The 71335-nt window shown below is 50.7% G+C and overlaps 2 protein-coding genes across 4 annotated transcripts; one reads left to right on the top strand and one right to left on the bottom strand.

The window, feature by feature from the left end:
- Positions 1-16094: 16094 nt before the first annotated feature.
- On the bottom strand, positions 16095-36665 carry MEA1 (male-enhanced antigen 1). The gene is made up of 4 exons (XM_040430915.1): positions 36579-36665; positions 30532-30721; positions 21048-21138; positions 16095-16343 (listed from the first exon to the last, which is right to left on the bottom strand). Exons 2-4 carry the CDS (start codon positions 30718-30720, stop codon positions 16186-16188), a joined length of 438 nt encoding a protein of 145 aa, XP_040286849.1. The 5' UTR covers position 30721; positions 36579-36665; the 3' UTR covers positions 16095-16185.
- Positions 36666-36882: 217 nt separating this feature from the next.
- Positions 36883-45982, top strand: KLHDC3 (kelch domain containing 3). 3 transcript variants are annotated; one of them, XM_040430913.1, is made up of 11 exons: positions 36883-36990; positions 37640-37847; positions 38242-38406; positions 38472-38587; positions 38722-38793; positions 39699-39912; positions 44786-44872; positions 44948-45056; positions 45130-45203; positions 45717-45795; positions 45870-45982. In XM_040430913.1, the coding sequence occupies exons 2-11, from the start codon at positions 37694-37696 to the stop codon at positions 45934-45936; spliced, it is 1137 nt and encodes a 378-aa protein (XP_040286847.1). In that variant the 5' UTR covers positions 36883-36990; positions 37640-37693; the 3' UTR covers positions 45937-45982. The 3 variants fall into 3 exon arrangements, with proteins under 3 accessions (XP_040286847.1, XP_040286845.1, XP_040286846.1); XM_040430911.1 differs by having other exon boundaries at positions 36904-37050; XM_040430912.1 differs by having other exon boundaries at positions 36945-37083.
- The last annotated feature ends 25353 nt before the right edge of the window (positions 45983-71335 follow it).

Genomic DNA, 71335 nt, shown 5'->3' with positions numbered 1-71335 from the left:
ATCTGTTCCAGTACATGAAGCAGTGGAATGACGTTGTTCATCCCGTACTCCTGGCGACTGATAAATAACGTGGCCTCCTAAAAGCACCTGAGCAAACGGCAGGTGTCACGCATGAGTTGCCACTGGCTGACATCGAAGTTACACAAGGGAGTACTCCTGTCTGCTTGGATCATCAAGAAATCATTTATGGCCTGTAACGGATCTCCTAGCACCCCGACCGGGTACCTCCGTTGATAGAAGCTCCTAGTGCTTTCCGAGGACTCCAAGCACTCCACTTGACACCGTACGCACTGCAGACCCCACGAACCGCCGAAGCTTGGTTGAGGTATCACCGTCTCCTACCCACCCTGGACCTACGACAAGGCTCCAGGCTCCAGTGGGTGAACCTCTCCTAAAACCAGAGAGCAGGAACAGCTCTTAAAAGAGCTAGTAGTTATAGCCAGGGGAGTATAGCAAATCTCCTAGCGTATAGCAATCCCCCAGTGTTGATCAGTTACCCAAACACCAGCCTCAACATGATGAAGGATAAAACAGGCACAACACATCTCCACGATGCATCATGGTTTCCTCCTCTCTGCCCTGGAGACACCCGAGGAGTAATTCAATTATCTCTCAGGACAAAGGGAAATTGCCAATACACATGTGGGGGACAACAGGACAGAAATCACCACCCAAACACCCAATGTCACAACCCCCACAGCAAATACAGACATTTAACATATTCCCAAATAGCTCAAGTCTGAGTGCATATCATTAGGTGAATGGTACTCAGAATACACGAATACAATAAAATTAGCTATCTGGGTACCCTCACATAACATAAAATACAATTGCAAAGACAGATTTAAGCTGTGCGGCCGGTCTGTCTGCTCCTTTAAAGTTAGTATGGGCCATAATCCTGAACCAAGAGGCTGGTAAACAGGCCTCTCCAAAACCCAGTGGCGAGGTTGGTTTCGCCACACATCTCCCCCTCCCCCTCCCCCCCCCCCCAGGGAGTAACCAGATACCTGACCTCATGCCGGTCGGTATCTGAGTTAGTCTGGCAGTCCACCCACAACCCAATACTGGACCTGTTGAATTTTGGGGCCTGGCTCTGTTCTGTATGTCCCCAGCTGTTGAGTGGTCATCTGCTACTCCTTGTTGCTCTCTAGCTTGGAGCTGTAGGTACTTGGTGGGCAGAGGCCGACTGCGCTCTGCCCCGATGCCAGCTCTTCCGCTGGGGTAGCCTGTGGGAAGTCCAGCTCTGGAGAAGAGGATAGGGGAGGGCAGAGGCCGACTGCGCTCTGCCCAGATGCCAGCGCTTCCGCTGGGGTAACCTGTGGAAAGTCAGCCTCTGGAGAAGAGGATAGAGGAGGGCAGAGGCCAACTGCGCTCTGCCCAAATGCCAGCTCTTCCGCTGGGGTAGCCTGTGGGATGTCCGACTCTGGAGAAGAGGATAGGGGAGGGCAGAGGCTGACTGCGCTCTGCCCAGCTGCCAGCTCTTCTGCTGGTGGAGTCAGGCTCTGGATAAGAGGATAGAGGAGGGCAGAGGCTGACTGCGCTCTGCCCAGATGCCAGCTCTTCTGCTGGGGTAGCCTGTGGGATGTCCGACTCTGGAGAAGAGGATAGAGGAGGGCAGAGGCTGACTGCGCTCTGCCCAGATGCCAGCTCTTCTGCTGGGGTAGCCTGTGGGGAGTCAGGCTCTGGATAAGAGGATAGAGGAGGGCAGAGGCCAACTGCGCTCTGCCCAGATGCCAGCTCTTCCGCTGGGGTAGCCTGTGGGATGTCCGGCTCTGGAGAAGAGGCTCTGGAGAAGAGGATAGGGGAGGGCAGAGGCCGACTGCGCTCTGCCCAGATGCCAGCTCTTCCGCTGGGGTAGCCTGTGGGATGTCCGGCTCTGGAGAAGAGGATAGGGGAGGGCAGAGGCCGACTTCTACTGGGATGTGGTCAGGGAATCCTATCCTCAGGACCTTGTTGCAGATCGGCTGTGGAGAGGAGGGATCGCTTACCTCCTCCTCCTGGCATTCCTGCAGGGTTGGTGGGGGATCTGAACCGGCCGTCCAGCATCTCTGTAGGGCCGGTGGAGAGACCTCGGTCCCATCTCCACCTGCCATCGGGAGGTCTTCCCAGAACCAGTCGATGAAGTTCCCTACTTTGGGAGTTGGTAGGGAAGCAGGGGGTAGCGCCGGCAAGTCTTCCCAGTTGCAGGAGGGCAGATCTGGCTCTGCTTGTCGAGTAGGTTGGGGATGAATGGAGCTGCAGGTGTTGGTAGGTCTGCTCCAGCTCCCACTCCCTTGTTACCAGGTGGGTCATGTCTTTGCTCACCTCCATTCCGTCAGCATAAACATGCATGCCCATCCGGTAGTCGTAGATATCCCAAAACCTAGACTCCTCCGTGCTGCCAAGATCAATGTCCTCCTCCAAGGCATCCCATAGTAACCCTGGTCCATCAAACTCCTCACCCTCGGGTCTGTCGTGCTTAGCCATCCAGGGGGAATGTTGAATGACATGCCACCTTAGGGCCTGGTAAGCGTCCTATAGCCAAAGCTCCTTACATACCAGGTTCTGGAGCTCTGTTACCCAGTCATCCAGGGGCTGCTCTACCAAGAGACCCATCCGCATCGCCACACGCTTCTGTAGCCGCTGCTCATAACTGGGGAGACTCTCACCTCGCCGCCGCTGGGCATTTTCCAGGGCATCATACCAGACTTCCTTTCTGTCTGCATCCCTGTAGTCTGCGGCTGCCTCCTCCTCATAGAACGCTGTCCGAAGACTAGCCGATTCCATCCTGTTGTAGCCAGGGGCGCTGTACGGATACTAGCGTTGCCCTCAATTTAGTAAATCCACGAACGGTGTCTCCGAGCTGCTTCTCCTCACACTAGGACGCCATCCCACTGCTTGCCACCAAATGTAACGGAATGCCTAGCACCCCGACCGGGTACCTCCGTTGATAGAAGCTCCTAGTGCTTTCCGAGGACTCCAAGCACTCCACTTGACACCGTACGCACTGCAGACCCCACGAACCGCCGAAGCTTGGTTGAGGTATCACCGTCTCCTACCCACCCTGGACCTACGACAAGGCTCCAAGCTCCAGTGGGTGAACCTCTCCTAAAACCAGAGAGCAGGAACAGCTCTTAAAAGAGCTAGTAGTTATAGCCAGGAGAGTATAGCAAATCTCCCAGCGTATATTAATCCCCCAGTGTTGATCAGTTACCCAAACACCAGCCTCAACATGATGAAGGATAAAACAGGCAGAACACATCCCCACGATGCATCATGGTTTCCTCCTCTCTGCCCTGGAGACACCCGAGGAGTAATTCAATTATCTCTCAGGACAAAGGGAAATCACCAATACACATGTGGGGGACAACAGGACAGAAATCACCACCCAAACACACAATGTCACACCCCCACAGCAAACACAGACATTTAACATAGCCCCAGATAGCTCAAGTCTGAGTGCATATCATTAGGTGAATGGTACTCAGAATACACGAATACAATAAAATTAGCTATCTGGGTACCCTAACATAACAAAATACAATTGCAAAGACAGATTTAAGCTGTGCGGCCGGTCTGTCTGCTCCTTTAAAGTTAGTATGGGCCATAATCCTGAGGCAAGAGGCTGGTAGCCAGGCCCCTCCGAAACCCAGTGGCGAGGTTGGTTTCACCACATGGCCTTTCTCTGTTCGTACAGTCGGTCCAACATATGGAGGGTGGAATTCAACCGGGTGTAAACATCGCATATCAGCCTATGTTGGGGAATGCGTTCTGCCGCTGAAGCTCAAGGAGGGTGTGCTTTGCAGTGTACAAGTGGCTGAAGTGCATGCAAAGTTTTCTGGCCATTTTTAGGATGTCTTGCAGATGGGTGGAAGACTTCAGGAACCGCTTGACAACCAGATTGAACACGTGTCCCATGCAGGGCGCATGGCTCAACCTTCCTTGACGCAGCTCCGACATCATGTTCTTCCCGTTGTCGGTCACCATGGTTCTGATTTTCGGTTGTCGAGGAGAAAGCCAGGATTTGATTTCTTGATGGACACACAGCAGTTCCTCCCCTGTGTGACTCCGTTCGCCCAGGCAAACGAGGTCCTGAACAGCATGACACCGCCGTGCCTTGCACATGTGGTATGCTGGAGGGGCACTGTGAATTGTCCCTGCAGTGGAGGCCGAGGACACGGTGGAGGATGAGGAGGCAGAGGCGGACATTGTCGCAGGACCAACAGCGTGAGAACGTGGAGGCGGAAGCAGCGTCAGCTGGCCAAGTGGTTGGTGTGGCTGTGCAAGAACCACATTCACCCACATGTGTGTGCAGGGCTGGTACTGCCTTTTTGGCAAGGAAATGACAGCTTGGGACTCTCCACCTCGGCTCGGCACAAACCATCAGTTCTCTGAAAGGTGCAGAGTCCACCACTTGGAAAGGGAGGGACTGCAGCACCATCAATTTGGCCAGGAACACATTTTCAGCTTCTGCGCCGTTGGATGAGTGCACGCATACTGTTGTCTGTTGGCAATTGCTTCGGTGAACGATTGCTGACGGAATGAGCGATGAGGAGTAGGAGGGCGAGGAGCAGGAGCATCAGGACCAGCAGATGATGGGAAGGACAGACAGCTCCCTTCTGCTGAGATGGTGGAGCCTTGACTGCCTAAAATCGGCTGCGTGCCACTGGGTGATGCAGCGGTTGCTGCGGCAGGCTAACCACCACATCGGAGCCACGGTTCTCCCAGGCCACTTTATGGTGATGCTGCATATGTTGACGCAGGTCCCTAGTGCCAACATTGGCATCCTGGCCACACTTCACCTTCTGCCCACATATTCTACATATGGCAACGTTCACCTCCGGCGGCTTAACCAAAAACTGCCACACTGCCAAATAGGTTATTTTACCCCTAACACTATGCACTGACTGATTGCTACCGCCGCTGCCTCTGCGAACCGGTGCAACGCTACTTCCAGGGCAGGTAGGCTCCTGCGAAGCGGGTGGTCTACCCCGGGCATGTTTAACTACCAACCTCCCACTGCTGCCACCCTGCTGACTCCGGGCCACGCTAGCGACTTGCTGGCTTCGCCACTGCCTTACCAGCAAGCTGCCACCCTCTTCTCCCGATGATGATGAAGCCCCTTCGTCACCCGGATCCCAAGTGCGATCGGCTTCATCATCATCGAGTACTGTCTGCAAGTCAGTGATATCTTCCTCAACGGTCTCTGGGTCAGGAGCCTGACCGCTCACAACACCAGCTCCCACGCCACTCTCCTCATCACTACTTGCCCGCCTAGTGGAGGATGCGGCGGATGTCTCCTCCACATCTTGGCTGGCCAGTAGCTGCTGACTGTCCTCTAGTAGCTCTTCCTCACTGTATAGTGGAGCTATGCCCACAGAATATAATACTTCTCTGGCTGAGGGGACAGAAAAGGACATGCAGCAAGCTGGACCGCAGGGGAAACACGTGAGGCTACAGTGGGACGATGGGTGTAGTAGTTGTTTGTGCTCACGGTTAGCAGAGCCTCTCTGGGACCGGCAGTGCAGTGGAGGGAAGGACAGCACTAAATCCTCCGGGGCATGCTCTAATGCAGGGAACACCAGCCAGATGGAAGCTGAGGTGCCCTTGATGGTATTAGGTGTTAAAGGTGCTTTGGTGGCTGGGCCCCTATGTTCGTGATGCCAGCACTGTAAGGTGCAAATGTTGAGTGTAGTAGTAGAAATGATGAGGAGTCAGTTGTAATCAAACAGTTGAACATTTACAGAATCAATTGTCTTCAGATAGTCAGTACAGATACAGTCCATTTGTATGGCTTGGGTGATGACTATGGGTTCAGTAGTATTTTATCAGGTTTAGGGTCCATTCACACATCCGTGTGTGTTTTGCGGATCCATGGATCCGCAAAACACGGACAGCGGATATTGCGGACAAGAATAGGACATGTTCTATTTTTTTCAGGATCGGAATTGCGGACCCGGAAGTGCGGGTCCGCAATTCCGGATTGGGGCCACACTTCGTGCGGCCCCATAGAAATGTATGGGTCCGCAATTCTGTTCTGCAAAATGCGGAATGGAATTGCGGATGTGTGAATGGAGCCTTAGGCAATTGTCAGTTGAGGAGTTCTCTTCAAAGGGGTTGTCCGGGTACAGAGCTGAACCTGGACATACCCTTATTTTTACCCAGGCAGCCCCCCTGATGCTAGCTCCCTTGACTTGCGCTAGATCGTGCAGGGCACGGGCTGTTTTGTTTTCAATAACACTGCTGGGCAGAAGCTTCCGCCCGGCCGTGTGTTCCGTGATGTCACCGCCTCTGATGGGCATGCTTTAGCACTGCCCTAGCTGTTTTACTGACTAGGCCGGCGCTAAAGCCTACCCATCAGTTCCAGTGACGTCACCAGGCTTCCTAGCAGCCCCATGGAGAGCCCGGTATGTCATCGGAACTCATGAAAATGCCTTTGCCCTGTGCGATTTAGCATGAACTGCTCCGATGCTCCTGTCAGGGGGGCTGCCTGGGTGAAAATGGAGGTATGTCCAGGTTCAGCTCTGAAACCGGACAACCCCTTTAAGGCTAACATTTTACAGGCAAGACTTCCCGACTATAGCACTCTGGTACTAAATATGCGGTTTTCTACTTATCTTGCGCTATCCAATAAGGGCGTTCTCCCTCAAGGCAGGCATCCGTCTTCTGCTGCATTATTTGCAGGATGCTCTTCTGAAGTAATCAGGTTTTTAGGATTCCACTATATCCCGGAAGGCTTCTAGTGAATAAGGAGAATTCTGTGCACTAATTGTCCATTTGTGTCCCGGCACTCCTAAAGCTGCTCTCAGGCACTTGTGCTTGTGAAGTCCATAGGCTGGATTCAGCTCTAACCCTCACTAGGCTTGCTTCATATTTAGACATAGACTCACTGTCTGGTGCTTGGCTGCTGTAACTACTCCTAGTTTATCCTCTCCAGGATTGATCAGGTACCGGAGGAAAGACCTGTTTCTCTCCTCCATACTAGTGATGTCCGGTTCATGAACGAATCGTTCTTTTGAATCGATTCCTTTCACTGAACCGGAATCGATTCCTCTGACTGAGCTGATCCGTGTGAAGCCGCTCAGTCAGATAGCAGAGCAGAGAGACGCTGGCAGCAGGGAGGGAGGAGCGTAATCTGTTCCTAGAGTGGAAGCCAGGCCCTCCCTGCAACCAATCAGAGCTCAGTCAGATAGCAGAGCAGAGAGACGCTGGCAGCAGGGAGGGAGGAGCGTAATCTGATCCTAGAGTGGAAGCCAGCCCCTCCCTGCCCACCCCGGCCTGCAACCAATCAGAGCTCAGTCAGATAGCAGAGCAGAGAGACGCTGGCAGCAGGAGCGTAATCTGATCCTAGAGTGGAAGCCAGCCCCCCCCCGCCCACCCTGGCCTGCAACCAATCAGAGCTCAGTCAGATAGCAGAGCAGAGAGACGCTGGCAGCAGGAGCGTAATCTGTTCCTAGAGTGGAAGCCAGCCCCTCCCCGCCCACCCCGGCCTGCAACCAATCAGAGCTCAGTCAGATAGCAGAGCAGAGAGACGCTGGCAGCAGGGAGGGAGGAGCGTAATCTGATCCTAGAGTGGAAGCCAGGCCCCGGCCTGCAACCAATCAGAGCTCAGTCAGATAGCAGAGCAGAGAGACGCTGGCAGCTGGGAGGGAGGAGCGTAATCTGATCCTAGAGTGGAAGCCAGCCCCTCCCCTCCCCGCCCACCCCGGCCTGCAACCAATCAGAGCTCAGTCAGATAGCAGAGAGACGCTGGCAGCAGAGAGGGAGGAGCGTAATCTGTTCCTAGAGTGGAAGCCAGCCCCTCCCCTCCCCGCCCACCCCGGCCTGCAACCAATCAGAGCTCAGTCAGATAGCAGAGCAGAGAGACGCTGGCAGCAGGGAGGGAGGAGCGTAATCTGTTCCTAGAGTGGAAGCCAGCCCCTCCCCGCCCACCCCGGCCTGCAACCAATCAGAGCTCAGTCAGATAGCAGAGCAGAGAGACGCTGGCAGCAGGGAGGGAGGAGCGTAATCTGATCCTAGAGTGGAAGCCAGCCCCTCCCCTCCCCGCCCACCCTGGCCTGCAACCAATCAGAGCTCAGTCAGATAGCAGAGCAGAGAGATGCTGGCAGCAGGGAGGGAGGAGCGTAATCTGTTCCTAGAGTGGAAGCCAGCCCCTCCCCGCCCACCCCGGCCTGCAACCAATCAGAGCTCAGTCAGATAGCAGAGCAGAGAGACGCTGGCAGCAGGGAGGGAGGAGCATAATCTGATCCTAGAGTGGAAGCCAGGCCCTCCCCGCCCACCCCGGCCTGCAACCAATCAGAGCTCAGTCAGATAGCAGAGCAGAGAGACGCTGGCAGCAGGGAGGGAGGAGCGTAATCTGATCCTAGAGTGGAAGCCAGCCCCTCCCCGCCCACCCCGGCCTGCAACCAATCAGAGCTCAGTCAGATAGCAGAGCAGAGAGACGCTGGCAGCAGGGAGGGAGGAGCGTAATCTGTTCCTAGAGTGGAAGCCAGCCCCTCCCCGCCCACCCCGGCCTGCAACCAATCAGAGCTCAGTCAGATAGCAGAGCAGAGAGACGCTGGCAGCAGGGAGGGAGGAGCGTAATCTGATCCTAGAGTGGAAGCCAGGCCCCGGCCTGCAACCAATCAGAGCTCAGTCAGATAGCAGAGCAGAGAGACGCTGGCAGCAGGGAGGGAGGAGCGTAATCTGATCCTAGAGTGGAAGCCAGCCCCTCCCCGCCCACCCTGGCCTGCAACCAATCAGAGCTCAGTCAGATAGCAGAGCAGAGAGACGCTGGCAGCAGGGAGGGAGGAGCGTAATCTGATCCTAGAGTGGAAGCCAGCACCTCCCCTCCCCGCCCACCCCGGCCTGCAACCAATCAGAGCTCAGTCAGATAGCAGAGAGACGCTGGCAGCAGAGAGGGAGGAGCGTAATCTGTTCCTAGAGTGGAAGCCAGCCCCTCCCCTCCCCGCCCACCCCGGCCTGCAACCAATCAGAGCTCAGTCAGATAGCAGAGCAGAGAGACGCTGGCAGCAGGGAGGGAGGAGCGTAATCTGTTCCTAGAGTGGAAGCCAGCCCCTCCCCGCCCACCCCGGCCTGCAACCAATCAGAGCTCAGTCAGATAGCAGAGAGACGCTGGCAGCAGGGAGGGAGGAGCGTAATCTGATCCTAGAGTGGAAGCCAGCCCCTCCCCTCCCCGCCCACCCCGGCCTGCAACCAATCAGAGCTCAGTCAGATAGCAGAGCAGAGAGACGCTGGCAGCAGGGAGGGAGGAGCGTAATCTGATCCTAGAGTGGAAGCCAGCCCCTCCCCTCCCCGCCCACCCTGGCCTGCAACCAATCAGAGCTCAGTCAAATAGCAGAGCAGAGAGATGCTGGCAGCAGGGAGGGAGGAGCGTAATCTGTTCCTAGAGTGGAAGCCAGCCCCTCCCCGCCCTGCAACCAATCAGAGCTCAGTCAGATAGCAGAGCAGAGAGACGCTGGCAGCAGGGAGGGAGGAGCATAATCTGATCCTAGAGTGGAAGCCAGCCCCTCCCCGCCCACCCCGGCCTGCAACCAACCAGAGCTCAGTCAGATAGCAGAGCAGAGAGACGCGGACCCTTTAGGAGATCTACATGCCGAGGGAGGAAGAAGAGGCGTAAGAGGTGGTATGAAGCGCTAACAGATAAATTGGCGCTAACAGAGACCAATGTAAAAAACGTTCTGGTAACGAACTGGACGGACGTAGAATTGTAAGATAATTATGTGTCTTTACTATCAGAAGCAAATCACTGCAAAAAATGCACCAAAATGATGCGCAACTGACAATACTAGCTAATTCCTCAAGCTGATGTTAAAAGCTGAGAACTTTGCCAATATCTTCCAGTCAGGAACATATCGGAGCCCCTCATGCACCACGTCACGGTGTCTCAGCAAGCATGGGGTCCTACCACTAAACTACCAATGGTGTGTGAACAGGGTCTGAACAGTGCTAGAAACCAACTCACAGCCAGGCTCTCACATGCCTCCATAGTGGTATCACCAATGCACTGTGAGGTAGGATAAAGCTGTGAGCCGCACCTACAACAGACCATGGGACACGGAAGCCACCAGGTGCAGAAGCTACCTTAGGAGTGGCTTGTTCAAGCATTCTTTGAAATGTACTTACAGAAATGTCCTCAGGTCTCGAGGCTCTCACCGGGGTGGCGTCAGCATTCAGTGGCTGGAGTGAAGCTAGTTTGGCTGCCTTGTCTGCTCGATCATTGCCTTCTGCTTCCACCGTGGTACATCTTGTATGAGCCTTTACCTTAATAATAGCGACCTCCTCTGGAAATAACAGAGTCCATAAGTTCAAGTACAGAGTCTTTATTTTTAATTGGCCGGTCTGCTGATGTTAGAAAGTCTCTAGCCCACCATATGGGTCCATAGTCATGTGCAATACCAACAGCATACCTTGAGTCTGTGTAGATGTTCACCTTCTTCCCCTTGGCCAATTTCCACGCCTCTTGCGCTGACATGTGAGGTGGCCGTGGTTCAGCTATCCCTACCTCATTGCTTGACAGTATGAAGTCCAGAAGCTCGAGGGTAAAAGCGTTATGCAGAGAAAATTGCTGCCCTCTGGTTTTCAGGAAGTGGCTGGTCCGGATAGGACCCTCAGACTGGCCTATGAGAAAACTAAAGTACGCACGCGTACGGAGTTACTCCACCATGTGAATCTCAGGGTACTGTCCGGGTAATAGGCACATTCGATGCTGCTGCTTCCCAAGTGAGGAAGATCCTGGCACGACACTGGGACACTTTGTTGATGGACCCAGACCTGGCCGAGGTTCTGGATCCCTCAGTTTCCCTCACCTTCAGGAGAGGTAACAATTTAAGGGATAGGCTGGTACACAGTCACTTTGCCCCCCCAGCGAAGCCACGGACGTGGCTGGATAGACCTGTGACGGGATGCCACAGATGTGGACATTGCAGCTTCTGTGGCTGCCTGTCACAGGGTAAGACGTTCATTGGAGAACCCAATAACACTGTCCACCATGTGAAAGGTTTTTTAAACTGCCGCACGGCCGGTGTGATTTATTTAATAACTTGTGTATGTGGGTTACGCTATATTAGCAAAACTTTCAGGGAACTGTGCAAACGTATGGGGGACACTATAGTGATATCCGTAACAACAGAGATACCCCCATAGCGCGCCGTGTGCAGTTGTCCCATGAGGGACGCCCTGCGTCCATCAGGTTTATGGCCATTGAACATGTGCCTAAACCCGCACGGGGTGGCGACTGGAACAGACTCATTCTACAAGGAGAATGATGGTGGACGTTCACTCTCAATACGGTTGCCCCTCAGGGTCTCAGTTGTTTTCTCTGATCAGGCCCCGCGGTCAGACTCCCTGCCATACAAACCCCTTTCATTTGGTCTTCTATGTGGGACAGTGGGCACATACTGCCATGTCCCCGACGAACGTGTGAGAGGGACAAGGGGGTTATGGCCCCGATGGACCAATGAGTAGTTCGCTCCCCCTTTGTGTTTTCTCTTTACCCATTCAAAGTTCCCCCTGTGAATATACTTTCTATAGGGGGCGATCCAGCTATGAGATCCCGCGGACCGGAGGAGCGCTTTCTGCAGGACACTAAATGTGCCCCAGTCCGGCGGTTTGCTAAACTGATGGCATCCAGATTGAACTGCTGGCTCTATCTGCTGTCTGGGGCACGTCTGCGCAAGTGCGGCTGCTACCTGACTTCGATCCTATGGCCGCTGCTATGACGCGACAGCGTCTCACGTCGGCGCGGTCACGTGATGCGGAAGTCCAGCTTTAGCCGTGCGTTCCACCTCTAGCCTCATGAAACGCATGGGGCAGGGGTTTGAAGCGCATGCGCGGTCATGTGACTTCGGCTCCTCCGATCACATGACCGCGTTATTAAGACGCCTCACATGACGTCATCAATAGGCGTCCCGCCGGCTGTAGCCCTTCAGCCTTTATAATGGGGCAGTTTGGCCTCACTGGCTGCCGGTCACTACTCCAGCGGACACCACCACCCTGGGACTCGCTTAGATGTGGGTTTACAGCCATATGCTGACCGCAGCCACCAAAAAGTACGTGATTTCCCTCCATGGCCCTGTACTGGATAACTGTTGGAGAACCGTTTTGGTTTGTTCTTTCCTACTACCCGTAGGCTCAGCCACATACTGACTGCAGCGAATACACAGGTTACTCCCCAACGACTTGGCTATCAGCCGGCAGGGATAACCATCGTCTATGCCCCGTATCCCCTCAAGAATCCTGGGGCCTCTATCGAAGAAACGCGTCGGGATTGTGTGGCTATCATGGCCCATAACAGGTAGGTACTAGTGTTAGGGACCACTCATAGAGGCGACCTTGACGTGGTGAGTGGCTTATTACACTTTGGCCAAAATGTACACCAATGCCTCATCCAGCATAGAGGCAGGGCAGAGTGCTGGGTGCAGAGTGCTATCACATTTGTATTTTTGCGTTTGTATGTGTATTTCGCCATAGCGATGTGCACCTGCATACAGGGTTGTGCTGACTGAACCCCCCACATTCTATCATGGCTATGTAGATAAGTCACTCCTACGCAAAACACAGATTTATCCCACATCTAAGGGTCTGATCTGCTGGGATGAGAGATAACGCAGATAATAGCCACTGCAGTGAGGTTGCAGTTCTGACCAATCCAGGCCATTAGACCCTGAAGACGCTGTACTATCAGGTCATATTGTATGAAGACACAACTAGGACGTAGTGGTAAATCCATAAAATCATGGAGTAGGGACACATCTGGTGACCTTGCACCTCAAAGGAGCTGAGCTGACTTTCGATGATTAGTGAAAAAAATGGATAAGAAAATGAATGGCAGCTCGGGCACTGTGAGTGAAGACCTCATATGGCCACCTCGAAATACTGTCAGAGGACCTGGGGTGAGAGCAAAGCCAAAATTGGGTCAAAACCATGCAATTGGGGGGAAATGAAATTACCAAAGTTTCACAATAATTATTTAGCGGCACAATTGATAGAGGTATGACCATTTATGTTTTAGTTAAAGTAGGAAAAATATATATTTTTGGTTGTGTAATTATGAAAGACCTAATTAAATCGGAAAAGAGGATAGTAATCTGTGTGACTAAAGAAAAGCTGCCGCTGCCTCTGGAGGAGAAAGGGTTCAGTCTCCAGAGCTGAGAAGGCGTCTTTACTGTAAGAGCTGAGAAGGCGTCTTTACTGTAAGAGCTGGGAAGGCGTCTTTACTGTAAGAGCTGGGAAGGCGTCTTTACTGTAAGAGCTGGGAAGGCTTCTTTACTGTAAGAGCCGGGAAGGCGTCTTTACTGTAAGAGCCGGGAAGGCGTCTTTACTGTAAGAGCCGGGAAGGCGTCTTTACTGTAAGAGCCGAGAAGGCTTCTTTACTGTAAGAGCCGGGAAGGCTTCTTTACTGTAAGAGCCGGGAAGGCTTCTTTACTGTAAGAGATGAGAAGGCTTCTTTACTGTAAGAGCCGGGAAGGCTTCTTTACTGTAAGAGCCGGGAAGGCTTCTTTACTGTAAGAGCCGGGAAGGCGTCTTTACTGTAAGAGCCGGGAAGGCGTCTTTACTGTAAGAGCCGGGAAGGCGTCTTTACTGTAAGAGCCGGGAAGGCGTCTTTACTGTAAGAGCCGGGAAGGCGTCTTTACTGTAAGAGCCGGGAAGGCGTCTTTACTGTAAGAGCCGGGAAGGCGTCTTTACTGTAAGAGCCGGGAAGGCGTCTTTACTGTAAGAGCCGGGAAGGCGTCTTTACTGTAAGAGCCGGGAAGGCGTCTTTACTGTAAGAGCCGGGAAGGCGTCTTTACTGTAAGAGCCGGGAAGGCGTCTTTACTGTAAGAGCCGGGAAGGCTTCTTTACTGTAAGAGCCGGGAAGGCTTCTTTACTGTAAGAGCCGGGAAGGCGTCTTTACTGTAAGAGCCGGGAAGGCGTCTTTACTGTAAGAGCCGGGAAGGCTTCTTTACTGTAAGAGCCGGGAAGGCGTCTTTACTGTAAGAGCCGGGAAGGCTTCTTTACTGTAAGAGCCGAGAAGGCGTCTTTACTGTAAGAGCCGAGAAGGCGTCTTTACTGTAAGAGCCGAGAAGGCGTCTTTACTGTAAGAGCCGAGAAGGCGTCTTTACTGTAAGAGCCGAGAAGGCGTCTTTACTGTAAGAGCCGAGAAGGCGTCTTTACTGTAAGAGCCGAGAAGGCGTCTTTACTGTAAGAGCCGGGAAGGCGTCTTTACTGTAAGAGCCGGGAAGGCGTCTTTACTGTAAGAGCCGGGAAGGCGTCTTTACTGTAAGAGCCGAGAAGGCGTCTTTACTGTAAGAGCCGAGAAGGCGTCTTTACTGTAAGAGCCGAGAAGGCGTCTTTACTGTAAGAGCCGAGAAGGCGTCTTTACTGTAAGAGCCGGGAAGGCGTCTTTACTGTAAGAGCCGGGAAGGCTTCTTTACTGTAAGAGCCGAGAAGGCGTCTTTACTGTAAGAGCCGGGAAGGCTTCTTTACTGTAAGAGCCGAGAAGGCGTCTTTACTGTAAGAGCCGAGAAGGCTTCTTTACTGTAAGAGCCGGGAAGGCTTCTTTACTGTAAGAGCTGAGGCTTCTTTACTGTAAGAGCTGAGGCTTCTTTACTGTAAGAGCTGAGGCTTCTTTACTGTAAGAGCCGAGAAGGCGTCTTTACTGTAAGAGCCGAGAAGGCGTCTTTACTGTAAGAGCCGAGAAGGCGTCTTTACTGTAAGAGCCGAGAAGGCGTCTTTACTGTAAGAGCCGAGAAGGCGTCTTTACTGTAAGAGCCGGGAAGGCTTCTTTACTGTAAGAGCCGAGAAGGCGTCTTTGCTGTAAGAGCCGAGAAGGCGTCTTTGCTGTAAGAGCCGAGAAGGCGTCTTTACTGTAAGAGCTGAGAAGGCGTCTTTACTGTAAGAGCTGTAAACCTGTGGAGTCGTCACCTCAGTTCATACGAATTCTGCTTCTGCGTAGAAGTCGGCCTCTCACTTCCCGTTTCTGAAATTCGCCCCGCCCTTGGTTCTACTTGACCGACTTGTGTCTTTTTTCAACCGTATTAAATATGTAACAAATAAATCGGCCTAGCGCTATGCAAAAGTGAAATCCAGACGCACTACTGACAAAGCGCCAGTTGTTTAATGCAAACAGTTTCACATGCATTTATCAAGTCCAGCAAGGGGGGGTGGCTGTATTTTGGCACATTTTGGAGTAAAACTAAGCCAATTTATAGGCGACAGAACTATAATCCAGCATCTGGAGCAGTTCACACTGGCATAGTGCGGCGTCAGTGAACCGGCCCCAGTGTGTTACACGATACAGCGGGCCCTCGAGTTACAATGTTAATTGCTTGCCGGACGACCATTGTATGTAGAAACCATTGTAAGTTGAGTATTTGGTTTCAAAGCCCCAAAATGTCATCCAAGATAAGAGAAAACGAAGATTAAAGTCCTTACATATAATAGTGAGGAATAGCTGGTAACTAGCATCTAATCCAGCTATTTCACCAGAAAAGTGACTATGATTGGTAGGATCTGAGTCTGAGACATGTATGTTGGGTCTGGTTTCAACTTACGATGGGTCAGAACAGACCATTCTACCCTGAGGCCATTGTATCCTGAGGGGGCGCTGTATTAATGCGGCTCCTAGCGGTCCCAGGCGGCACATTTCAGGAGAGATTTAATCCCTGTAAGATGCGGTAATTCCCACTGCCCGGGGTGAAGAATGGACTTATCATGGATGTCAGCCGGACGCCTCGGGAAAGGAGGTAGAGACACTAGAGGCTATAAGAAGGGCAGGAGGATTTGGAGTTGGGCGAGTCGATGGAATGAATGGTTATAACTCTAGATATATAATGAAGAGCTGTATTATCAGACACGTGGAGGGGCGCGACACCGAATCTGGAAGAGGGCTGCCATGTTTACACTAGATCCGCATGTTTAGAGATGGCCCTCAGGGGACAGTGTGGCCGGGGCTCCAGCAGTCTGCAGTACACCAGGTTCACACTGCGCGCTCCTGCGGGCCGCTCTAAACCAGCTCCATAGCGGTAAAAGCCCCACCTGCTTCTCAGTCATCCGCAGATCAACCCTTGTAATGTGGTTTACGACCGCCATCTCTGACCAGGAATCAGAGGAGTAAAGTGCTGAGCAGAGATCTGTCAGGGTGCAGCATCACAATGTATTTACATGGAGACAATACAGACAGTATACACACACACATACACTATGTATATAGTCCAGATCCACAGCTCATTTCTTGCTGGGTGGTGACATCGCAGATCGCGACTCAATGGTCTGATGAACCAGGTGCTCCCAGTCTGCATCGGAAAGCTGCTGGGCCCAAACAGGAACCGAAAGAGTCGGAAGCTTCACCCCTGCCATGGTCCTCTTCACCAGCTCCACGTGATCTGCAAATACATTGACAGAATGGACAGCAAGGTATAAGGAACAGGACAGGAAAAATGCAAACATGTATCCCCACCCATATAGCTTCCTGACCTCACAAGAGCATTGCACTGCTCGTACTGTAGAGAACCTCTCTGTGATCAGACATTGTACTGCTCGTACTGTAGAGAACCCCTCTGTGATCAGACATTGCACTGCTCGTACTGTAGAGAACCTCTCTGTGATCAGACATTGTACTGCTCGTACTGTAGAGAACCTCTCTGTGATCAGACATTGTACTGCTCGTACTGTAGAGAACCCCTCTGTGATCAGACATTGCACTGCTCGTACTGTAGAGAACCCCTCTGTGATCAGACATTGCACTGCTCGTACTGTAGAGAACCTCTCTGTGATCAGACATTGTACTGCTCGTACTGTAGAGAACCTCTCTGTGATCAGACATTGTACTGCTCGTACTGTAGAGAACCCCTCTGTGATCAGACATTGCACTGCTCGTACTGTAGAGAACCCCTCTGTGATCAGACATTGCACTGCTCGTACTGTAGAGAACCTCTCTGTGATCAGACATTGTACTGCTCGTACTGTAGAGAACCTCTCTGTGATCAGACATTGCACTGCTCGTACTGTAGAGAACCTCTCTGTGATCAGACATTGCACTGCTCGTACTGTAGAGAACCCCTCTGTGATCAGACATTGCACTGCTCGTACTGTAGAGAACCCCTCTGTGATCAGACATTGCACTGCTCGTACTGTAGAGAACCTCTCTGTGATCAGACATTGCACTGCTCGTACTGTAGAGAACCCCTCTGTGATCAGACATTGCACTGCTCGTACTGTAGAGAACCTCTCTGTGATCAGACATTGTACTGCTCGTACTGTAGAGAACCCCTCTGTGATCAGACATTGTACTGCTCGTACTGTAGAGAACCCCTCTGTGATCAGACATTGTACTGCTCGTACTGTAGAGAACCTCTCTGTGATCAGACATTGTACTGCTCGTACTGTAGAGAACCTCTCTGTGATCAGACATTGTACTGCTCGTACTGTAGAGAACCTCTCTGTGATCAGACATTGTACTGCTCGTACTGTAGAGAACCTCTCTGTGATCAGACATTGCACTGCTCGTACTGTAGAGAACCCCTCTGTGATCAGACATTGCACTGCTCGTACTGTAGAGAACCTCTCTGTGATCAGACATTGTACTGCTCGTACTGTAGAGAACCTCTCTGTGATCAGACATTGTACTGCTCGTACTGTAGAGAACCTCTCTGTGATCAGACATTGTACTGCTCGTACTGTAGAGAACCCCTCTGTGATCAGACATTGTACTGCTCGTACTGTAGAGAACCTCTCTGTGATCAGACATTGTACTGCTCGTACTGTAGAGAACCTCTCTGTGATCAGACATTGTACTGCTCGTACTGTAGAGAACCTCTCTGTGATCAGACATTGCACTGCTCGTACTGTAGAGAACCTCTCTGTGATCAGACATTGCACTGCTCGTACTGTAGAGAACCTCTCTGTGATCAGACATTGCACTGCTCGTACTGTAGAGAACCTCTCTGTGATCAGACATTGCACTGCTCGTACTGTAGAGAACCTCTCTGTGATCAGACATTGTACTGCTCGTACTGTAGAGAACCTCTCTGTGATCAGACATTGTACTGCTCGTACTGTAGAGAACCTCTCTGTGATCAGACATTGTACTGCTCGTACTGTAGAGAACCCCTCTGTGATCAGACATTGTACTGCTCGTACTGTAGAGAACCTCTCTGTGATCAGACATTGCACTGCTCGTACTGTAGAGAACCCCTCTGTGATCAGACATTGTACTGCTCGTACTGTAGAGAACCCCTCTGTGATCAGACATTGTACTGCTCGTACTGTAGAGAACCTCTCTGTGATCAGACATTGTACTGCTCGTACTGTAGAGAACCTCTCTGTGATCAGACATTGCACTGCTCGTACTGTAGAGAACCTCTCTGTGATCAGACATTGTACTGCTCGTACTGTAGAGAACCCCTCTGTGATCAGACATTGTACTGCTCGTACTGTAGAGAACCTCTCTGTGATCAGACATTGTACTGCTCGTACTGTAGAGAACCTCTCTGTGATCAGACATTGTACTGCTCGTACTATAGAGAACCTCTATTAGACATTGTACTGCTCGTACTGTAGAGAACCTCTCTGTGATCAGACATTGTACTGCTCGTACTGTAGAGAACCTCTCTGTGATCAGACATTGTACTGCTCTTACTGTAGAGAACCTCTCTGTGATCAGACATTGTACTGCTCCTACTGTAGAGAACCTCTCTGTGATCAGACATTGCACTGCTCGTACTGTAGAGAACCTGTCTGTGATCAGACATTGTACTGCTCCTACTGTAGAGAACCTCTCTGTGATCAGACATTGCACTGCTCGTACTGTAGAGAACCCCTCTGTGATCAGACATTGTACTGCTCGTACTGTAGAGAACCTCTCTGTGATCAGACATTGTACTGCTCTTACTGTAGAGAACCTCTCTGTGATCAGACATTGTACTGCTCGTACTGTAGAGAACCTCTCTGTGATCAGACATTGTACTGCTCGTACTATAGAGAACCTCTATTAGACATTGTACTGCTCGTACTATAGAGAACATCAAACATCTCTGCTGTCTCATGTCTCTCCTCCGTCTTCCTTATGTCATCAGGAGAACATCTCTGCTGTCTCATGTCTCTCCTCAGTCTTCCTGATGTCATCAGGAGAACATCTCTGTTGTCTCATGTCTCTCCTCAGTCTTCCTGATATCATCAGAACATCTCTGCTGTCTCATGTCTCTCCTCCGTCTTCCTGATGTCATCAGGTGGCCATCTCTGCTGTCTCATGTCTCTCGTCAGTCTTCCTGTTGTCATCAGGAAAACATCTCTGCTGTCTCATGTCTCTCCGCAGTCTTCCTGACGTCATCAGGAGAAAATCTCTGCTGTCTCATCTCAGTCTTCCTGATGTCATCAGGAGAACATCTCTGCTGTCTCATGTCTCTCCTCAGTCTGCCTGATATCATCAGGAGAACATCTCTGTTGTCTCATGTCTCTCCTCAGTCTTCCTGATATCATCAGAACATCTCTGCTGTCTCATGTCTCTCCGCAGTCTTCCTGACGTCATCATCAGAACATCTCTGCTGTCTCATGTCTCTCCTCAGTCTTCCTGATGTCATCAGGTGGCCATCTCTGCTGTCTCATGTCTCTCCTCAGTCTTCCCGATGTCATCAGGAGAACATCTCTGCTGTCTCATGTCTCTCCTCAGTCTTCCCAATATCATCAGGAGAACATCTCTGCTGTCTCATGTCTCTCCTCAGTCTTCCCAATATCATCAGGAGAACATCTCTGCTGTCTCATGTCTCCAGTCCTCAGTCTTCCCAATATCATCAGGAGAACATCTCTGCTGTCTCATGTCTCCAGTCCTCAGTCTTCCCAATATCATCAGGAGAACATCTCTGCTGTCTCATGTCTCTCCTCAGTCTTCCTGATGTCATCAGAACATCTCTGCTGTCTCATGTCTCTCCTCAGTCTTCCTGATGTCATCAGGTGGCCATCTCTGCTGTCTCATGTCTCTCCTCAGTCTTCCTGATGTCATCAGGAGAACATCTCTGCTGTCTCATGTCTCTCCTCAGTCTTCCCAATATCATCAGGAGAACATCTCTGCTGTCTCATGTCTCTCCTCAGTCTTCCCAATATCATCAGGAGAACATCTCTGCTGTCTCATGTCTCTCCTCAGTCTTCCCAATATCATCAGGAGAACATCTCTGCTGTCTCATGTCTCCAGTCCTCAGTCTTCCTGATATCATCAGGAGAACATCTCTGCTGTCTCATGTCTCTCCTCAGTCTTCCTGATGTCATCAGGTGGCCATCTCTGCTGTCTCATGTCTCTCCTCAGTCTTCCTGATGTCATCAGGTGGCCATCTCTGCTGTCTCATGTCTCTCCTCAGTCTTCCTGATGTCATCAGGAGAAGATCTCTGCTGTCTCATGTCTCTCCTCCGTCTTCCTGATGTCATCAGGTGGCCATTTCTGCTGTCTCATGTCTCTCGTCAGTCTTCCTGTTGTCATCAGGAAAACATCTCTGCTGTCTCATGTCTCTCCTCAGTCTTCCTGATATGATCCGGAGAACATCTCTGCTGTCTCATGTCTCTCCTCAGTCTTCCTGATGTCATCAGGAGAACATCTCTGCTGTCTCATGTCTCTCCTCAGTCTTCCCAATATCATCAGAACATCTCTGCTGTCTCATGTCTCCAGTCCTCAGTCTTCCTGATATCATCAGGAGAACATCGATGCTGTCTCATGTCTCCAGTCCTCAGTCTTCCTGATATCATCAGGAGAACATCTCTGCTGTCTCATGTCTCTCCTCAGTCTTCCCGATGTCATCAGGAGAACATCTCTTCTGTCTCATGTCTTTCTCGTTAAGAAAGGTTAGAGATGATAAACTACAAGTGACTAAACCACGAGCGAGAGGATGAGTAGCGTATGGATGAAGGGGCCTCAAGAAGGGGCGTTACCTGACATCTCACTGTAACTGAAAGACATAGGAGTCTGTTGAGCCCTGGCTTTGGAGTGAGGGAAGGGCATCCCACCTGCTCCACTGCCAAGGAATGTGCCGGGGATGCACAGTGAATTCACCCTCAGAGCATCGCTCACACTGCACCCACACAAGGCACAGGAGAATAAATACCTGCGTCCATTGGAATGGAGTTCTGTGCGGCTAGACCGTCATCCTCATCCTCGCTGTCCACCGGGGGGTCAGGAAGCTGCAGTCTCATGGCCTAAAAGAGAGAGGACGCTGCTTTCACTGGAGCACTGTGTATACTGGGAGTCGGAGGGAAGCCACCGTGAGGAGGGGCGTGCCCCCCCACCTCAATAAAATGTACCTTTATTACAGCTGATTAGTGAGGGCGACACTGATGACGACAACCTCATTAACTGCAAAAAGTGCATTTAGAGGGTTTTGTGTTTTATGTTTGCAGTGTCCCCACAGAGCACTGAAAGGGTTAAAACAGAGCAATTAGAACTAGCTCCAATCCTGACAGCTGAAGCAGTGCGCTACACCAACAGCCGATTGCGCCAATATCCAAGCCTTACACCAACAGAGGAAGGCGCTGCGCCAATATCCAAGCCTTACACCAACAGAGGAAGGCGCTGCGCCAATATAAGAGCCTACACCAACAGGGGAAGGCGCCACGCCAATATAAGAGCCTACACCAACAGATGATGGCACCAGGTCAATATACGAGCTCTACACCAAAAGGGGATGGCGCCACGCCAATATAAGAGCCTACACCAACAGCCGATGGCACCGCGTCAATATACGAGCTCTACACCAACAGAGGAAGGCGCTGCGCCAATATAAGAGCCTACACCAACAGGGGAATGGAGCTCTACACCAACAGGGGATGGCGCCGCGCCAATATAAAAGCCTACACCAACAGGGGAAGGCGCCGCGCCAATATAAGAGCCTACACCAACAGAGGATGGCGCTGCGTCAATATACGAGCTCTACACCAACAGAGGAAGGCGCTGCGCCAATATAAGAGCCTACACCAACAGATGATGGCGCCGCGTCAATATCTGAGGCCTACACCAACAGAGGCTGGCACAGCGCCAAAAACCGAGCCCTACACCAACAGAGGATGGCACCGCGCCAAAATCCGAGACCTACACCAACAGAGGATGGAGCCGCGCCAATATAAGAGCCTACACCAACAGAGGATGGCACCGCGCCAAAATCCGAGACCTACACCAACAGAGGATGGCACCGCGCCAAAATCCGAGACCTACACCAACAGAGGATGGCACCGCGCCAATATAAGAGCCTACACCAACAGGGGAAGGCGCTGCGCCAATATAAGAGCCTACACCAACAGCCGATGGCACCGCGTCAATATCTGAGGCCTACACCAACAGAGGATGGCACCGCGCCAAAAACCGAGCCCTACACCAACAGAGGATGGCGCGCGTCAATATCTGAGGCCTACACCAACAGAGGATGGAGCCGCGCCAATATAAGAGCCTACACCAACAGAGTATGGCGCTGCGTCAATATCTGAGCGCTACACCAACAGAGGAAGGCGCTGCGCCAATATAAGAGCCTACACCAACAGGGGAAGGTGCCGCGCCAATATAAGAGCCTACACCAACAGCCGATGGCACCGCGTCAATATCTGAGGCCTACACCAACAGAGGATGGCACCGCGCCAAAATCCGAGACCTACACCAACAGAGGTTGGCACCGCGCCAAAATCCGAGCCCTACACCAACAGAGGATGGTGCCGCGCCAATATCTGAGGCCTACACCAACAGAGGATGGAGCCGCGTCAATATCTGAGGCCTACACCAACAGAGGATGGAGCCGCGCCAATATAAGAGCCTACACCAACAGGGGATGGCGCCGCGCCAATATCTAAGCCCTACACCAACAGAGGATGGCGCTGCGTCAATATCTGAGACCTACACTAACAGGCAACAGCAGATGGCGCCGAGTCAATATCTGAGACCTACACCAACAGTGGATGGCGCACATCAATGTCTGAGCCGTACATCAACAACGGATGGCGCCACACCAACATCTGAGCCATACACCAATAGCGGATGGCGCAGCGTTAATATCTGAGCCCTACAACAGCGGATGCCACTGCGCCAATATCCATGCCCTACACCAACAGCAGATGGCGCTGTGTCTATATCTGAGACCTGCACCAACAGCGGATAGCGTGTTAATATCTGAGCCTGCGCCATCACAGCGATGCGCGCAGCAGAGAAGAAAATCTATATATATCCAATCCCATCACTGCCTTACTGGAAACACAAAGCCTCCCTCCGCACAGACCCTCCCCGTGTTCCTCCCTCCGCACAGACCCTCCCCGTGTTCCTCCCTCCGCACAGACCCTCCCCGTGTTCCTCCCTCCGCACAGACCCTCCCCGTGTTCCTCCCTCCGCACAGACCCTCCCCGTGTTCCTCCCTCCGCACAGACCCTCCCCGTGTTCCTCCCTCCGCACAGACCCTCCCCGTGTTCCTCCCTCCGCACAGACCCTCCCCGTGTTCCTCCCTCCGCACAGACCCTCCCCGTGTTCCTCCCTCCGCACAGACCCTCCCCGTGTTCCTCCCTCCGCACAGACCCTCCCCGTGTTCCTCCCTCCGCACAGACCCTCCCCGTGTTCCTCCCTCCGCACAGACCCTCCCCGTGTTCCTCCCTCCGCACAGACCCTCCCCGTGTTCCTCCCTCCGCACAGACCCTCCCCGTGTTCCTCCCTCCGCACAGACCCTCCCCGTGTTCCTCCCTCCGCACAGACCCTCCCCGTGTTCCTCCCTCCGCACAGACCCTCCCCGTGTTCCTCCCTCCGCACAGACCCTCCCCGTGTTCCTCCCTCCGCACAGACCCTCCCCGTGTTCCTCCCTCCGCACAGACCCTCCCCGTGTTCCTCCCTCCGCACAGACCCTCCCCGTGTTCCTCCCTCCGCACAGACCCTCCCCGTGTTCCTCCCTCCGCACAGACCCTCCCCGTGTTCCTCCCTCCGCACAGACCCTCCCCGTGTTCCTCCCTCCGCACAGACCCTCCCCGTGTTCCTCCCTCCGCACAGACCCTCCCCGTGTTCCTCCCTCCGCACAGACCCTCCCCGTGTTCCTCCCTCCGCACAGACCCTCCCCGTGTTCCTCCCTCCGCACAGACCCTCCCCGTGTTCCTCCCTCCGCACAGACCCTCCCCGTGTTCCTCCCTCCGCACAGACCCTCCCCGTGTTCCTCCCTCCGCACAGACCCTCCCCATGTTCCTCCCTCCGCACAGACCCTCCCCATGTTCCTCCCTCCGCACAGACCCTCCCCATGTTCCTCCCTCCGCACAGACCCTCCCCATGTTCCTCCCTCCGCACAGACCCTCCCCATGTTCCTCCCTCCGCACAGACCCTCCCCATGTTCCTCCCTCCGCACAGACCCTCCCCATGTTCCTCCCTCCGCACAGACCCTCCCCATGTTCCTCCCTTCGCACAGACCCTCCCCATGTTCCTCCCTCCACACAGACCCTCCCCATATACTTCCCTCCACACTGCAGCACAGTGGGAGTCTATATACCCTAAGGCCCCTTTCACATGGGCGAATATTCCGCGCGGATGCGATGCGTGAGTTGAACACATTGCACCCGCACTGAATACCGACCCATTCATTTCTATGGGGCTGTTCACATGAGCGGTGATTTTCACGCATCACTTGTGCGTTGCGTGAAAATCGCAGCATGCTCTATATTCTGCGTTTTTCACGCAACGCAGGCCCCATAGAAGTGAATGGGGTTGCGTGAAAATCGCAAGCAAGTGCGGATGCAGTGCGATTTTCACACACGTTTGCTAGGAGACGATCGGGATGGAGACCCGATCATTATTATTTTCCCTTATAACATGGTTATAGGGGAAAATAATAGCATTCTGAATACAGAATGCATAGTAAAATAGCGCTGGAGGGGTTAAAAAAAATATATAAAAATAATTTAACTCACCTTAGTCCACTTGATCGCACTGCCGGCATCTCTTCTGTCTTCTTTGCTGAACAGGACCTGTGGTGAGCATTCATTACAGGTAAAGGACCTGTGGTGACGTCACTCCGGTCATCACATGATCCATCACATGATCTTTTACCATGGTGATGGATCATGTGATGACCGGAGTGACGTCACCACAGGTCCTTTACCTGTAATGAATGCTCACCACAGGTCCTGTTCAGCAAAGGAGACAGAAGGAGATGCCGGGCAGCGCGATCAAGTGGATTAAGGTGAATTAAATTCTATTAATTTATTTATTTAACCCCTCCAGCGCTATTTTACTATGCAGTCTGTATTCAGAATGCTATTAGTTCCCCTTATAACTATGTTATAAGGGGAAATAATACAATCTACAGAACACCGATCCCAAGCCCGAAATTCTGTGAAGAAGTTCGGGTTTGGGTACCAAACATGCACGATTTTTCTCACGCGAGTGCAAAACGCATTACAATGTTTTGCACTCGCGCGGAAAAATCGCGGGTGTTCCTGTAACGCACCCGCACATTTTCCCGCAACGCGCGTGTGAAAGAGGCCTAACAGTCACCCACTCAATGTGATCACCGCGGCGGGTACATCTGCTGGGTGCTGGCTGAGTCAGGGGAACGTTGAACTTTTTCAGTACATACGCTCCAGCATGCAGTCTCCCGGCAGGTCACAGGACGGCAGCCACAGGTTGCACCGAGGACGGATGGGCACTCACACTCAGGACTCCTGTAACACCTCACACTGCCAGAGGTCAGATGGCAAGGAGGAGGGGAGGAATCAGGAGGAGGACAGGGGCCCGTGGGAGTAATCAGGAAGAGGACAGGGGCCCGTGGGAGTAATCAGGAGGAGGAAAGGGGCCCGTGGGAGTAATCAGGAGGAGAAAAGGGGCCCGTGGGAGTAATCAGGAAGAGGACAGGGGCACGTGGGAGTAATCAGGAGGAGGACAGGGGCCCGTGGGAGTAATCAGGAAGAGTACAGGGGCCCGTGGGAGTAATCAGGAGGAGGACAGGGGCCCGTGGGAGTAATCAGGAGGAGGAAAGGGGCCCGTGGGAGTAATCAGGAAGAGGACAGGGGCCCGTGGGAGTAATCAGGAAGAGGACAGGGGCCCGTGGGAGTAATCAGGAGGAGGACAGGGGCCCGTGGGAGTAATCAGGAGGAGGACAGGGGCCCGTGGGAGTAATCAGGAGGAGGAAAGGGGCCCGTGGGAGTAATCAGGAGGAGGAAAGGGGCCCGTGGGAGTAATCAGGAGGAGGACAGGGGCCCGTGGGAGTAATCAGGAGGAGGACAGGGGCCCGTGGGAGTAATCAGGAGGAGGACAGGGGCTCGTGGGAGTAATCAGGAGGAGGACAGGGGCCCGTGGGAGTAATCAGGAGGAGGACAGGGGCCCGTGGGAGTAATCAGGAGGAGGACAGGGGCCCGTGGGAGTAATCAGGGGGAGGACAGGGGCCCGTGGGAGTAATCAGGAGGAGGACAGGGGCCCGTGGGAGTAATCAGGAGGAGGACAGGGGCCCGTGGGAGTAATCAGGAGGAGGACAGGGGCCCGTGGGAGTAATCAGGAGGAGGACAGGGGCCCGTGGGAGTAAACAGGAGGAGGAAAGGGGCCCGTGGGAGTAATCAGGAGGAGGAAAGGGGCCCGTGGGAGTAATCAGGAGGAGGAAAGGGGCCCGTGGGAGTAATCAGGAGGAGGACAGGGGCCCGTGGGAGGAATGAGGAGGAGGACAGGGACCAGTGGGAGAAATCAGGAAGAGGACAGGGACCAGTGGGAGAAATCAGGAAGAGGACAGGGACCAGTGGGAGAAATCAGGAAGAGGACAGGGACCAGTGGGAGAAATCAGGAAGAGGACAGGGACCAGTGGGAGAAATCAGGAAGAGGACAGGGACCAGTGGGAGAAATCAGGAAGAGGACAGGGACCAGTGGGAGAAATCAGGAAGAGGACAGGGACCAGTGGGAGAAATCAGGAAGAGGACAGGGACCAGTGGGAGAAATCAGGAAGAGGACAGGGACCAGTGGGAGAAATCAGGAAGAGGACAGGGACCAGTGGGAGAAATCAGGAAGAGGACAGGGACCAGTGGGAGAAATCAGGAAGAGGACAGGGACCAGTGGGAGAAATCAGGAAGAGGACAGGGACCAGTGGGAGAAATCAGGAAGAGGACAGGGACCAGTGGGAGAAATCAGGAAGAGGACAGGGACCAGTGGGAGAAATCAGGAAGAGGACAGGGGCCAGTGGGAGAAATCAGGAAGAGGACAGGGACCAGTGGGAGAAATCAGGAAGAAGACAGGGACCAGTGGGAGAAATCAGGAAGAGGACAGGGACCAGTGGGAGAAATCAGGAAGAGGACAGGGACCAGTGGGAGAAATCAGGAAGAGGACAGGGACCAGTGGGAGAAATCAGGAAGAGGACAGGGACCAGTGGGAGAAATCAGGAAGAGGACAGGGACCAGTGGGAGAAATCAGGAAGAGGACAGGGGCCCCTGATTATCTGTCTAATGTTAATGGTTATGAGCAGCATGTATTTAGGTCGGAAAGGGGGCCGAGCCATGTAGCCTGGCAGGACCCCTCAACCACACGGGCCGCATAGCCACTGCGTGGTCTGCCTCTATTGACACTATGCCACTGACTGTGAGCACCTAAGTGTCTTGGGGGCTCATATCTGCAAACAACACCCCCTATATGAAACTACAGCTGTTTTTCTTTTTCAGAAACAGTGCCATTCCTGTCTGCAGCTCAGACCCATTAACAAGAACACTATTACGGGAAGAAAGCAGCCGCGTTCTCATCTCCTACCGCCCCTTTAAATGCTATAGGATTGATTTATTGAGATTAACCAGACAGCAGTGAACACTGTCAGAAGGAGCTACTGGACACCAGCTCTACCAGGGAGGGGTTACTTGTCTTGAAGGAGGAGCCTAGCAGCTGGGCTACATATCTGATGGGTGGTGCCTAGAGACTGGGTTGACTGTCTGGTAGGAGGAGTCTAGTGGCTTGGTTTCCTGCCTGGTGGTTAGAGTCTAGCAGTTGGGTTGCCCATCTGGTGGAAGGAAACTAGTGGTTGGGTTGCCCACCTGGTGGGAGGAGTGTAGTGTTTGGGTTGCCCGTCTGCTGGGAGAAGTCTAGTAGTTGGGTTGCCTGTCTGGTAGAAGGAGTCTAATGGGTGGTTGCCTGTCTGGTGGAAGGAGTCTAGTGGTTGAGTTGCCTGTCTGGTGGAAGGAGTCTAGTGGTTAAGTTGCCTGTCTGGTGGAAGGAGTCTAGTGGTTGAGTTGCCTGTCTGGTGGAAGGAGTCTAGTGGTTGAGTTGCCTGTCTGGTGGAAGGAGTCTAGTGGTTGAGTTGCCTGTCTGGTGGAAGGAGTCTAGTGGTTGAGTTGCCTGTCTGGTGGAAGGAGTCTAGTGGTTGAGTTGCCTGTCTGGTGGAAGGAGTCTAGTGGTTGAGTTGCCTGTCTGGTGGAAGGAGTCTAGTGGTTGAGTTGCCTGTCTGGTGGAAGGAGTCTAGTGGTTGAGTTGCCTGTCTGGTGGAAGGAGTCTAGTGGTTGAGTTGCCTGTCTGGTGGAAGGAGTCTAGTGGTTGAGTTGCCTGTCTGGTGGAAGGAGTCTAGTGGTTGAGTTGCCTGTCTGGTGGAAGGAGTCTAGTGGTTGAGTTGCCTGTCTGGTGGAAGGAGTCTAGTGGTTGAGTTGCCTGTCTGGTGGAAGGAGTCTAGTGGTTGAGTTGCCTGTCTGGTGGAAGGAGTCTAGTGGTTGAGTTGCCTGTCTGGTGGAAGGAGTCTAGTGGTTGAGTTGCCTGTCTGGTGGAAGGAGTCTAGTGGTTGAGTTGCCTGTCTGGTGGAAGGAGTCTAGTGGTTGAGTTGCCTGTCTGGTGGAAGGAGTCTAGTGGTTGAGTTGCCTGTCTGGTGGAAGGAGTCTAGTGGTTGAGTTGCCTGTCTGGTGGAAGGAGTCTAGTGGTTGAGTTGCCTGTCTGGTGGAAGGAGTCTAGTGGTTGAGTTGCCTGTCTGGTGGAAGGAGTCTAGTGGTTGAGTTGCCTGTCTGGTGGAAGGAGTCTAGTGGTTGAGTTGCCTGTCTGGTGGAAGGAGTCTAGTGGTTGAGTTGCCTGTCTGGTGGAAGGAGTCTAGTGGTTGAGTTGCCGGTCTGGTGGAAGGAGTCTAGTAGTTGAGTTGCCGGTCTGGTGGAAGGAGTCTAGTGGTTGAGTTGCCTGTCTGGTGGAAGGAGTCTAGTGGTTGAGTTGCCTGTCTGGTGGAAGGAGTCTAGTGGTTGAGTTGCCTGTCTGGTGGAAGGAGTCTAATGGTTGAGTTGCCTGTCTGGTGGAAGGAGTCTAGTGGTTGAGTTGCCTGTCTGGTGGAAGGAGTCTAGTGGTTGAGTTGCCTGTCTGGTGGAAGGAGTCTAGTGGTTGAGTTGCCTGTCTGGTGGAAGGAGTCTAGTGGTTGAGTTGCCTGTCTGGCGGAAGGAGTCTAGTGGTTGAGTTGCCTGTCTGGCGGAAGGAGTCTAGTGGTTGAGTTGCCTGTCTGGTGGAAGGAGTCTAATGGCTGGTTGCCTGTCTGGTGGAAGGAGTCTAGTGGTTGGGTTGCCTGTGTGGTGGAAGGAGTCTAATGGCTGGTTTCCTGTCTGGTGGAAGGAGTCTAGTGGTTGGGTTGCCTGTCTGGTGGAAGGAGCCTAGTGGCTGGTTGCCGGTATGGTGGGAGGGGTTTAGTGGTTGGGTTGCCTGTCTGGTGGAAGGAGCCTAGTGGCTGGTTGCCTGTATGGTGGGAGGAGTCTAGTGGTTGGGCTGCCTGTCTGGTGGAATGAGCCTAGTGGCTGGTTGCCTGCCTGGTGGAATGAGCCTAGTGGCTGGTTGCCTGCCTGGTGGAATGAGCCTAGTGGCTGGTTGCCTGCCTGGTGGAATGAGCCTAGTGGCTGGTTGCCTGCCTGGTGAGAGGAGTCTAGTGTTTGGGTTGCTCATCTGCTGGGAGGAGTCTAGTGGTTGGGTTGCCTGTCTGGTGAAAGGAGTCTAGTGGTTGGGTTGCCTGTCTGGTGAAAGGAGTCTAGTGGTTGGGTTGCCTGTCAGGTGGAAGGAGTCTAGTGGCTGGTTGCCTGTCTAGTGGTTGGGTTGCTGGTCTGGTGGAAGGAGTCTAGTGGTTGGGTTGCCCATCTGGTGGGATGAGTCTAGTGTTTGGATTGCTTGTCTGCTGGGAGGAGTCTAGTAGTTGGGTTGCTGGTCTGGTGGAAGAAGTCTAGTGGTTGGGTTGCCGGTCTAATGGATAGCCCTGCTGCTTGACTCCTCCCACCAGACAGGCAACCCAACCCAACCACTTGACTTCTCCCACCAGACAGGCAACCCAACCCAACCACTTGACTTCTCCCACCAGACAGACAACCCAACCACTAGACTCCTTCCACCATAGAGGCAACCAGCCACTAGACTCCTCCCACCAGACAGGCAGCCCAACCAGCCTGTCTGGTGGGAGGAGTCTAGTGCCTGGTTGCCTGTCTATTGGTTGGGTTGCTGCTCTGGTGGGAGGAGTCTAGTGGCTGGTTGCCTCTATGGTGGAAGGAGTCTAGTGGTTGGGTTGCTGGTCTGGTGGAAGGAGTCTAGTGGTTGGGTTGTCTGTCTGGTGGGAGAAGTCAAGTGGTTGGGTTGGGTTGCCTGTCTGGTGGGAGGAGTCAAGCAGCAGGGCTATCCATTACCTGTAGTCTCTCTTGCAGATCATTTTCAGTTTGAACTCCATCTTCTGGATCTTGGGTAAGTGGTTGGTACTGGTATCCACTTTGCTCTTCTTCATCTTCTTCTTCCTCCCCACCACTCCACTCTATTGGGGGCTCCTGTGGTTCTCTGAGATCCTCACTTTGGTTGGGCAAGATTCTCTCTGGGCCCATTCTGTGCAAAAACACAAATTACATTCCACAATGAACCCCAAAATTCTCTGACTCATCAGAAGAACCCCAAAACCTTCTGACTCATCATGTGATGGTGCGGGTAGGGGGGAAACTTAAGGGGCAGGACGGCTGTGACTGATCATGAGATGATACAGGGATGGGCAGGAGGTTGCATCTTATGATGTTCTGAGAGGTAAGCCCCAGGCCATATCTAGGGCCTTATATAAGGCTCCTTGGAAAGATCATATAGTCCATGGAGCTGTTGAGATACATGAAGCTCCCAGATACTGGATGTTGACTACAGGTGCCTTCACCCATATAGCAGGAACCTTTAGGAGTAGCTACCCGTCTGCTCCCAACCCTTAATCGCCTTGTATAAAAGTTCTGAGGTCCACAGATAGTAATCCACACCTCCAATATTCTCAAGGAAATCCGCCACCACATTCAAATAGTAACAAAAAAGCTGAGCGCAATGGAAAGTGCTGCATCCAGCCCTGGAAGGTCTTTATGGAATTCCGTATATATTTCCGGTAATTACACATTCGTGCTGAGGAGTAATGTGTAGTCCACATGAGGTGCTTCACATGTTACACCACTGGAGTGGAACTCCGCCTGAGCCACTTTCACTCCCTGGTATGTGGACCACAGGTGAAACGTATGCCATATCACTTCTGGTCTTCTAGGCAAGGCACCTCTGGTCAGAATCCACTGTAGATGGACTGTTGTGGATATAAGGTCCTGGTATAATGCTCACACTAAAGGACTGACTGTGGCCTGGCACAGAGGTCCCAGCTGAGGACCCCTCTACAATTACTAGGCAATTGTGGTGAGGGTATGTAAGGACTCTCTGAGAGGCGAGTGGATTCTATACAGTGCTCTCCGTTATGCTGGTTTTCTTGGACCTACACTTACATGACATCCCTTTGGGGGGCGCTCCTCCACCACTCTGTGTATATCAAGACTGTAGGACTGCTATTTATACTCTGCAGCCCCCCCCCCACTTCATGAGCAGCAGTGTGATGCCCAGAAATAGACACAGCGTGGAAAGTCAGCCGGACGTTCCTGAGGTCAGGAAAAGCCACCAGAGGTAAGACCACTGCTCCTGTCACCTACTCAGAGCCCCCTCCCCCCCAAACACGCACCTACAGGGGTCAAATCAGGTCAGCAGGGAGGATGTGACCCCAGAAGCTGACAATCTTCACAGCAAACTCACTGGGGACAAGAAACCCTGGACACGAGCACCAAACAAGAAATAACCAGCGTGCTTCCCTCTACTCCTAATTTACATGTTCCTCAGTCGGGGGCCAGGGGCCACATCATACACTGCCACAGACATTACAACACAATCCAGTGAAGGCAGTGCAGCCGTGACCACCGGGCACACAACACTATGGACTCCAGTCCGACCAATCAGAAAGAGAACGTCCCAGCAGCCCCTGGGGTAGAGGCATTAGAGCCAAGTATGAAGGACCATCATCTACATTCAGTGGCAGAAGCTGGCAGCAGGGATTCTAGCAGGAGGGCAGCTGGCACCAGATACCGCCACGGCATGCATGTAGTGACGGTCAGATGTGCCCTCCAAGATGGCACCCACAGCCCTAAGGCTGCACACTCAGGTGGTCTCTTGACCAGTCCATTACAGAATGGACACTAAAAAAATGGAAAATGTTCACGTGCTGCATCCATAGGTGGCCATATCTGCTTCTGATGTAAGTAATGCTAACCACTGGCCAATCATTGGATAGAGGCTGGATGCTATACACCTGTGGTAATGGCAGACTGAATGGCCAGAGGCTGGATGCTATACACCTGTGGTAATGGCAGACTGAATGGCTAGAGCCTGAATGTTATACACTGTGGTAATGGTAGACTGCACGGCCAGAGGGTGGATGTTATACACTGTGGTAATGGTAGACTGCACGGCCAGAGGGTGGATGTTATACACCTGTGGTAATAGTAGACTGCATGGCTAGAGCCTGAATGTTATACACTGTGGTAATGGTAGACTGCACGGCTAGAGGGTGGATGTTATACACTGTGGTAATGGTAGACTGCACGGCCAGAGGGTGGATGTTATACACTGTGGTAATGGTAGACTGCACGGCTAGAGGGTGGATGTTATACACTGTGGTAATGGTAGACTGCATGGCTAGAGGGTGGATGTTATACACTGTGGTAATGGTAGACTGCACGGCCAGAGGGTGGATGTTATACACTGTGGTAATGGTAGACTGCACGGCTAGAGGGTGGATGTTATACACTGTGGTAATGGTAGACTGTATGGCTAGAGGCTGGATGTTATACACTGTGGTAATGGTAGACTGCACGGCCAGAGGCTGGATGTTATACACTGTGGTAATGGTAGACTGCACGGATAGAGGCTGGATGTTATACACTGTGGTAATGGTAGACTGCACGGCTAGAGGCTGGATGTTATACACTGTGGTAATGGTAGACTGTATGGCTAGAGGCTGGATGTTATACACTGTGGTAATGGTAGACTGCACAGCTAGAGGCTGGATGTTATACACTGTGGTAATGGTAGACTGCACGGCTAGAGGCTGGATGTTATACACTGTGGTAGATTGCATAACTAGAGGCTGGATGTTATACACTGTGGTAATGGTAGACTGCATGTCTAGAGGCTGGATGTTATACACTGTGGTAATGGTAGACTGCACGGCCAGAGGCTGGATGTTATACACTGTGGTAATGGTAGACTGCACGGCTAGAGGCTGGATGTTATACACTGTGGTAGTGGTAGATTGCATAACTAGAGGCTGGATGTTATACACTGTGGTAATGGTAGACTGCATGTCTAGAGGCTGGATGCTATACACTGTGGTAATTGTAGACTGCATGTCTAGAGGCTGGATGTTATACACCTGTGGTAATAGTAGACTGCACGGCTAGAGGCTGGATGTTATACACTGTGGTAATTGTAGACTGCATGTCTAGAGGCTGGATGTTATACACCTGTGGTAATAGTAGACTGCACGGCTAGAGGCTGGATGTTATACACTGTGGTAATGGTAGACTGCACGGCTAGAGGCTGGATGTTATACACTGTGGTAATGGTAGGCTGCATGGCTAGAGGCTGGATGTTATACACTGTGGTAATGGTAGACTGCATGTCTAGAGGCTGGATGTTATACACTGTGGTAATGGTAGACTGCACGGCTAGAGGCTGGATGTTATACACTGTGGTAATGGTAGACCGCATGGCTAGAGGCTGGATGTTATACACCTGTGGTAATGGTAGACTGCACGGCTAGAGGCTGGATGTTATACACTGTGGTAATAGTAGACTGCACAGCTAGAGGCTGGATGTTATACACTGTGGTAATAGTAGACTGCACAGCTAGAGGCTGGATGTTATACACTGTGGTAATAGTAAACTGCACGACCAGAGGCTGGATGTTATACACCTGTGGTAATGGTAGACTGCATGGCTAGAGGCTGGATGTTATACACTGTGGTAATGGTAGACTGCACGGCTAGAGGCTGGATGTTATACACTGTGGTAATGGTAGATTACACGGCTAGAGGCTGGATGTTATACACTGTGGTAATGGTAGACTGCACAGCTAGAGGCTGGATGTTATACACTGTGGTAATGGTAGACTGCATGGCTAGAGGCTGGATGTTATACACTGTGGTAATGGTAGACTGCACGGCTAGAGGCTGGATGTTATACACTGTGGTAATGGTAGACTGCATGGCTAGAGGCTGGATGTTATGCACTGTGGTAATGGTAGACTGCATGGCTAGAGGCTGGAAGACCGCTATCTATGTATACACACTTACACCTCCCCGTGTATAACTATCAGTGACTGACAGCTATCTATGTATACACACTTACACAGAGAATACTATCACTGATAACACCTCCCCGTGTACAACTATCAGTGACTGACAGCTATCTATGTATACACACTTACACAGAGAATACTATCACTGAAAACACCTCCCCTGTACAACTTACAGTGACTGACAGCTATCTATGTATACACACTTACACAGAGAATACTATCACTGATAACACCTCCCTGTGTACAACTATCAGTGACTGACAGCTATCTCTGTATACAGACTTACACAGAGAATACTATCACTGATAACACCTCCCCGTGTACAACAATCAGTGACTGACAGCTATCTATGTATACACACTTACACAGAGAATACCATCACTGATAACACCTCCCCTGTGTACAGATATCAGTGACTGACAGCTATCTATGTATACACACTTACACAGAGAATACCATCACTGATAACACCTCCCCTGTGTACAGATATCAGTGACTGACAGCTATCTATGTATACACATTTACACAGAGAATACGATCACTAATAACACCTCCCTGTGTACAGATATCAGTGACTGACAGCTATCTCTGTATACACACTTGCACAGAGAATACTATCACTGATAACACCTCCCTGTGTACAGATATCAGTGACTGACAGCTATCTATGTATACACATTTACACATAGAATACTATCACTGATAACACCTCCCTGTGTACAGATATCAGTGACTGACAGCTATCTATGTATACACACTTACACAGAGAATACTATCACTGATAACACCTCCCCGTGTACAACCATCAGTGACTGACAGCTATCTCTGTATACACACTTACACAGAGAATACTATCACTGATAACACCTCCCTGTGTACAGATATCAGTGACTGACAGCTATCTATGTATACAGACTTACACAGAGAATACTATCACTGATAACACCTCCCCGTGTACAACAATCAGTGACTGACAGCTATCTATGTATACACACTTACACAGAGAATACCATCACTGATAACACCTCCCCTGTGTACAGATATCAGTGACTGACAGCTATCTATGTATACACACTTACACAGAGAATACCATCACTGATAACACCTCCCCTGTGTACAGATATCAGTGACTGACAGCTATCTATGTATACACACTTACACAGAGAATACCATCACTAATAACACCTCCCTGTGTACAGATATCAGTGACTGACAGCTATCTATGTATACACATTTACACAGAGAATACTATCACTGATAACACCTCCCCGTGTACAACAATCAGTGACTGACAGCTATCTATGTATACACACTTACACAGAGAATACTATCACTGATAACACCTCCCCTGTGTACAGATATCAGTGACTGACAGCTATCTATGTATACACACTTACACAGAGAATACCATCACTGATAACACCTCCCCTGTGTACAGATATCAGTGACTGACAGCTATCTATGTATACACATTTACACAGAGAATACGATCACTAATAACACCTCCCTGTGTACAGATATCAGTGACTGACAGCTATCTCTGTATACACACTTGCACAGAGAATACTATCACTGATAACACCTCCCCTGTGTACAGATATCAGTGACTGACAGCTATCTATGTATACACACTTACACAGAGAATACTATCACTGATAACACCTCCCTGTGTACAACCATCAGTGACTGACAGCTATCTATGTATACACACTTACACAGAGAATACTATCACTGATAACACCTCCCTGTGGACACAGAGCCCGCGGTCGGAGGCCTCGGCGGACACAGAGCCCGCGGTCGGAGGCCTCGGCGGACACAGAGCCCGCGGTCGGAGGCCTCGGCGGACACAGAGCCCGCGGTCGGAGGCCTCGGCGGACACAGAGCCCGCGGTCGGAGGCCTCGGCGGACACAGAGCCTGGAGGGTCTATACTGCGCTCTAGACCAGACTGGAGCCATGTTAGGAGGTTTCTGCTGTGAGAAGGCAGACACGTGATCCGTCACCACAGCCCTTCCCCCATCGCTGCACTGACGCAGCGCCGACTTTACCTGAGATCCGCAGGAGACACAACCACAGCAGCCGTCACCAGCAGTTCCGGCAAAGTGCGGGATTAGAGGACGGACACTTCCGGCGGAGTGTGTCGTTAGAGGGAGGACACTTCCGTCACAGTGTGTCATTAGAGGGCGGACACTTCCGGCGGAGTGTGTCATTAGAGGGCGGACACTTCCGGCGGAGTGTGTCATTAGAGGGCGGACACTTCCGGCGGAGTGTGTCATTAGAGGGCGGACACTTCCGGCGGAGTCTGTCATTAGAGGGCGGACACTTCCGGCGGAGTGTGTCATTAGAGGGCGGACACTTCCGGCGGAGTGTGTCATTAGAGGGCGGACACTTCCGGTGGAGTGTGGCGGAATTGGCGCTGTAACTCTGGACACAAGTTCTGGAGGTTCCTGTTGTGGTCAGGTGACGGCGGGAACCCGGCGGGTGACAGGAGGGCAGAGGCGGACGTCTACAGTGTGAATGGTGCTTAGCGTTTATCAGGCGGTTTGGGAGGAGGTGATGTGGCCGCCGCTCTGGGGGTCTTCTCCATCCTCTGGGGGAGGAGGGGATGTGGCCGCCGCTCTGACAGCAGGGCCACGGGCCACATACTCGGTGGTCAGGAGGGACCTCATTGACCTCCATAGGAGAGTCTTCTGGGCATGCTCTGTGACCTGTGCTGAGGTCATTGTGCAGGGATGGGGAGTAGCTGTTATATCACCTCTTGTGACCGGTGGATCCTGTCTTATCTGTACCCAGAGGTGCTATCATTACAGGCAGGATTAGACTGATGGATAAGGAGATAACTGCGGCGATCTGTACAGACCCTGATGTGGCGCCATCTATTAGGCCTAGTGGCCGGAGAGAGAAATGCAGGAGTTTGTTAAATATAGATATTGAGATGGAAAATGAAAAATAACACGAAAAATTCTATAAAAATCTGTTCAACACGAGTCCTTTTCTGGTGGCAGGTTCTGCTCCTTTCCGTGGTTTCCGTGGTCGTGCGGCTGCTCTGCCTCCTGTAGACGTCCCCGGAGGCTCCTCCAGTTTCATCCATCTTCCCCTCTCCCCGCAGGCTCTGGTGCGGTGACACCTCTGCCTCCCTGGAGCGTCGGCATGCGTTGGGGGGATGCTTCGCTGGACGGTGCACCTAGAGGGGGGTCCACGACGGGTGAATCATGCAGCAGTGGCGGTGGGACATCGAGTCTTTTCCTTTGGTGGCTACTGCTCTGGGGAGGACTACGAGACGCTCCGGCAGATCGATGTCCACGTCTTCAATGCTGGTAGGCAAAAATCCCCCCTCCTAAGGTACAGCCCGAACCATGGTCGTGTGTGGAGTCCTCATAGAAGAGTGGTGGGGGGGGGGGATCCCCCGGCCGGGGGTGCGCGGTGGGGGGGGGGGGATCCCCCGGCCGGGGGTGCGCGGTGGGGGGGGGGGGGATCCCCCGGCCGGGGGTGCGCGGTGGGGGGGGGGGGGGATCCCCCGGCCGGGGGTGTGAGAGGGAGAGATCCCCCGGCCGGGGGTGCGCGGTGGGGGGGGGGGGGGGGGGGAAATCCCCCGGCCGGGGGTGTGAGAGGGAGAGATCCCCCGGCCGGGGGTGCGCGGTGGGGGGGGGGGGATCCCCCGGCCGGGGGTGTGAGGGGCCACAGGCAGTCACCTTCCCCCTCTGCTTGCAGTGTCTCTCCGCTGGAGGAAGCTTCCCCCGTCCTGCTGTCCTCCTTCCAAGGTGCCATACATGAGATACGGACACACCGCGGTTCTCATCGATGATGTCGTCTACATCTGGGGGGGGCGTAATGACACGGAGGGGGCCTGCAACGTCCTCTACACCTTCCACACAGGTGACTAGCCGCCCTCCTGCAGCCCCTGCCCCCCTTCCTGATGCTAACCTTGTCCCCTGTCACAGGCACAGAGAAGTGGATGACCCCCGGTGTGAGCGGCCAGCTCCCCGGGGCCCGGGACGGGCACTCCGCCTGCGTTCTGGACAGGACCATGTATGTCTTCGGTGGATTTGAGCAGCTGGTGAGTCCTGGTCTGGAGGGGTTCTCATTGGTCGGTGTGGGCAGCCACATGGCGGGGGCGTGGCGTGATCAGCGGCAGCCCGTGCCCGATGCAGCAGCGCGTCGCAGGCCTGAACTGAGCTCTTCTCTTCACAGGCCGACTGCTTCTCCAATGACATCCACAAACTGGACACCAAATCCATGAGCTGGACGCTGGTGAAGGCCAAAGTGTGTGGGACCCCCCCCCCCCCCCCCCCATTGTGTGTGCCCCCCCCCATTGTGTGTGCCCCTGCTGCAGCCCCCCCAATGTGTGTGCCCCTGCTGCAGCCCCCCCAATGTGTGTGCCCCTGCTGCAGCCCCTCAATGTGTGCCCCCCCATTGTGTGTGCCCCTGCTGCAGCCCCCCCCAATGTTTGCCCCCCCCCCATTGTGTGTGCGCGCGCCCCCCCCCCCCCGTGTGTTTGTGTGCATCCCTTGCTGCAGCTGCCGACCTGTCGTCGTCCCCCCCCCCCCAAATGTGTGATTGTGGGGCCCCTGCTGCAGCCCCCCCCAAATTTGTGTGCGCCTGCCCCCCCTCCCCCCCTAATGTGTGTGCGCCCCCCCCCATTGTGTGTGCGCGCCAGCGCCCCCCCAATGTGTGTGCCCCCCCATTGTGTGTGCCCCTGCTGCAGCCCCCCCAATTTGTGTGCCCCTGCTGCAGCCCCCCCAATTTGTGTGCCCCTGCTGCAGCCCCCCCATTGTGTGTGCCCCTGCTGCAGCCCCCCCATTGTGTGTGCCCCTGCTGCAGCCCCCCCATTGTGTGTGCCCCTGCTGCAGCCCCCCCATTGTGTGTGCCCCTGCTGCAGCCCCCCCCAATGTTTGCCCCCTCCCATTGTGTGTGCGCGCCCCCCCCCGTGTGTTTGTGTGCATCCCTTGCTGCAGCTGCCGACCTGTCGTCGTCCCCCCCCCCCCCAAATGTGTGATTGTGGGGCCCCTGCTGCAGCCCCCCCCCCCAAATTTGTGTGCGCCTGCCCCCCCTCCCCCCCTAATGTGTGTGCGCCCCCCCCCCATTGTGTGTGCCCCTCTTGCAGCATCCTGGGCAGGCTGCTCCTGGTCCCCCTTGCACACTCACGTCTTGCTGTAATTGGTCTGCAGGGGGCGCCGGCTCGCTGGAGAGACTTCCACTCCGCCACCGTCATTGGGGCTAAGATGTTTGTCTTTGGCGGCCGCGCGGATCGCTCCGGTCCGTTCCACTCTAACAACGAAATCTACTGCAACCGAATTCGGGTTTTTGATTTATTGACAGAAACCTGGCTGGACGCCCCCCAGTGCACGGCCCCGCCCGAGGGGAGGAGGAGCCACTCTGCGTGTGAGTGTATGACACACAAAGGGGAGGAGCAACTGTGAATGTGTGTGTGACAGAGGGGAGGAGCCAGAGTGAGTGTATGACGTATAGAGGGGAGGAGCCAGAGTGAGTGTATGACGTATAGAGGGGAGGAGCCAGAGTGAGTGTATGACTTATAGAGGGGAGGAGCCGGAGTGAGTGTATGACGTATAGAGGGGAGGAGCCAGAGTGAGTGTATGACGTATAGAGGGGAGGAGCCAGTGCGAGTGTATGACGTATAGAGGGGAGGAGCCAGTGCGAGTGTATGACGTATAGAGGGGAGGAGCCAGTGCGAGTGTATGACGTATAGAGGGGAGGAGCCAGAGTGAGTGTATGACGTATAGAGGGGAGGAGCCAGTGTGTGTGATGTATAGAGGGGAGGAGCCAGAGTGAGTATGATGTATAGAGGGGAGGAGCCAGTGTGTGTGACGTATAGAGGGGGAGGAGCCAGTGTGTGTGACGTATAGAGGGGGAGGAGCCAGTGTGTGTGACGTATAGAGGGGGAGGAGCCAGTGTGTGTGTGTGACGTATAGAGGGGAGGAGCCAGTGTGTGTGTGTGACGTATAGAGGGGAGGAGCCAGTGTGTGTGTGTGACGTATAGAGGGGAGAAGCCAGTGTGTGTGTGACGCATAGAGGGGAGGAGCCAGTGTGTGTGTGACGCATAGAGGGGAGGAGCCAGTGTGTGCGTGTGTGACGTATAGAGGGGAGGAGCCAGTGTGTGACGCATAGAGGGGAGGAGCCAGTGTGTGCGTGTGTGACGCATAGAGGGGAGGAGCCAGTGTGTGTGTGACGTATAGAGGGGAGGAGCCAGAGTGAGTATGATGTATAGAGGGGAGGAGCCAGAGTGAGTGTATGACGTATAGAGGGGAGGAGCCAGAGTGAGTGTATGATGTAGAGGGGAGGAGCCAGTGTGTGTGACGTGTAGAGGGGAGGAGCCAGTGTGTGTGACGTGTAGAGGGGAGGAGCCAGTGTGTGTGACGTGTAGAGGGGAGGAGCCAGTGTGTGTGACGTGTAGAGGGGAGGAGCCAGTGTGTGTGACGTGTAGAGGGGAGGAGCCAGTGTGTGTGACGTGTAGAGGGGAGGAGCCAGTGTGTGTGACGTATAGAGGGGAGGAGCCAGTGTGTGTGACGTATAGAGGGGAGGAGCCAGTGTGTGTGACGTATAGAGGGGAGGAGCCAGTGTGTGTGACGTATAGAGGGGAGGAGCCAGTGTGTGTGACGTATAGAGGGGAGGAGCCAGTGTGTGTGACGTATAGAGGGGAGGAGCCAGTGTGTGTGACGTATAGAGGGGAGGAGCCAGTGTGTGTGACGTATAGAGGGGAGGAGCCAGTGTGTGACGTATAGAGGGGAGGAGCCAGTGTGTGTGACGTATAGAGGGGAGGAGCCAGTGTGTGTGACGTATAGAGGGGAGGAGCCAGTGTGTGTGACGTATAGAGGGGAGGAGCCAGTGTGTGTGACGTATAGAGGGGAGGAGCCAGTGTGTGTGACGTATAGAGGGGAGGAGCCAGTGTGTGTGACGTATAGAGGGGAGGAGCCAGTGTGTGTGACGTATAGAGGGGAGGAGCCAGTGTGTGTGACGTATAGAGGGGAGGAGCCAGTGTGTGTGACGTATAGAGGGGAGGAGCCAGTGTGTGTGACGTATAGAGGAGCCAGTGTGTGACGTATAGAGGGGAGGAGCCAGTGTGTGTGACGTATAGAGGAGCCAGTGTGTGACGCGTAGAGGGGAGGAGCCAGTGTGTGTGACGCGTAGAGGGGAGGAGCCAGTGTGTGTGACGCGTAGAGGGGAGGAGCCAGTGTGTGTGTGACTCGTAGAGGGGAGGAGCCAGTGTGTGTGTGACTCGTAGAGGGGAGGAGCCAGTGTGTGTGTGACTCGTAGAGGGGAGGAGCCAGTGTGTGTGTGACTCGTAGAGGGGAGGAGCCAGTGTGTGTGTGACTCGTAGAGGGGAGGAGCCAGTGTGTGTGTGACTCGTAGAGGGGAGGAGCCAGTGTGTGTGACTCGTAGAGGGGAGGAGCCAGTGTGTGTGACTCGTAGAGGGGAGGAGCCAGTGTGTGTGAGATGCGTAGAGAGGAGGAGCCAGTGTGTGTGTGACGCGTAGAGGGGAGGAGCTGCTGTGCTGAGTAGCAGGGTTCAACTCCCCCATTGGTTGGGCCCCTGTGTCCACACCTCAGGGGAGGGGTGCACTCTGTAACGTGGTGTGTATCGGGGGAGGGGTGCACACAGTAACGTGGTGTATGGGGGGAGGGGTGCACTCTGTAACGTGGTGTATGGGGGGAGGGGTGCACTCTGTAACGTGGTGTATGGGGGGAGGGGTGCACTCTGTAACGGGGTGTATGGGGGGAGGGGTGCACTCTGTAACGGGGTGTATGGGGGGAGGGGTGCACTCTGTAACGGGGTGTGTATCGGGGGAGGGGTGCACTCTGTAATGGGGTGTGTATCGGGGGAGGGGTGCACTCTGTAACGGGGTGTGTATCGGGGGAGGGGTGCACTCTGTAACGGGGTGTGTATCGGGGGAGGGGTGCACTCTGTAACGGGGTGTGTATCGGGGGAGGGGTGCACTCTGTAACGGGGTGTGTATCGGGGGAGGGGTGCACTCTGTAACGGGGTGTGTATCGGGGGGAGGGGTGCACTCTGTAACGGGGTGTGTATCGGGGGAGGGGTGCACTCTGTAACGGGGTGTATCGGGGGAGGTGTGCACTCTGTGTAACGGGGTGTACGGGGGGAGGGGTGCACTCTGTAACGTGGTGTATCGGGGGAGGTGTGCACTCTGTGTAACGGGGTGTACGGGGGGAGGGGTGCACTCTGTAACGTGGTGTACGGGGGGAGGGGTGCACTCTGTAACGTGGTGTACGGGGGGAGGGGTGCACTCTGTAACGTGGTGTACGGGGGGAGGGGTGCACTCTGTAACGTGGTGTACGGGGGGAGGGGTGCACTCTGTGTAACGTGGTGTATGGGGGAGGGGTGCACTCTGTGTAACGTGGTGTATGGGGGGAGGGGTGCACTCTGTAAGGGGGTGTACGGGGGGAGGGGTGCACTCTGTAACGTGGTGTATGGGGGGAGGGGTGCACGCTGTAACGTGGTGTATGGGGGGAGGGGTGCACTCTGTAACGGGGTGTATGGGGGGAGGGGTGCACTCTGTAACGGGGTGTATGGGGGGAGGGGTGCACTCTGTAACGGGGTGTGTATCGGGGGAGGGGTGCACTCTGTAACGGGGTGTGTATCGGGGGAGGGGTGCACTCTGTAACGGGGTGTGTATCGGGGGAGGGGTGCACTCTGTAACGGGGTGTGTATCGGGGGAGGGGTGCACTCTGTAACGGGGTGTGTATCGGGGGAGGGGTGCACTCTGTAACGGGGTGTGTATCGGGGGAGGTGTGCACTCTGTGTAACGGGGTGTACGGGGGGAGGGGTGCACTCTGTAACGTGGTGTATCGGGGGAGGTGTGTAACGGGGTGTACGGGGGGAGGGGTGCACTCTGTAACGTGGTGTACGGGGGGAGGGGTGCACTCTGTAACGTGGTGTACGGGGGGAGGGGTGCACTCTGTAACGTGGTGTATGGGGGGAGGGGTGCACTCTGTAAGGGGGTGTACGGGGGGAGGGGTGCACTCTGTAACGTGGTGTACGGGGGGAGGGGTGCACTCTGTAACGTGGTGTATGGGGGGAGGGGTGCACTCTGTGTAACGTGGTGTATGGGGGGAGGGGTGCACTCTGTAACGTGGTGTATGGGGGGAGGGGTGCACTCTGTAACGTGGTGTATGGGGGAGGGGTGCACTCTGTGTAACGTGGTGTATGGGGGGAGGGGTGCACTGTGTAACGTGGTGTATGGGGGAGGGGTGCACTCTGTGTAACGTGGTGTATGGGGGAGGGGTGCACTCTGTGTAACGTGGTGTATGGGGGGAGGGGTGCACTGTGTAACGTGGTGTATGGGGGAGGGGTGCACTCTGTAACGTGGTGTATGGGGGGAGGGGTGCACTCTGTAACGTGGTGTATGGGGGGAGGGGTGCACTCTGTAACGTGGTGTATGGGGGGAGGGGTGCACTCTGTGTAACGTGGTGTATGGGGGGAGGGGTGCACTCTGTGTAACGTGGTGTATGGGGGAGGGGTGCACTCTGTGTAACGTGGTGTATGGGGGAGGGGTGCACTCTGTGTAACGTGGTGTATGGGGGAGGGGTGCACTCTGTGTAACGTGGTGTATGGGGGAGGGGTGCACTCTGTAACGTGGTGTATGGGGGGAGGGGTGCACTCTGTAACGTGGTGTATGGGGGAGGGGTGCACTCTGTAACGTGGTGTATGGGGGAGGGGTGCACTCTGTAACGTGGTGTATGGGGGGAGGGGTGCACTCTGTAACGTGGTCTTGCAGTGGTGTATGGGGGGAGGGGTGCACTCTGTAACGTGGTCTTGCAGTGGTGTATGGGGGGAGGGGTGCACTCTGTAACGTGGTCTTCTTGCAGTGGTGTATGGGGGGAGGGGTGCACTCTGTAACGTGGTGTACGGGGGGAGGGGTGCACTCTGTGTAACGTGGTGTACGGGGGGAGGGGTGCACTCTGTGTAACGTGGTGTACGGGGGGAGGGGTGCACTCTGTGTAACGTGGTGTACGGGGGGAGGGGTGCACTCTGTGTAACGTGGTCTTGCAGTGGTGTACGGGGGGAGGGGTGCACTCTGTAACGTGGTCTTCTTGCAGTGGTGTACGGGGGGAGGGGTGCACTCTGTGTAACGTGGTGTACGGGGGGAGGGGTGCACTCTGTAACGTGGTGTATGGGGGAGGGGTGCACTCTGTGTAACGTGGTGTATGGGGGGAGGGGTGCACTCTGTAACGTGGTGTATGGGGGGAGGGGTGCACTCTGTAACGTGGTCTTCTTGCAGTTGCGTATCGGGGGGAGCTGTATGTGTTCGGTGGCTACAACGCGCGGCTGAACCGTCACTTTCAGGACCTGTGGAGGTACACGCCAGGTAGGTGGTGGAGCTCTGGCTGTGGGTCTCCTGCTGGTGCCTCGCGCCTCCAACCTCAGGTTTCTGTCTTCTTAGAGACCGGCCGCTGGCAGCGCGTGGAGGTCCAAGGGAAAGGCCCCTGTGCCCGGCGGCGGCAGTGCTGCTGCATCGTGGGTGACAAGATCTTGCTCTTTGGAGGCACCAGGTAAGGAGGGTCCTTGGCCTATATTCGGGGGCTGTCATCGGAGGGAGGCCTGATGGATGTTCTTCTGCTGCAGCCCTTCTCAGGACCAGTATCTCCTGGACGAGTTCTACTTGATGGATCACTCGGATCTCTACATCCTGGACTTCAGTAAGTGCGGGGCCACAGGGGAGATCTGGGAGCTCTAGGGATCAGGCATGTCCCCACGGATTCTGAATGGAGAGCGATCCGATCAGGACGGAGATAATATCGCGCTACCGTTTTATCTCCGGCCAACAGACTGAAGACTTGCCTGAAGGCCGGCGTTCTTTTCCATAGGAATGTATTGGTGCCGGATCCGTCCTTCCAGTCTGCGCAGACCGGACAAAAATAAATGCCGGCTCCGTTTTGCCGGATGACACTGGAAAGACGGATCCGGCATTTCATTGCGTTTGTCAGACGGATCAGGATCCTGAACAGTCTCACAAATGCCATCAGTTTTCATACGTTTTGCCAGAATCCGCTGCCGCAGTTGTGTGAAAGTGGCCTTCAGCCTCCAGTCTGACCTGAGGGGTGGAGACCATCAGCAAGCATGTTCTGAGATGATGGAGCTGCCCTGGACTTGGCTTCTCTCTGATGACATCATCGGGGTGGGAGTTTACGTATTGTTGCTTCTCTTTTCAGGTCCCAGTTTGAAGACGCTGTGTAAGCTGGCGGTATTACAGCACAGTCTGGACCAGTCCTGCCTGCCCCATGACCTGAGGTGTGAGCACGGGCGTGTCCTGGGGAGGGTGTCCCTTCATGTATTCAGTAACCACATCATCCTCTGCTCCACAGGTGGGAACTATCAGCCATGACCACAAACAGCAACATCAGCCGCCCCCTGCTCTCCTCCCACGGATAAGAGGCTCCCAGTGCCACGCACTCACTGGAATAAAAACTTCACTACAATACCTGCATCCGTGTGTCCTGTCTGTACACGACATACCCTGATCCTGAGTTACATCCTGTATTATACTCCAGAGCTGCACTCACTATTCTGCTGGTGCAGTCACTGTGTACATACATTACATATCCTGTACTGATCCTGAGTTACATCCTGTATTATACTCCAGAGCTGCACTCACTATTCTGCTGGTGCAGTCACTGTGTACATACATTACTTATCCTGTACTGATCCTGAGTTACATCCTGTATTATACTCCAGAGCTGCACTCACTATTCTGCTGGTGCAGTCACTGTGTACATACATTACTGCTCCTGAGTTACATCCTGTATTATACTCCAGAGCTGCACTCACTATTCTGCTGGTGCAGTCACTGTGTACATACATTACTTATCCTGTACTGATCCTGAGTTACATCCTGTATTATACTCCAGAGCTGCACTCACTATTCTGCTGGTGCAGTCACTGTGTACATACATTACTTATCCTGTACTGATCCTGAGTTACATCCTGTATTATACTCCAGAGCTGCACTCACTATTCTGCTGGTGCAGTCACTGTGTACATACATTACTGATCCTGTACTGACCCTGAGTTACATCCTGTATTTTACTCCAGAGCTGCACTCACTATTCTGCTGGTGCAGTCACTGTGTACATACATTACTTATCCTGTACTGATCCTGAGTTACATCCTGTATTATACTCCAGAGCTGCACTCACTATTCTGCTGGTCACTGTGTACATACATTACTTATCCTGTACTGATCCTGAGTTACATCCTGTATTATACTCCAGAGCTGCACTCACTATTCTGCTGGTGCAGTCACTGTGTACATACATTACTTATCCTGTACTGCTCCTGAGTTACATCCTGTATTATACTCCAGAGCTGCACTCACTATTCTGCTGGTGCAGTCACTGTGTACATACATTACTTATCCTGTACTGACCCTGAGTTACATCCTGTATTTTACTCCAGAGCTGCACTCACTATTCTGCTGGTGCAGTCACTGTGTACATACATTACTTATCCTGTACTGATCCTGAGTTACATCCTGTATTATACTCCAGAGCTGCACTCACTATTCTGCTGGTGCAGTCACTGTGCACATACATTACTGATCCTGAGTTACATCCTGTATTATACTCCAGAGCTGCACTCACTATTCTGCTGGTGCAGTCACTGTGTACATACATTACTGATCCTGAGTTACATCCTGTATTATACTCCAGAGCTGCACTCACTATTCTGCTGGTGCAGTCACTGTGTACATACATTACTTATCCTGTACTGACCCTGAGTTACATCCTGTATTTTACTCCAGAGCTGCACTCACTATTCTGCTGGTGCAGTCACTGTGTACATATATTACTTATCCTGTACTGACCCTGAGTTACATCCTGTATTTTACTCCAGAGCTGCACTCACTCTTCTCCCTCCATCAGGGTACATTGGGCAAGTAAAGCTGACAACTTTGAGAGAACATTCTCCACGAAGTGTAGTGGACTTGAAGGATGGCGTCTCTAACCTCCCCGAGGTCCACAGACATGGGCACAAACCACTGAGTCTTCTTACCTTTCCTCTTCGGCATGAGCTCCACACTCGCAGGGCTGCCGACCATGGGTAAGAGCTGTTCTGCCCCGATGCCTGCTGGCAGGTGAAGCCATGTGGGAGGAAAAGCTATCCTAATGGATAGTGCGGGGAAGCCCATCACCACCATTGCTACATCTCCCTGGCCCCGTCCTCGCTACGATCACCAATGCCCTGAGTGGCAGTGACTGGATCGGAGGGACCGTTCTTTACCTGAGTGGCAGTGACTGGATCGGAGGGACCGTTCTTTCCCTGAGTGGCAGTGACTGGATCGGAGGGACCGTTCTTTACCCGAGTGGCAGTGACTGGAGCGGAGGGACCGTTCTTTACCCGAGTGGCAGTGACTGGAGCGGAGGGACCGTTCTTTACCTGATTGGCAGTGACTGGAGCGGAGAGACCGTTCTTTACCTGAGTGGCAGTGACTGGAGCGGAGGGACCGTTCTTTACCTGAGTGGCAGTGACTGGAGCGGAGGGACCGTTCTTTACCCGAGTGGCAGTGACTGGAGCGGAGGGACCGTTCTTTACCTGATTGGCAGTGAGTGGAGCAGAGGGACCGTTCTTTACCTGATTGGCAGTGACTGGAGCGGAGGGACCGTTCTTTACCCGAGTGGCAGTGACTGGAGCGGAGGGACCGTTCTTTACCTGAGTGGCAGTGACTGGATCGGAGGGACCGTTCTTTACCTGATTGGCAGTGACTGGATCGGAGGGACCGTTCTTTCCCTGAGTGGCAGTGACTGGAGCGGAGAGACCGTTCTTTACCTGAGTGGCAGTGACTGGAGCGGAGGGACCGTTCTTTACCTGAGTGGCAGTGACTGGAGCGGAGGGACCGTTCTTTCCCTGAGTGGCAGTGACTGGATTGGAGGGACCGTTCTTTCCCTGATTGGCAGTGAGTGGAGCGGAGGGACCGTTCTTTACCTGATTGGCAGTGAGTGGAGCGGAGGGACCGTTCTTTACCTGATTGGCAGTGACTGGAGCGGAGGGACCGTTCTTTACCTGATTGGCAGTGAGTGGAGCGGAGGGACCGTTCTTTACCTGATTGGCAGTGACTGGATCGGAGGGACCGTTCTTTCCCTGAGTGGCAGTGACTGGATCGGAGGGACCGTTCTTTACCTGATTGGCAGTGAGTGGAGCGGAGGGACCGTTCTTTACCCGAGTGGCAGTGACTGGAGCGGAGGGACCGTTCTTTACCTGATTGGCAGTGACTGGATCGGAGGGACCGTTCTTTATCTGAGTGGCAGTGACTGGAGCGGAGGGACCGTTCTTTACCTGAGTGGCAGTGACTGGAGCGGAGGGACCGTTCTTTACCTGAGTGGCAGTGACTGGAGCGGAGGGACCGTTCTTTCTCTGAGTGGCAGTGACTGGAGCGGAGAGACCGTTCTTTACCTGAGTGGCAGTGACTGGAGCGGAGGGACCGTTCTTTACCTGAGTGGCAGTGACTGGAGCGGAGGGACCGTTCTTTCCCTGAGTGGCAGTGACTGGATTGGAGGGACCGTTCTTTCCCTGATTGGCAGTGAGTGGAGCGGAGGGACCGTTCTTTACCTGATTGGCAGTGAGTGGAGCGGAGGGACCGTTCTTTACCTGATTGGCAGTGACTGGAGCGGAGGGACCGTTCTTTACCTGATTGGCAGTGAGTGGAGCGGAGGGACCGTTCTTTACCTGATTGGCAGTGACTGGATCGGAGGGACCGTTCTTTCCCTGAGTGGCAGTGACTGGATCGGAGGGACCGTTCTTTACCTGATTGGCAGTGAGTGGAGCGGAGGGACCGTTCTTTACCCGAGTGGCAGTGACTGGAGCGGAGGGACCGTTCTTTACCTGATTGGCAGTGACTGGATCGGAGGGACCGTTCTTTATCTGAGTGGCAGTGACTGGAGCGGAGGGACCGTTCTTTACCTGAGTGGCAGTGACTGGAGCGGAGGGACCGTTCTTTACCTGAGTGGCAGTGACTGGAGCGGAGGGACCGTTCTTTACCTGAGTGGCAGTGACTGGATCGGAGGGACCGTTCTTTACCTGATTGGCAGTGAGTGGAGCGGAGGGACCGTTCTTTACCTGATTGGCAGTGACTGGATCGGAGGGACCGTTCTTTACCCGAGTGGCAGTGACTGGATTGGAGGGACCGTTCTTTACCTGAGTGGCAGTGACTGGATTGGAGGGACCGTTCTTTACCTGAATTTCTATGCTTCATAACCCTGAGTTTATCTCCCCGGCCCTATTGGTCCCTCAGCATGAGGCCTACACCTCCTCCCTGGCCCTGTCCTCGGGTTACAATCGCCAGTGCCCCTCGCTGTTGACACAGTGAGTACACTGACTGAGGCACACAGGCTAGAATAAAGGAGGTCCTCACATTCCCACCTGGGAGCCGGGGGAGAGAGCAGAGACTGAATTTCTCTGCCTCCATGCTCCATAACCCTGAGTTGAACTCCCCGGCCCTATTGGTTCTTCGACATGAGCCCTCTAGTGGCTACTTTTGGAAGTATCTATGATATCTTCTTTTGCTGACAGCAGTCTTCCTATTCGCCATACTGCTGGGATTTACTCTCCGTCAACTTTGCACATTCCCCGAGGTTGGGGATCTAATATGGACAAATATCTTATCAAATCTTTGGCAGGGAGATCCACCCGTTCACAAGTCTCCTCATACTTGGATGACTCTCTGCGCCCCGCTATGCATAAAGCAAGGAACACCCAAACAGATCAACAAGGGAGTATGTCAGCAACTGTCTGAGTAGAGGCCTTGCCTGAGCTGTTAAAGGGGCTGTCCGCGTTATTTCATTGTTCTTTGTATGTTTTTTAACTAATGAAATGTAAGGGGTTTACAATGCACTTACTTCATCAGCAGTGGCTCCTTTCTCAGATTTCACTGAGGGTCACATGACCTGTGATATCAGCTTCTCTCCCTGCTCTGATGATGTTCAGTACACAGGCCTCAGTTGCAGGTCTGTGCATGAGACACGCCCCCTGCACTGCCATCACTGTGCTGGCCACGCCCCTGCACTGCCTGAGCTGCTGCCATCTACCCTGTGTCTCCCTCTCCATAACTTCTTCAGGAAACTTTAACCCCTTCTGCAGTACAGACTCAGGGCTGGAGGCTTTGCTGAGCAGCAGCAGGCAGTGAAGAGAGGAGGGTGGCTGATGCCACAGCTAGAGCATACACCTGCCACTCCATGGTCCATCAGTCCTTCTCTCGTATAGACTATTTTCTTATCTCCTCTCAGTTGTTGGCCCACCACCATGACTGTCGTATCCACCCGATAAAGATTTTGGACCATGCCTCCCTCTGACAGACCCATGCCCACGTGACCGCCAGTGGAGGTTATCTTCCTATTTGACAGATTCTGACAATTTTAAAGCCTTTCTTAAAGCACACTGGAACACCTTTCTGGATGACAATGCTATCCATACTGATAGCGTCCCTTTACTCTGGGCCACCTACAAAGCTGTAGCGAGAGGCCATATCGTCAGTTATCTGTCATGTAGGAAAAAAAAGTACAAAGAAAAACTTGATGCCTAAGGGCACTTTCACACTAGCGGTATTCTTCTCCGGCATCGAGTTCCGTCCTAGGGGCTCAATACTGGAAAAGAACTGATCAGTTTCATCCCCATGCATTCTGAATGGAGAGCGATCCGTTCAGGATTAGTGATGAGCGGCATAGGCAATATTCGAATTCGCGATATTTTGCGAATGTTTGGCCGAATATTCGCCATAAATTCGTGAATTCACGATCTCCAGTCATTGTTTACTTGATTGTGAAAATCTGCAATGTAATATATTCACGATAAATTTGCGATTAGAATAGTCAACAATATTCGCATATACAAATAGCACTATATTCTAAATATTCATGAATTTTCGAAGTGGCGATATTCACACTAAAAATTCACGATTAGAATATTCAACACTAATCAGGATGTCTTCAGTTCCGTTTTTTTGACTTTTCAGGACGGAGATAATACCTCAGCATGCTGTGGTTTTATCTCCGTCCAAAAGTCCGGAACACTTGCCGGAATGCCAGCATTTTTTCCCGTTGAAAAGCATTAATGCCGGTTCCAGCAAAACAGATCCGGCATTGCGGTCTGTGCATGCTCAGACCGCAAAAAATGTGAAAACAAATAAGTGCCGGATCCGTTTTTCCAGATGACACCGGAGAGACGGATCCGGCAGGTTTTCCATTTTAATAAAAAAAAAATCTAACACATCAAGGGTTAACAGCCAAACAAAGCTCAATATTTATTACCCCGATTCTGCAGTTTACAGAGACCCCCCATTTGTGATCGTATACAGCTGTACGGGCACACAGCAGGGCGCAGAAGGGAAGGAGCGCCATATGGCTTTTGGAGTGCAGATGTCGCCATGATAATTTTAAGTTGCCATGTCACATTTGAAGACCCCCTGATGCCCCCCTAGAGTAGAAACTCTAAAAAAGTGACCCCATTTTGGAAACTACGGGATGAGTTGACTGTCATTGATACTATTTTGGGGTAGATATGATTTTTGATCGCTCTACCATATATTACGCTTTGAGCTCTCCTGACAGGATAGATCATGTGTTGCTTTTCTAGAGCAGGTTCATATGGACACGGTGATGTTTCAGCTTTACATAATAAAGCATTTAACCCAAAAATTATGTATTTTGTGTCTTCATTTTCTGAAAGCTACATTTCTTATTTTTTTTCTGCCTCTTTTTTTTGCAGAAAGAGCTGATATTTGCATTGGTACCATTTTTGGGTACATATGATTTTTTGATCATTCAATATGAAGCTTTTTTGGGGCAAAGTGACCAAAAATGGCTATTTTGGCACAGTTTTTTTTATGTTGTTCACCTTAGTGGGTTTCTAAAAAAGATGACCTCTGGTTGGCGCAGAATATCCTTGAATGCGACTACAAATCAATAGCCAAAGGCGATAACAATTCTGTTGAAGGCCGAATTATTTTCTTACTTTATTTAAAAAAAATCCACCTTTATTACATCCACTTAAAATAAACACTAGATGGAAAAGAATCGTCCCTCACCGCGTTTTATTATTTATAAGGCTACATGCACACAAACGTATTTGGCTTCTGCCTCCGTTCTTTTTTGCGGATAGGATGCGGACAGCACACCGTGTGTTTAGCAACTATAATATTAGCAACTATATTTCCTGAGCCGTCGGCTTTACTTCAGCGGAGTTTCTAGGTGACCGCGATCTCTATGCCTTCTCCATCAAATCCTTTGTGAATTCTCCCTTTCCAGCTATCCCCCACCATATCTCAGTATCTGATTGCAGGGGGCGCCTTGTACTAAGTAACACTGATGGTCCTTAGTTTAAAACCAAAAAACAAGGCTCCCCCAACATGTTTCACCAGGTATGTGGCGTCTCCAGGGGTTAGGAGCAGGTAACGCCAGCGCTGGGTTCATTAGGTTATTATTAGTGTTGAGCACCAATATTCAAAAAGTGAATTTTTTTCTCGAATATCGCCACTTTGAGACTTCACGAATATTTACAATGTAGCGCTATATATCGTTTTTTTTAGAATATTCGTCATTTCTTTCCATCTGAACACATGATTCCTTCCTGCTTAAGTTGCTTGTGGGGCGATGGCTCATTGACCCACAAGCAAGAAGCCGGGAGGAATCGGGTTCAGATGGAAAAAATGATAAATATTCGAAAAACAAATATACAGCGCTGTATTCTATAGTGCGGCTATATATTAGCTTTTGACCCCGCCTGTAGTGATCACTTAATATTCGCATATTACGCGATCATTACTTTGCCGATTTTCGAGTAAAAAAAAAAGAATGTAGAATATAACGAATATTCAAATTCGCGAATTTTTTACGAATATTCTACAAAATATTTGCAAAATATCACAAATTTGAATGTGACCCCTGCCGCTCACCACTAGTTATTATAAGGGCTGGGAGACCGCCTCTGCCTTTCTCATCCATTCCCAGCGCTCGGTCTCTAAGTTGACCATGCCTGTCTCCATACAGATCAGAAGGGGGGGGGGGGGGGGGGCAGGATTATTGGAGCACATACCCCTGACATCATGATCAGAGTAACCTATCGTCCGGTCTGCATGTGAAAATCACCCTCCTGTTCCATCCGTATAGTGCAGCGTGGTTCTCTCCTCTTCTATCCCAGAATGAATCCTGTGTGTATAGTCCTTTCCTGATCGTCCTTGGCAGCACACACCAAAGGGTTAAGTCCCCTAGGTACAATCCGAATAAAGACCAATTAGCAAGCAAAAGATTGATTAGTTACATGGTACCTCCCAGAGCCATGTGCTCCCACAGTTCTCCCCCCCCAGGGGTGATACTTTTAGTCCCTCACCCTGGAGATGGAGGCGAGAGTGTTTTCCCCAGTGCAGTCGGCAGCACCTCGCTCCATTCTCTGCATGATGTGGGTTGAGGTTGAGGCAGCAGAGACGCGCGCTATAGCGGAGGCGCACGCGCGAGATGATACTGGGGAATCGCGACGTCTCGCGCATGCGCGTCCCGGAAGTATTTAACTCTGTGGCACAGTTACTATGTTGTCATATATCTTCTATATGAAAGAATCTTCATATAAAAGAGAGGATAAAAAAAAAATATAAAAATGATATTACCCTTGAGGTGGACATAATCGCCTCTAAGTTCTTTTTATCCAGTATCTTAATTTGATTTGTAGATCAAACAGATTTCAGAGGCTCTACTGGCAGCAAATCACAGATAGGTGCTCTCTCCACAGTGGCAGTACCAATTGCCAGAAATTGGGTATAATGTATATAGTCAAAGAATGGAGGGCACTCAGATGGATGGGTGTATATATAAAGGGTCAGTTGTAGTATATACCCATAAATTTATTAAACATTGCACAATATTCAGTAAGTCACTGAATGACTCAATCGTTCCGATTGGTCACAGTTGTATATATCCTCCTAAATTGGGAGGATTCAGGTTTACACAGAATTAAAAACTTACACAGAATTGTATAAATTATACGGAATTAAAAATAAGGACCTACTAATGCAGGTGATCAGTCTGCATATAGGTACTGGAGCCGTGTGCACTGTATTGATTGTAGGTTAAAAAGGTAAAAGTTTGCACTGAGTGCAGATGGTGTTTGTCCCAGGGAGCGGTAATTTAGATCGGAGGGTGGAAAAGTCAGGTAATCTTACCCCGTGTAGCCGGATTCCAAGTGGCTACACTGATGAAGGTGCAAGAGTGCACCGAAACGCGTTTGGTATAAGGAAGGAATAGTACATGGACTCTGGACCCAATAAAGATCGCCCATACAGATAGACATTACAGGCGATTTTCGCATTATACATCTTGCTGACGCAATAGTCAGCTGACCGGAGGAATACATCGTCACTTCCGGTTACAGAGGAACACGCCGAGGACGCTGAGGAACACGTGCGCACCGACGCCACACAGGATCGGAGCGCTCCCCGAGAGAGGTATTCCCCTGCAATAGCCACTTGGAATCCGGCTACACGGGGTAAGATTACCTGACTTTTCCACCCTCCGATCTAAATTACCGCTCCCTGGGACAAACACCATCTGCACTCAGTGCAAACTTTTACCTTTTTAACCTACAATCAATACAGTATGGAATTGTGAACAGCCTCTGCCAGATGATGCTCGTTCTGATCTGTGTCAGGGCTGCACTTCTGTACCTTCTGAGTCTCCTCCCTCCCAGAATAATGACTTTCTGCACTGGTTTAAGGACCAGCTATCATCTGTTTTTAGTCAGAGCCTCCAATAAAAAAAACAAAAGATCGCATGAGACCTCAGAGCCACAGTTTGCCTTATCCTCTGACAGTTCCTTGTCTGAGGGAGAGATGGACTCAGATTCTGAGGATATGGAGGACACTATGCTGTTCCATAAGGAGAACCTAGGGGATCTTCTCAAAGCTCAGTCAAGCGCACTATTGAATCCAATAGAGATATTTCTAATAAGTCAAAATGTGACAAGCTGTTTTATTTTCCTAAATCAGGATGCAAGGCTTTTCCAGGGCACCCGCTGCTCAATGATTGGCTAAGGCAGGATTGGGATAAACCGGATAAGAAACCGGATCCCAGTTCCAGATTCAAGCATACATATAAATTAGCGGACGACACATGTAAAGAATGGATGTCAGTCCCTAAAGTAGACCTTCCAGTAGCCAGATTGTCAAAGAAGGCGCTTTTTCCATCTGAAGAGACTTCCTTGATCAAGGATCCGGTTGACAAAAAGGCAGAGTCTCTTCTGAATAAAGCGTATGGTCCACTTCTTCTTCCTGTCTACCGGCCCTAGCCTCTGTACCAGTGGCAAGATCTCTGCGGATCTGGCTTTCCCAATTATCCCATGACCTGGAAGATGGGGTTCCAAGGGAAGAAATTCTAAGAAGTATCCCGGTTATGAAGCATGCATCTGAATTCTTGTGTAAAAGGGTTAGGGTTAAAGTTTGCATCACGTTCTTTGGCTCTTACTAATGCCGCCAGAATGTCCATATGGATTAAGCAATGGTCAGGTGACCTCTTGTCGAAGTTCTACTTCTGTAACTTTCCATTCCAGGCCATGTCCTTGTTTGGTCCTCAGTTGGAAAAATTTCTGGAGTCATTAAATGACGGCAAGGCTTCTAAATTTCCTGAAACAAGAAGGAAGCCTTCCAGATCCTTTTGTTTCCAGAGAAGAAGATCCCCTAGATTTCGGAACAGACAGCAGTTTGACAGACAAAGAAGATTCCGGAACAGACAGGAGAGACCTGACTTCAGGAAAAAAGGATAAGAAGCCCGCAGAACAATGACGCCAGGCCTCAGACCCGGGTAGGAGCAAGATTAAAAGAATTCACTGCAGCGTGGAGGAACACGTCGAGCGACGCCTGGGTCATTTCCACTATTCAGAGAGGTTATGTCCTGGAATTTTGAAATTACCCTCCAGACCGGTTTCTTATAAACCGGACAAATCCAGTGATCCTTCAACTGCTAGAAGAATTCATAGAGAAGGCGGCATTGGAGCCGGTGCCTTATATGGAAGCGGGCAAAGGCGTTTATTCCAAGGTCTTCCCGGTACCCAAACCAGGGAACAAGTGGAGGCTAGTAGTGGATCTAACGTACCTAAACAAGTATATTGCCTAGAAGAGGTTCAGAATGGAATCAATCCGATCGGTGATCTCGCTATTAGAGGAGAACAGCTACATGGCATCAGTAGATCTCCAAGATGCGTATTTACACATTCCAAACCTTCCCAAGCATCGGAAGTATCTAAGAATAGCGATTCAAACTCAACACAGAACATCGCATCTTCAGTTCACCTGTTTACCCTTCGGGATATCATCGGCACCCAGGGTGTTCTCAAAGGTAGCAGTAGTCCTGACGGAAGCGTTGCACCTCAAAGGCATATGTTGCATACCGTATCTAGGCGACTGGTGTCTGATAGCGAACTCTGCGCCTCCACTATCAACAGATTTGAAAGAGGCTCTACTAATGCTCCAGAATCATGGGTTTCTGGTAAATCACAAAAAATCTCAACTTGTTCCTTCTCAGGAGATAAAGTTTCTGGGATTCATACTGAACTCGAAGAAAATGAAGCCAGGCTATCCACAGAAAGGATACTAGCTATCCAAAAACATGTCTCGCACCTGATCTCTGCCCCCAGAGTAACATTTCGACAGGCCATGTCTTTACTGGGTCAGTTAACATCCTCAGTGGATGCAATTCCGTGGGCAAGAGCTCACTTCGGAGAGCTACAACATGCCATCCTCACAGCGTGGGACAAGAGTTATCACTCCCTGGACAGGAAGTTTGTGATTCCAGTATCAACGCGTCATCATCTCAGGTGGTGGATGTCACCCAATCACCTTCAAAAGGGAAGAAGTCTGCAACCTCAAACCTAGATTCACCTCACTACGGATGCCTCTTCCTGGGGCTGGGGTGCCCATGTCAACAATCTGTGGGTGCAGAAGAAGTGGAACAAAGCAGATTCCAAAAGGTCCTCCAACTGGAGGGAACTAAAGGCGGTACGCCTAGCCTTGATTCATTTCCAGGATTAACTGAAGAGCCGCAGTGTCTTAATCCGGTCAGACAACATCTCTACGGTGTACTACATAAACAAGCAGGGAGGGACAAGAAACAGCAGTCTCTCCAGGGAATGCAGTCTTCTGATGGCTTGGGCCGAAGTATGGACCCAAGAAATAACAGCAGTCCACATAAAGGGGGCATTGAATGTCATGGCCAACCTGCTCAGTCGCAAGAAGATGCATCTGGGAGAATGGAGTCTCAATCCGGCTGTTTTTGTAGAAATCGAGAATCGGTGGGGAAAACCTTGTATAGACGTAATGGCAACAGAACAAAAATACCAAAATATTCTGTGGCGAAAATAACCTCGCCACTGGGTTTTGGAGGGGCCTGGTTGCCAGCCTCTTGCCCCAGGATTATGGGCCCTCTCATCAGCCCATGCAAAACTTAAACCCCATGGCGATTTGACTGTGTTTGTGGCATCTGAGCGCTCAGATCCAAGCCATATGGGGACATGTGGGGTTTTGAGGTGTGTGACAGAACCATCTGTCTGTGTAATTGTATTGTATGTTATGTGAGGGTACCCAGATAGCTAATTTTATTGTATTCATGTTGTCTGAGTGCCATTCACCTAATGATATGCCCTCAGACTTGAGCTATCTGGGAATAGGTTAAATGTCTGTGTTTGCTGGGCGGGTGTGACATTGTGTGTTTGGGTGGTGATTCCTGTCCTGTTGTTCCCACATGTGTATTGGCGATTTCCCTTTGTACTGAGAGATAATTGAATTGCTCCTCGGGTGTCTCCAGGGCAGAGAGGAGGGAACAATGATGCATTGTGGGGATGTGTTGTGTCTGTGTATCCTGAGTGCTACGTATCTGTCCTGTGTCACAGTCTTCCTTCTGGTCCCCTAGGGGCGTGTACACCAGATGGGGACCTGCATAAATACGGGCGGGTAGCCCTCAATAAACAGTTCCTGTTTTACACTCAACATAGAGCCTCGTCTCATGTGTGTGGGGATTGCTATACTTGTATACTCCCCTGGCTATTACTCCTAGCTCTTGTAAGAGCTGTTCCTGTTCCTGGTTCCTGTGGTGGTATCGGTGTCGAGTGGAGTGCTTGGAGTCCTCGGGAGGCACTGGGAGCATTTATCAACGGAGGTACCCGGTTGGGGTGCTAGGCGTTCCGTTACATATTCTGTTCCATTTACCGCTCCACTCAAGCGTTTGCGATCGACGGATTATCAATCAGCTGGAAGAAGGATCTGATATACGTCTTTCCACCAGTCCTAATGATCTCAAAAGTACTCAAGAAAATTCAGCAGGACCAAGCAGAAGCAATTGTTGTCCTGCCTTATTGGCCACGAAGAACGTGGTTTTCCCTAGCTCTCCGTCTATCCAAAGGGAGGATTTGGAAGATTCCGCCCAGACGGGATCTCCTCAGTCAAAACAGTTTTCTCCATCCAAACCCCAACAACCTCAAATTGTCGGTTTGGAGGCTGAGCGGGATTCTTTAGTTCATTTAGGTCATCCCACGGAAGTGATCGATACACTCCTAGCTGCTCGAAAACCAGCTACAGTTAAAGTTTACAATAGAGTTTGGCACATTTTTAAAACCTGGTGTCAGAGCAACTCAGAAGACCCAGAATCCCTAAATACGATCATTCACTTTCTTCATGAGGGCTTCAAAAAAGGTCTGAAAACCAACACGTTGAAGGTTCACTTTACTGCAATAAATGCGCAGCAACAAGGGAAGTTTACAAATAATCCATTATTCCGCACTTTCTTCATAGCCTTGAAGAATATTAATCCTACCTTCCATTCTCCAGTTCCATCCTGGGACCTCTCGGTAGTATTGTCCGCCTTGTGTAAACCTCCATTCGAGCCGCTTGAAGAAGCTTCCACAAAACATCTGTCGGAAAAAGCCTTATTCCTAGTATCAATCGCATCAGCAAGACGTATAAGTGATCTACAAGCCCTATCCTGTAGGGAACCATATTTCAGGGACTTAGGCCACTCCGTGGTTCTACGCACGATGCCAGGTTTCTTGCCCAAGGTTGCTTCAACTACCAACATTAACCAGGAGATATCGCTCCCAGTAATCCAGTCTAACACTCAAGACCAGGATCAAACTCATCTCCTGGATGTCAGAAGAGTACTTCTGTTCTACCTACGGGTCACTTTATCACTCAGGGAATGTGAAAGTCTCTTTTTACAGCATCAGGGCCCTAATAAAGGGTAAAAGGGCCAGTAAAGCAACTTTAGCGAGGTGGATCAAACAGACTACAGAGTTGGCCTACTCAATGGCTGAGTTACAGTGTCCATTATTATTAAAGGCCCATTCAACAAGGTCTACAGCTTCGTCCTGGGCTGAGCTGGCACAAGTCCCATTGGAACAGATCTGCAGGGCTGCGACATGGTCTACGGCCCTAATTAAACACTACAGGCTAGACATCCAGGCAGCAGAAGAGGCTTCTTTTGGCAAACGAGTGCTACAGTTGGCGGCCAGTGCTCCCTCCCTTTGAGTACTGCTTTAAAATCCCTTTGATGTGTGCTGCCAAGGACGAACAGGAAAACGAAAATTTACTTACTGAAATTTTTGTTTCCTGGAGTCCGTAGGCAGCACAATATGCCCACCCTTAAAATAAATTATTGCTGCATACATGGCTCTGTGGTGCTTTATACTGGGAGGTACCGTGTAATTAATCTATCTATTGCTGCTAATTGGTCTCTATTCTGATTGTACCTAGGGGACTTAACCCTTTGGTGTGTGCTGCCTACGGACTCCAGGAAACAAAAATTTCAGTAAGTAAATTTTTGTTTTATGTTATCATTGTAATGCATTTACTTCTGCTATATTACCTTTTTGTTAGGCTACTTTCACACTCGCGTTTTGAGCGGATCCGTCATGGATCTGCAAAAACGGATCCGTTACAATAATACAACCGCATGCATCCGTCATGAACGGATCCATTTGTATTATCTGTAACATAGCCAAGACGGATCCGTCATAAACTACATTGAAAGTCAATGGGGGACGGATCCGTTTTCTATTGTGCCAGGCGGACACCAAAACGCTGCAGGCGGCCTCCAGAGCGGAATGGAGACTGAACGGAGGCAAACTGAGGCCTTCTGAGCGGATCCTTTTCCATTCAGAATGCATTAGGGCAAAACTGATCCGCTTTTGGACCGCTGAGCCCTGAACGGATCTCACAAATGGAAAGCCAAAACGCCAGTGTGAGAGTAGCCTTAGTTTAAAGTTTGATTCCACATAGATGTCTACAGAACCTGTTCTATTAACCCCTTATACAAGTAGAGCCCCCGACAGAGTGGAGAGGGGGTCAGCAGTAAGGTTGTGGTGACGTCACTGATTATTTTGCCCTTCCTCTGATCCGTCAGAACAATAACCCCCAAAAAAAGCTGAACGGCAAATATATATATTTTTGCTACAAAAACACGACAAAAAGGCTGTAATTTCCTCACTTCACCACACAACGGCTAATAAGCCCTTTTTTCCCACTAATACAAGCCAAAAAATGCTTTAGAACAGGGATGGCCAACCTGCCGCCCTCCAGCTGTTGCAAAACTATAACTCCCAGCATGCCGAGACTGCCTACAGCTATCAGCCTACAGCAGGGCATGGTGGGAGTTGTAGTTTTACAACAGCTGGAGGGCCGCAGGTTGGCCATCCCTGCTTTAGAACATAGAACTGCCCCGCACAAGGGCAAATAAGAGGTACTGTAGAAATATCCCCTTGTAATAACCCTGTTAATGGCGGTATCCCACAGAACTTGCACCCTAACAAGAACGGTTTGCTGGAATTACAGAGCTGTATAATGGTAATGTGGATCCCCAGTCAGGGCAGCAAGGTGTAATAGGATTGTTCCTGTTCCCCAGGCTGTAACCTCCCCGACTGAACCCTGTTCTACGGAAATGCTGTGGGATGATTCCTTCCTGTCCTTTCCCTACATCTTGAATGATCTTTCCCTGAACTTGTAAATCGTCTTTTCAGCACAATAAAGTCTTTCCTCGCACTGTCCCTAGCGCCTGCTGACGTCTCTCCCTGCACTAAGTGCACTGGAAAATGGCAGAATCCAAGATGGCTGAGGCTATTTATAGAGCTGTGACATCACAGGGCTGCTGATTGGCTGCATGCCTGGCATTCGGGGTGATCCCACTATCCAAAAGATCCTTGCTCCATGTCCCCTGTTGTGCTTTTTTATAAGTGTAAACTACTTATTCTAGTTATAATGGGTATTCATTGCCTTTAAGAGCAATGTTGGTTTATAGTCACTATTTTGTATGGATTTTCATGTCGGCCGAAGTCAGTCCATGGGAAGATTACTGCGCTGTTCAAAGAGCTTGTGTTATTGTAACAATATATTATACATTTAGACAGAAGATACACAAAAGATTTAGAGGCTTCATTGTATTTCTTATCTGAACATGAATTCCACAGTGTGAGAATTGTCTAGATGTTACTCCAAGTATATATTCATGTATCAAAGTTTGTCCCTCGGCTCTAAGACAAGGCCTCCAGATGTCAGAGGTGTGTAGTATTAAAAATATCAGGCATGTATGAGTTAACCCTTAATAGTATGATGCTTATACAACAGTGCCACCTAGATATGAGCAGTTAGTACTACACCAGCAGCAAAAGTGCATTCTGGGTAGTATGACGTCACGCTCCTTATCAATGCACATGCCCATCCAACAATGATTGGAAAGTTCCAAACTAGGAGGGTGTGTTCATCTGATAAGTTTTGGGTTAAGAAACCAGATACCAAAAAAAAAAAGGAGGACAGAAAGAAAAAAACAAAGAAAGAAAGAAAGAAAGAAAGGGAGGTCTCTGGAGAAACATTTGGATTATAGATCTCTGGAGAAAGATTTGGATTATCGGAAAAACTCTTGAGAGCTGGCTGCCCCGAGACTCTGCACATCACTTGACCCTTGGGTAATGTATATTTTGTTTTATGTAGTATTGATTTAAATTAATTGGCTTGATACTTAGCCAGATACCCGCTCATTTGCGGACGTGTAACGTTAGTTTCAACATCAATATTTTCTCTGATTTCAGTTACGATGCATATAACTGAATAAAGGGGATAATATTGGAGTAACTCTCTGTTGGGAATCTTTATATTCCCTAGTTTGATATCAAGCCAATAATTTATAAGTTTTGTTGCAATACTACCCCATATTTGAGATTGGTCATCATTTTGGGCAGAGCAGGGGCTCGTATCTGTCTTTTTTTTTTTATTGAGTTTTTCGCATAATCCATTTATTGTATATCTCTCACAATTTTAAAGCCATATTGCATAATCTTGTGTTGGTTGAGTACTGTTTTGTTGGCACCTTATAGTGGCGAATTCTGGGTTCTGCATATCATTGTATATTATTGAAATTTACGTTGATTTATTTTTGATTGTATTTTAAACTATTGTACAGGGTGGGCCATTTATATGGATACACCTTAATAAAATGGGAATGGTTGGTGATATTAACTTCCTGTTTGTGGCACATTAGTAAATGTGAGGGGGAAACTTTTCAAGATGGGTGGTGACCATGGCGGCCATTTTGAAGTCGGCCATTTTGAATCCAACTTTTGTTTTTTCAATAGGAAGAGGGTCATGTGACACATCAAACTTATTGAGAATTTCACAAGAAAAACAATGGTGTGCTTGGTTTTAACGTAACTTTATTCTTTCATGAGTTATTTACAAGTTTCTGACCACTTACAAAATGTGTTCAATGTGCTGCCCATTGTGTTGGATTGTCAATGCAACCCTCTTCTCCCACTCTTCACACACTGATAGCAACACTGCAGGAGAAATGCTAGCACAGGCTTCCAGTATCTGTAGTTTCAGGTGCTGCACATCTCGTATCTTCACAGCATAGACGATTGCCTTCAGATGATACGAGATGTGCAGCACCTGAAACTACGGATACTGGAAGCCTGTGCTAGCATTTCTCCTGTGGTGTTATATCCCGCCTGTAGAAATTAACCAATTAACCAATTAATCAATTCAAATCAATTTTATCTATCAATTTTATCTATCAATCAACATCTTTACCTATCGAATTCCCTACCTATCAATTTTTATCACTTTTTTTATCCAACATATCCAACTTACAGGACTTTTTATATCTGGCGCCTATTCAAGGCAGACGGTAGATCTATCAATACCTCACTCTGCACTCAAATCACCAACCACACTAAAAATATGGAAAACATAACAAGACCATTATCTGGACCTCACAGACTTCTGAAATTAAACGAAAACACCAGATCGAAATATGAGGTCAAAATAACACTAATAGACGAAAAAACGCACATACCCCCAAAAAAACGCATCAAAACCGCATCTGCGTTTTTAGTCATAAAGAAGACAAAAACACAAAATGGTTGATCCCAAAAGTCAAAAACATCCGACTATAAAGATAATGATACATAATCAAAAACCTAGGGAAAACAAACACCCAAAAAAACACAAAAAATCATTTAAACATCGACAGAGATAAAAAAAAGAGATAAAAAGAAACATAAATGCAAGAAACACACCAAAACAACTTCATTAGCTATGAAAACTGTTGATATTCTGATTCCCCATACCTCAAAATCAAAATAAAACCATTAAGTTCAAACATGGAGCCAAAATGATACAAACAAGCAAAAAACACACATACCAACAAAAAACGCATCAAAACCGCACCTGCGTTTTTCATGTCATAATCACTGGCAATATAATCACAACCAACTCCAAAAGTCAAAGATGAAGAAACCTAACCATTTACCAACAAGACACCAGAGAAATCAATAACAAAGGGTATTAACATAAACAAACAATAGGATTAGAAAAATCCCAAGAAAACAATCCATCTTTTTCTTTACAAAGTAACATATTTTATTCCAATCAGCAAACATCCAGGCCGGGTTTTTGGTGGGTATAAAAGAGGGCAGTCTGAATGAATCCAATACGGCCACTGATGAAGAGGTAGGAACACCTCGAAACGTGTATGGCAACTTGGTATCATCCTTACGACTACCCACCAATACCCACGCTTTTGCTAAAAGGACTTCGGATCATCACAACTACACACGAAATTCTATAAGACAATCTATACGAAAATCTTACAAGAATTTTCTTTACGAAAAAAGAGCACAAAGATAAAGATACAAGCTGATCGGCGACCAACCACGTGCTAGATCACGTGAGACGCCAACCCGGCAGGAAAGAGCGCGTAACACACAACGTGGACGAGCAAACCGCCAGGAGGATCACGCCGGCTATTGCATCACCAACACAGGAACAACTCGAACCGCGGGGTGAGTACAACAATTGCTGTGTGGGACGCCACCAGCAAGTAATATCACAAAGTGAATATTGTACAAAATACCCCTGACGGCAGACGATATCACCTGTACTTACGTGCAAATCCGGTATCTGAAAATACCGTCCAACAACATTGGACTATCTTAAAAGCAATTTTAGCTTTATATATAGAGATTTATATATACTACGTTGATTTATACAGCCTTTTGTTTTATTTTCCTTTTTTTATCTTGGACAATCATCATTGTATTTCTTGGATATCTTGGACTATTTTTTACTCTATTTTTTACTCTAATTTTATAATTGGATATTTTTACATTTTTTTCTTATCTGTACACTTTCAAAACTTTCAATGACTGATATTATCGACCTTTTTTTTTTTCCAACTATTACTATCGATTATCCCTCATCACCATATCCCGTGTGATTTTTTCATTGAACATTAATGCTCATCGAATACATTCATATATCTTAACGATTATATCTATTTTTCTCTATCGATTTATATCCTTTTTGACTATATATATTTTTTCACTGATCAACTTTTTTTGATCAATTATTATATAATTTTTCCTATATAATAATACCCACTCCCATCGATTTAAATATCGAATAGACACATCTTTACCTCACTATCCCCCCCCCCCCAACACCATCCGGGTGACTATCCCAGCACAACACCCCATCACTGAAAACAACCAACTAACAGTCTTTTAAAACATTCTTATTTTATTATACAAATAAATATTTTACAAACAAAATTTTTTAAATAAATAAACATCCTATAAAAACCAGATATAGAGTGCCTGTCGACTTCTTTACTTCTATCATCTTTATATTTCGCATAGACGCTTGTTCCCTGTTTTACTGATTGCACAAAATAATCAGGTTCTCGATTGAACTCTTTTTGAGATGTTTATGTCCATCTCGCGGGTCAATATCGTTTGCAGAATTTTTCTTTTGATCCGTTAATTTTTTATTTATATATAAAGCATTTGCTCTATATACCCGACACCTCACATGTGCAGCAGTCCTTTTAGGAAAAAATGTGATTCGTTACCACGAAGCGTAAGGAAATAACCCTAACCTTGACCCTGACGCTGACCCTAACCCATTATCAGCTTCGATTCGCTCATCTCTAGTCAATAACCTACGATATTCTACCTCTCATGCCCCATTTTGAATAAACCCGAATACTTACCTCTTTTCCGTACAGCTCTAGATCGTTAGAGGTCCCAATAACTACGGTCTGGTGCGCCCATAAGGCGGTAATGAGAGGTATCTTCCTAAAATACTCCACCCTAGACAAAAAGAAAAGAAACCAGAAGATTGAACAACTTATCAGACAGAGACAACAGAAAACGCCCCAAAGTCACTAACGCCTCCGATGAAACAATCTCAGAAATGAACTAGATGTGTAAATGCATCCAGATTTCAGCTCCACCTCCGTGAATCCAGATCCATGTATTATTACAGCGGAAATAAAGCAAACAAATCTCCGGCAAATAGGATTAACGCCAAATCCAGGATTCCCTTTTTATATGGAACAGATGGACGAAAAATGACGAACCCACAAGAAAGCACCGACGAATCTGCATCCTACTAAATTCTATAACCTCGCCCAAGATGAGGAAACCCCTCAACCTCCTGCAGAGATAATCGACGCCTTCCTGAATAAAATCTCTTCCCCAATTATCACCAGAACAACTAAATCTACTGAATGCAGATATCCACGTGGATGGGATCCTCCCTCACAACCAGACCGTTCCCTCCCCCGACATACATACTCTGCCCTCAACCCCTGAGGACGCCAGGTTAGCTGGCGAAACGTGTCGGGGGGCAGCTAAGGTCAAAGGTTACAAGGAATCAGTGAATATCTGATGTAGCATTCAGTGCAGGAATAGAAGCATGGCGAGCGGGCGGCCACGGCTATCCCTGTATCTGGTAGAAGACACAAAGTATCCACGGACACGGCCACGGCTATCCCTGTATCTGGTAGAAGACACAAAGTATCCACAGACACGGCTGACACGGCCACGGCTATCCCTGTATCTGGTATAAGATACAAAGTATCCGCAGACAAGGCTGACACGGCCACGGCTATCCCTGTATCTGGTATAAGACACAAAGTATCCGCAGACAAGGCTGACACGGCCACGGCTATCCCTGTATCTGGTATAAGACACAAAGTATCCGCAGACAAGGCTGACCATTGTAAACAGGTTTATTAGTCAGTAGAGGAAATAAAGGTTACGGTTTAATATTGAACAATAGCGCATGGTGTAAATAAAGGTTTTTACTGCTCTTATTGACCATTTAAAGATAACCCCCATAATAACCTCCTCATTATGATTTGCCGCCTCGTCTATCTCGTTTAGTAGTAGATTTTCTGTGGACTCCGGTATATTAGGTGGTTTATAGTAAACTCCTATTAGTAATTTATTGTTGTTTTTGCCTCCATGTATCTCTCCCCACAGAGACTCCACATGTCCATGTCCGTCACTTATATCTTCTCGGACTGTGGGCTTCAGACAGGACTTTACATAAAGGAGAACCCCTCCCCCTCTCCGGTTTTGACGATCCTTTCTAAACAGACTGTAACCTTGTACATTAACCGCCCAGTCATAGCTATCATCCAGCCGTGTCTCAGTTATTCCCACTGTCATAGCTATCATCCAGCCATGTCTCAGTTATTCCCACTGTCATAGCTATCATCCAGCTGTGTCTCAGTTATTCCCACTGTCATAGCTATCATCCAGCCGTGTCTCAGTTATTCCCACTGTCATAGCTATCATCCAGCCATGTCTCAGTTATTCCCACTGTCATAGCTATCATCCAGCCGTGTCTCAGTTATTCCCACTGTCATAGCTATCATCCAGCCATGTCTCAGTTATTCCCACTGTCATAGCTATCATCCAGCCATGTCTCAGTTATTCCCACTGTCATAGCTATCATCCAGCCGTGTCTCAGTTATTCCCACTGTCATAGCTATCATCCAGCCATGTCTCAGTTATTCCCACTGTCATAGCTATCATCCAGCCATGTCTCAGTTATTCCCACTGTCATAGCTATCATCCAGCCGTGTCTCAGTTATTCCCACTGTCATAGCTATCATCCAGCCGTGTCTCAGTTATTCCCACTGTCATAGCTATCATCCAGCCGTGTCTCAGTTATTCCCACTGTCATAGCTATCATCCAGCCATGTCTCAGTTATTCCCACTGTCATAGCTATCATCCAGCCGTGTCTCAGTTATTCCCACTGTCATAGCTATCATCCAGCCATGTCTCAGTTATTCCCACTGTCATAGCTATCATCCAGCCATGTCTCAGTTATTCCCACTGTCATAGCTATCATCCAGCCATGTCTCAGTTATTCCCACTGTCATAGCTATCATCCAGCCGTGTCTCGGTTATTCACACTGTCATAGCTATCATCCAGCCGTGTCTCAGTTATTCCCACGGTCATAGCTATCATCCAGCCGTGTCTCAGTTATTCCCACTGTCATAGCTATCATCCAGCCGTGTCTCAGTTATTCCCACTGTCATAGCTATCATCCAGCCCTGACTCAGTTATTCCCACTGTCATAGCTATCATCCAGCCATGTCTCAGTTATTCCCACTGTCATAGCTATCATCCAGCCGTGTCTCAGTTATTCCCACTGTCATAGCTATCATCCAGCCGTGTCTCAGTTATTCCCACTGTCATAGCTATCATCCAGCCGTGTCTCAGTTATTCCCACTGTCATAGCTATCATCCAGCCGTGTCTCAGTTATTCCCACTGTCATAGCTATCATCCAGCCCTGACTCAGTTATTCCCACTGTCATAGCTATCATCCAGCCGTGTCTCAGTTATTCCCACTGTCATAGCTATCATCCAGCCGTGTCTCAGTTATTCCCACTGTCGTAGCTATCATCCAGCCGTGTCTCAGTTATTCCCACTGTCGTAGCTATCATCCAGCCGTGTCTCAGTTATTCCCACTGTCATAGCTATCATCCAGCCGTGTCTCAGTTATTCCCACTGTCATAGCTATCATCCAGCCCTGACTCAGTTATTCCCACTGTCATAGCTATCATCCAGCCATGTCTCAGTTATTCCCACTGTCATAGCTATCATCCAGCCGTGTCTCAGTTATTCCCACTGTCGTAGCTATCATCCAGCAGTGTCTCAGTTATTCCCACTGTCATAGCTATCATCCAGCCGTGTCTCAGTTATTCCCACTGTCATAGCTATCATCCAGCCGTGTCTCAGTTATTCCCACTGTCATAGCTATCATCCAGCCATGTCTCAGTTATTCCCACTGTCATAGCTATCATCCAGCCGTGTCTCAGTTATTCCCACTGTCATAGCTATCATCCAGCCGTGTCTCAGTTATTCCCACTGTCATAGCTATCATCCAGCAGTGTCTCAGTTATTCCCACTGTCATAGCTATCATCCAGCCGTGTCTCAGTTATTCCCACTGTCATAGCTATCATCCAGCCATGTCTCAGTTATTCCCACTGTCATAGCTATCATCCAGCCGTGTCTCAGTTATTCCCACTGTCATAGCTATCATCCAGCCATGTCTCAGTTATTCCCACTGTCATAGCTATCATCCAGCCGTGTCTCAGTTATTCCCACTGTCATAGCTATCATCCAGCCGTGTCTCAGTTATTCCCACTGTCATAGCTATCATCCAGCCATGTCTCAGTTATTCCCACTGTCATAGCTATCATCCAGCCATGTCTCAGTTATTCCCACTGTCATAGCTATCATCCAGCTGTGTCTCAGTTATTCCCACTGTCATAGTCCTCCTCACACATCACTAATTCCAGTTCCCCGGTCTCTCAGATCTTCTCACCTCTGTCATGGGAGGGACCGTGACAGTCCCCCCCCCCATCTACAAGTGACCTCCAGACACCCATGGCTGACTATCAGGATGCGCCCTCACCAGTAGCTATCCTGTGATAAGTGCACGGAACGACCCAAGAAAGTCCTTGTATATCCACACGAACAAACAGAAATCCAGCACCGATGTAGATCTTTTAGGTCCGGTCTTTGCTTCCACCAATAAACACATCCAGTGGCCCCTTCTCCCGCTCGCACACATTTACGCGTTTCGAGCAATCCTGTTCTTAGTCATAATACGGCATGCTTGCTTTTCATTACGCCAGTTTGTAGTTTATATGTAGAATTGTTTGGAGGTGTAGAATCTCCTGGTCTGAATGGGCCTTCATGTCCATCCGCAGGCAGCACTGGGGCACCTGTGAGGCCCGGGCTAGATCCGCCAGTCCTGGGTGGGGCTCAGAGCTCTGCCTCCTCCCACTGTAAGCACGGTCACATGCTGGAGGTTACTGGGAGATTGCTGGGAGTCGCACCTTACGCTCCTGTAATTTGCCCACTGGCTCCTGGTATTGCCCATACGGCACAGGTAGGTGAGTGTTAGGTCCCGAGCTACTTGAGAAGCCTTGGCGCGGTGCTCGGGCTCAGACATGTCCTCCACAGCAGGATATGTTGGCTAATCTCTCAATTTTACACCAGTATGAGGGTTAGTAAGACCGCAGAGGGCACCTGTCTTTGTAAAAGTTATTGTTATTTTGATTTATTGTTTATCACATCCACACATTTACTATCCTGTGTAGGATGTCCATTGTGGTACTTGTGGTCCGCTGCAGGCATCTTCCATTGTATGCATTTTTGCTGGGGATTGCCATTAGCAGAGGACCACAAGTGCAGGATCTGCCCCCCCGGTCTAGATGCACCACTGCATATGGGGTTGAGCACTTCCCGTTTCTCATTACTACGCCAATCTGTAGTTTATATATAGAACGGTTATTTCTGGGGAACTCGGCCAACGACAAGAATGAAGACCACTCCTCCTGGTTCTCCGAGACAAAACATCTCAGATAAGTCTCCAGATTCTGATTGGTGCGCTCAGTCTGTCCATTCGACTGAGGATGAAAGGCCGAAGAGAAGGACAATTCTACCCCAGACGAGTACAGAACGCCTTCCAGAGTCCCCCGATCAGACACCACATCAGAGGGAATGCCGTGTAGCTTCACCATGTTATCGACAAACACTTGTGCGAGAGTTTTAGCATTAGCTAGACCTGATAATGCTATAAAGTGCGACATCTTGCTGAAGCGGTCAACAACCACCAGAATCACAGTTTTCCCTGAGGAATTAGGCAAATCTATGATAAAGTCCATGGACAAATGAGTCCACGGTCAGGACAGGAGAGACATGGGAAGTAGAGGTCCTGAAGGCAGAGTATGTGTCACCTTGGCACGCGCACAAGTCTCATAAGCTGGCACTTAGCCCTCAATACATTTACGCAATCCTGGCCACCAGAATCTCCGGGAAATAAGATCAACCATGGATCTGCTCCCAGGGTGTCCTGTAAGAACAGGACTGTGATGTTCTTCAAACACCTTGGAGGAACAAACAACTTCCCTGGAGGACAAGAATCCAGTGAACCTCCCTGAGCCTCCAAGA

The sequence above is a fragment of the Bufo bufo genome, chromosome 4, assembly GCF_905171765.1.
Source record: "Bufo bufo chromosome 4, aBufBuf1.1, whole genome shotgun sequence".
Lineage (NCBI taxonomy): Eukaryota > Metazoa > Chordata > Amphibia > Anura > Bufonidae > Bufo > Bufo bufo.
This window is presented reverse-complemented; position numbering and strand designations above follow the sequence as displayed.

Excerpts from the sequence above, each read along its gene's own strand:
- MEA1 (XM_040430915.1), bottom strand. The coding sequence starts at position 30,720 with ATGGGCCCAGAGAGAATCTTGCCCAACCAAAGTGAGGATCTCAGAGAA. Across the intron at positions 21,139-30,531 it reads ATCTGCAAGAGAGACTACAG|GCCATGAGACTGCAGCTTCC; the intron begins GTAATGGATAGC and ends TCTCTCTTTTAG. Across the intron at positions 16,344-21,047 it reads CTCCATTCCAATGGACGCAG|ATCACGTGGAGCTGGTGAAG; the intron begins GTATTTATTCTC and ends ATGTATTTGCAG.
- KLHDC3 (XM_040430913.1), top strand. The coding sequence starts at position 37,694 with ATGCTTCGCTGGACGGTGCACCTAGAGGGGGGTCCACGACGGGTGAAT. Across the intron at positions 45,204-45,716 it reads TCTCTACATCCTGGACTTCA|GTCCCAGTTTGAAGACGCTG; the intron begins GTAAGTGCGGGG and ends TTCTCTTTTCAG. Across the intron at positions 45,796-45,869 it reads TGCCTGCCCCATGACCTGAG|GTGGGAACTATCAGCCATGA; the intron begins GTGTGAGCACGG and ends TCTGCTCCACAG.